Raw genomic sequence first — 71,536 nt, 5'->3', positions numbered from 1 at the left:
ATTTGTACTGGTGTATTCCAGTGCTCAGCACCGGCATTTAATTGTCAACACCGGAACTTAGGGCAGTCTGCACAGGGCCGGTGCGACAATGTTTGTTGGCGCCCCTCCAACGACGACCTCTGCCACGGACTCCCTCACTACCACCATTTGACAGTGCCCCTCAAGTCTCCATAACCACTGTCTCTTAGATTCATTTAGTTTTATAGCGCCACTGAGACAATAAATTATCGGTGTGTAAATTGGTGTATAGGAAATGTTACATAAGACAGAGGCCTACAAGGAGTAGAAGTCACATTTCATCTATGCTGGTAGGCAGTATAGTTTAAGAGTCCTTGGACTGGAAAAGCACAAATTGAGAATTTAAAATGTAACACCATTGCTAAGGGTTCTCTTGAATATTAAGAATTCATTTCTACCCAAATGTACCCCTGTTTAGGTCTCGGCTAGCGTAGGCTGCGCACAGGCGCAGTCTCGCTGGCGAGAATTAATGAGTTTGAGTAGCGAGGTTAAGCTCCGCCCCTCTGCTCCATTGGCTGGCCTCCTAAACGGTGGCCAGCCTTTGGAGAAGGGGTCCCAGTGACATTCTTCTTTGGATTTAAGCCCCGTCCTTTTTTGACTTTCAAAACGCCCCCCAGCCTGAAAAGGACAGGGCTTATTTATTTATTTTTTCAGCCTATTGGCTGGATAGAGCCTTGCGTCACCGCGTAATTAACGTCATCAGACGGCGCATCATTACTTCAAGTCTCACGCACGTGTATCAGTCTGAAAAATGGGCGACACCGAAGGCGTTAAGAAGGGTAAAAGTTGCCCGGCTGAGTCTGAGGAACTGGCGGATGGTCCTTCAGAAACTTCGGCAGGTGAAAATCAGACAAGATCCCAGCCGCCTCGGTGCCGCCGAGTGCTGCTTGGAGCAGGCTATGTTTGGAGACCCGGATAAGTTACTGGAAGCCCTTCGCGGGGACCGGCCGGCAGAGGTATTGGTTCTTTGGAGCGAGGTTGAGGGCTCGGGGAGCGAAGAGTCTGGCGCAGAGGATGCTGCCCCGCGTCGGAAACTCAACAAACCTCCATGGCAGGAAGAGAACGAGGCTGACTCTGCTCCAGTGGATTTACGGCACCGCTTCCGCCGGGAGCTGGCACGGAGCTCTGTGGAGCAGACACTGCCGCTGGGGAAGCTCCAAAGCCGCCTATGCACCGCTTTCCGCAGAGCCATGGGTGCGAGCCGAGGAGGACAGCTTGGAACAGGGCACTGGAAACCTACTCCGGGCTTCCCACACCCTGCCTCCCGGCACACTGCACATCAAAAGGTGTCCGTCCGCTAACCATGCGCGACACGCGGCTCAGCAGTGTGCACTTCCATCCAACGGCGGCCGTGCTGCTGGCGGCCGGCCTGGACCGCAGTATTGGGCTCTTCCAGGTGGATGGAGGCACCGGCCTCCTGATCCAGAGCTTGCACTTGGAGGGATTTCCCGTGCACCGGGCGCGGTTCACCCCGACGGGCGGCAAGAGCTGGCCACCGGCGAGCGCAGTCACAGCCTGTACTTGTACGACATGATGGGTGGGGGGCTGAGCTCCGTCCACCCCAGCGGCCTGTCTGAGCGCTGGTTGCGGGCCTTCGAGATCTCCCCGGACAGAACCCTGCTGTTGCTGCACGGGGTCTCCGGCTACCTGCACCTCCTGTCCATGCACACCAAGGAGCTCGTAGGCAGCGTGAAAGTGAATGGCAGAGCTCCAGGCGCTGTATTCACTACTGACAGTGCCCAGATCTACAGCAGCGATGACGAGGGTGGCATGTATGTGTGGGATGTGAGCAGCCACCGCCGTCCAGGATGCCTCGTCTAACATGTAAGTCTGCCTTTACCCCTCCCCACTACCCCACCTCCTCACTGCTCTCGGTACTGAAGCAGCCTGTGTCTGTGTAGGGGAGCTCCGTCAGTGCACATCAGCCCTGTGCTCACCACTGCACACAGCTCCGTCAGTGCACCTCGGCCCTGACCAGTGCTCACCACTGCACACAGCTCCGTCAGTGCACATCAGCCCTGTTCTCACCACTGCACACAGCTGTCAGTGCAGATCTACCCTGACCACCAGCATCATGTGCTCACCACTGTACACAGCTCTGTCAGTTCACCTCAGCCCTGTCCTATGCTCACAACTACACACAGCTCTCAGTGCACCTCAGCCCTGACCACCAGCATCATGTGCTCACCACTGCACACAGCTGCGTCAGTGCACATCTACCCTGACCAACAGCATCCTATGGCCCAGAGCGATGGTACTCAAGATACAAACCCCGGAAGGATGAGGGCTGGCAGTTGGCCCGCATGGATCCTGAAGTGTGACAAGCTGACTGCAGATGTCAGCAGCGAGCGCAGAACCGCCACGCACTCACGGTGGGCAGGTACAAGCAGCTAGGGTGGCTCGGGACTGGGTCCTTTCCACGCCTGGCCTAGGGCGCAGGGCCACTCCCTCCACATGGGAGTCATAAGGGCCGGGCACACGGAGGGGAAGTGTGTGTGTGTGTGTGTGTGTGTGTGTGTGTGTGTGTGTGTGTGTGTGTGTGTGTGTGTGTGTGTGTGTGTGTGTGTGTGTGTGTGTGTGTGTGTGTGTGTGTGTGTGTGTGTGTGTGTGTGTGTGTGTGTGTGTGTGTGTGTGTGTGTGTGTGTGTGTGTGTGTGTGTGTGTGTGTGTGTGTGTGTGTGTGTGTGTGTGTGTGTGTGTGTGTGTGTGTGTGTGTGTGTGTGTGTGTGTGTGTGTGTGTGTGTGTGTGTGTGTGTGTGTGTGTGTGTGTGTGTGTGTGTGTGTGTGTGTGTGTGTGTGTGTGTGTGTGTGTGTGTGTGTGTGTGTGTGTGTGTGTGTGTGTGTGTGTGTGTGTGTGTGTGTGTGTGTGTGTGTGTGTGTGTGTGTGTGTGTGTGTGTGTGTGTGTGTGTGTGTGTGTGTGTGTGTGTGTGTGTGTGTGTGTGTGTGTGTGTGTGTGTGTGTGTGTGTGTGTGTGTGTGTGTGTGTGTGTGTGTGTGTGTGTGTGTGTGTGTGTGTGTGTGTGTGTGTGTGTGTGTGTGTGTGTGTGTGTGTGTGTGTGTGTGTGTGTGTGTGTGTGTGTGTGTGTGTGTGTGTGTGTGTGTGTGTGTGTGTGTGTGTGTGTGTGTGTGTGTGTGTGTGTGTGTGTGTGTGTGTGTGTGTGTGTGTGTGTGTGTGTGTGTGTGTGTGTGTGTGTGTGTGTGTGTGTGTGTGTGTGTGTGTGTGTGTGTGTGTGTGTGTGTGTGTGTGTGTGTGTGTGTGTGTGTGTGTGTGTGTGTGTGTGTGTGTGTGTGTGTGTGTGTGTGTGTGTGTGTGTACTTTCCAGCCTTTTTTTCATGCAAACCCTGCTACTGAAGAAAATATTTGCTTCCTAGATCTGCCTGGCCACAAAAAACTAATGTCAATCTGCACATGTCTGTCGTTTCCTGTTGATGGACTCTTGTGCAGGGTTATCATTTACTGGCGAATTACTTTTTCAAGGCTGGAAATATCAGATAGTACTGGTATGAGTAAAAACATATAAAATGACATACAATAAACAGCACGGATTATGTTGACAATTACAAAGATTGACATGTTGAGCATTTCTAATACAAGCGTATATACAAAGATGATAATGTGTATACATATAGAAAACTACCAAGAGAACAGAACATAGTTAGCCTAAACATTGATCTTAGCATAGGAACCAAGTTTAAATGAAAGAAAAGTAACAAGATATGGAAAGATAAAATCAGCCAACACCCAGTGACCAAGTTGAAAATATAACACGGGCAACAATACAAAATGAGCCACAGAGACTCATAGTACAAGATTAAGTCAATTACTTATACCAGTACTATCTGATATTTCCAGCCTTGAAAAAGTCTTAGTGCAAGACGAAACACGTGTTGGCAAATCACGTGCTGGGAGATTTTATATGAATACTTTTATCAAACAGAATTGATGAAATTACAAGAAGATTGACAAAGAACTTACTTTTGAATCGTATGGATCTTTGAATCTGAAGATTATGTCTGCTACACTTTGTCCTAATGTCCAGTAGAGGGTTTATTGACCCTGAATGAATTATTACTGGTTGAAATTTAAAAGAGACTAATAAGGTGTGCTAGGGTAGCCTCAATCGTGTTTTTTTGCCTTTGGGACATTGTAAGTGTTGAGCCATGCAACACTTGATGTTGTTGCACCGAGGATATTGTGCTGGATAACTAAACACTTATAAGATCCCAAAGGCGAGACCTATTGGCTATGCCAATGCTGGTTATGATGTTCCTGTTGCAATAAGCTCTTCACCTTATTTACAAGTTGGCCTTGCGAATAAGGCCCCCTTACACGCAGTGCGAAAGGGGAGCGCCAAGGGTGTTGTGGTGGGCGTTCTGCCACAACACCCATTGCTTTTTGACACAGCGCCCTATTTACAAGGGTGGCATAAATAGAAGGCAGCGCCAAAAATAAGACCAGGGAAAACCTGGTCTTAACCTGGTGAAACCAGGAGAAATTATTCATTTCTCCTGGTTTTTGCTGTTTCTGTGTGTGCAGCATTCTGCAGCATTCTGCAGCACACAGAGAAACAGCAGATTGCCATGCACGATTGTTTATGTGCAGTAAGGTGTCCCTTCCTGCACATAAGCAATCATTAAAAAATGACGATTTGCAACTTGAATGTGTGCTTCATAAAGTAGCACAGATAGAAGTTCAAATCGCGATTACTGATTGTTTATGTGCAGGAAGTGGGACCTTCCTGCACATAAACAATCATTCCCCTCAATGAAGGTAGCCTTGCACGATGATGCAAGGGTGCCTACGTTGGCGCTAAGCAGCAAAATTTAGTGCAGCGCTAGGGGAAACACAGGGGTGCACCGCATTCTTCTAAATACGGTGCATCCCTGTGTAGTGATGAGGGACACAAGAGTCTTGTACTGGTTTCTTTATTGCTCAATAAAGCACAACAGACTGCCGTCAGCTTGTCAACCTGGGAGCCCGGCTGCTATGTCAACATTCCATAGCGAGCGCCGGGCTGCCCAGAGGAATGTACCAACTTAGAATAAAAGGGGAGGGGGAAGGGAAGGGAACATGGGATGGGGATCGCGCTATCAAATGCTAGTTGCAACAAATCATCCTCCTTAAGGAAAACAGGAATAACAAGTGGTATAACTGTGGGTGCTTCTAGACTCCTATATCTAATGTATATGTAGCTATCTCATTATGTACTGTTTGTGCCACTGAGGAGAGATCCTACACCTATCGCTCCTTCTGTCTTGTCTGATGTTTTCACTGATGTCTCCCCGCCCTGCACTTCTCGTGACTGCCTTGGGTTTCCCCCCTTCTGCGGGAACCACCCGATCATGACTCCATAGTCTACCATCATCCACGACCACAGAGTTCCTATTTTGCCGCTGGATGGTCTTGGAGGCATAGAACTTGTCACTCCCTTTCCATAGTCTCTCAGGTTTCTTTACATAGACTCCTTGTCCTTGCTGAAATTCTCTCTCCTTCACTCCCCACTTCTTATCATACCATTCCTTGTATTTTTGTTGACTGTCTTCAATTCTCCTCTTAATCTCTTTGTGGTCAGTCTCCTTTATTTGTTTTCTCCCCATCCAACCGGGTGTGAGTTTAGTGCCAGCTTTTCTTCCCCTCAGCAACTCAAAGGGCGTGCATCCTGTAGTAGACTTCGGCGTGGTGTGGTATGCCCACAACATGTCCCTTATGGCTTCCTCAATATTCTCCCCCGCTCGGTTGGCCAACTGTATGCACTCCTTCAGCATTCGGTTGACTCTCTCCACCTTCCCGTTTGCTTTGGGACAATACAGCGGTGTGCGAATGTGGTTCACTGAACAGTCTTTGAGGAAATCCTTCATCTCTTCTGAGATCAGTTGCACGCCATTGTCGGTCACCAGTGTTGAGGGTATACCTTCTAGTGTGAACACCTCTTTCAGGAAATCAACTATCACTTTGGTGCTCACATTGTGGACGGTCTTGCAGGTTATCCAGCTTGAGAAGTAGTCCACAAGGACCAATAAGTACGAATCTTGGGGCCCTATGCCGTGGATGGGACCTGCTATATCGAAGCCTAACTTGCTCCACGGCACCTCCGGTACTTCAACTGGTGACAGCGGTGCTCTCCTTGTGATCTTAGTTTTGTCACTCAGGGCGCATGCGTAGCAATCGCGCACCTTGTCCTTTATTTCTCTGTCCATTGTAGGGAACCAGTAGTCTGCACGAAGTCTGGCTTTGCACAAACTTCTTCCTAAATGTCCCTCGTGAGCCAGTTCCACTACTTTGTTTCTTACAGCCTCTGGCGGGACTAATTTCCCTGACTTCAGTATGAAATCACCTTCCACTGATAGATCCTCCCTCACGTTCCAATATGGCTGGATCTCTGTCTCCATGTCCTTGCATTTCTTGGGCCATCCCGACAGAAAATGCCTCTTCACCTTCTTCAACACTTCATCTCGTTCCATCTGTGTTTCCCATGACACCTTCTCCACTGCCGCTAGACGCACCTCCAGGATTGAGCTACCCTTCACTTCTTCTTCCTCTTCACCATCTGTGGGTGCTCTCGATAGGAAGTCAGCAACTCTATTTCGTTGTCCCGGTATGTGGGATACTCTGAAGTTGTAGGCTTGTAGACCCACTGCCCATTTAGCTATTCGGGGCGTCATGCTTTCCATGACCTTCTTGGTGAACAGGGAGACCAAAGGTTTATGGTCGGTCTGTACTTCAAATGGAATTCCCCAGATGACAAATGGCCGAATAGACAGCTAGAGCCTCTTTCTCTATGGTCGAGTAATTTTTCTCGGACAATGTGAGGGTTCTTGATGCGAAGGCTATCACGTTTATCTTGTTGCCTTCTCTCTGCGCCAGCGTTGCCCCGATGCCTCTGTTGCTGGCATCCGTAGAGATGATGGTTGCACCATTAGGATCAAACTTCCCTATAAACGGGGCTTCAATAATTGCCTTCTTTATGCACTTCATGGACATTTCCTGTTCCTTTCCCCATTCAAAAACACTGTCCTTCTTTATCAAGTCTCTTAGCGGCTGCGACACCATTGCAAAGTCCTTAATGAATTTGGCCATATATTCCGCAAGACCTAGGAAGGATAGTATGTCCTCTTTACTCTTGGGAGTGGGAGCATCCTCCACTGCCTTCACTAGGTCATGTTTTGGCTTGATGCCGTCTTCTGATAAGGTGTGTCCCAGGTAGTCCACCGAACTTACTCCTAGTTTGCATTTGGAAGGCTTTGTGGTGAAGCCTACCTCTTTCAACTTTTCCAACACCCTTCTAGCCATATCATTGTGTTCTTCTTTGCAACCTCCAAAGATCAGTATATCATCTTGGAAACAGATAGTGTTCCTACAGTCTTTTAACACATGTTGCATGACTCTTTGGAAAACAGCAGCTGCCAATGCCAAACCAAATGGCATTCTCTGAAACTTGAAATTTCCAAATGGGGTGGTGGACGCTGTTAGTATTTGGGAATCCGGGTGAAGCTTGATTTGGTAATAGGCAGAGGATAGGTCCAGCACGCTGAAATACTTGGCCCCCCTGATCGTGCTTAGCATTTCCCCTATCCTGGGAAGAGGAAACCTGTCCACAAGGATATTCGCATTCAGGTTCCTCAGGTCCACACAGAGTCTTATGCTGTTCCCTTTATCTTTGGCCATGATGACAATCGGGGCCAACCAGGCTGAACTCTCAATTTCTGTGATGACTCCCTCACTAACTAGCCTCTGAAGTTCCTGCTGGAGGGGCTCTCTCATGCGCAAAGGTATAGACCTAGTCTTGTGCACCACTGGTACCGCCCCCTCCTTTAGCACTATCTTGTGCATGTAGTTCTTAAATACACCTAATCTGTCACTGAACACTTCCTTGAACTCTTTGGTGAGATCCTCTGATATTCCTACAGGGTCAATTAACAACACTTGCTCTTTGTTGTTTGGATCCAGTGTGATCCCCAACCGCTTCTGATGTTTCCAGCTCAATAGGGTCGAGCCTCTCGTGGACACATACACCTTTCCTACTGTGTGTCTATCCTTAAATGAGATTCTCATGGTCACCATGCCCTCAAGGGAGATTTTCCCATTGTTGTAACCCTTAGGACTAATGTCTGGTGGCAACAATTTTACAGGATGATTGGCAAATTTATCTTCACTTTCTTGTCTACTAAAGTATATGGGGAGCACGAGTCCGCATACATACTAAACATCACTCCATCCAGAAAGACATCACATTTGGGGTAAACATCATCACTGTTATCTTCCTCATCCCCCACTTGAAAAACGTAAGACTTTTCCCTTTCCTCTTCCTGGGGTGACTCCTCAATAACATGCACTGCTTTGCCAGGAGCTTTACACACTTTAGAATAATGCCCCCACCTGTTACACTTTCTACACTGTACATTCCTTGCAGGACATTTCCAGTTATTAGCCAAGTGATTGGGACTACCACATTTATAACACACTGTGGAACTGGGCTTGCTGCGATTAACCTCTTTACTCTTGTCCCCTACTTTACAGACCGTTTCACTCTCTGTACTAGATTTGCTTTCAGCCCTCTCTCTGTTTGTCCCATCCGGTGTTTTCATTTCCCTCATGCAACGTGCAGTGTGCTCTAAGCCCTTAGCTATGTTTATTGCTTCCTCAAGATTGGGGTTCTTGGTTAGTAATTCCTCTTGTGTCTTGGTGTCGTTGGTGCACCTCACCAGTTGGTCTCTTATTAAAGAGTCTGTGAGTTGACCAAACTCGCATGTGGCCGACAAACCTCTCAATACTGCTATATAATTGCTCACTTTCTCCTCCCTCTTCTGCACTCTCTTGAAGAACTTATGCCTTTCCATCACCCCCTTTATTTTCTCCTTAAAGTGAGCCGCTAATTCCCTCAGCGTGCTTTCATAAACATTGACACCTTCCTCCACAACCTCTTGCTCATCCTCAATCAATCTCCCTGTTACATCTTCATATATTTTCCTCCCATGTGTGCCTAAATTGTGTAGCAATATATGTTGTTTACGTATATTAGTGTAGTTGCTACCCCCAATGGCTATTAAGTAAGACTTGAAGATACCTTCCCACCTTCTCCAGGGAATAACAGGTTCTCCTAACTCATTGAGGAAAGGTGGAGGTTGGCTCATTCCTTCTCCTGCCATTGCCATAAAACTCCTAAAATCCTTATTGGTCTGTCTTTTCTCTAATGGGAGCAAAAATACCACAGGGAGTAAAAGTAACTCTCTGCCCCTAGCTGCAGTTGTTCTAAGCTGAGAGATTTACACTTGTGAATACCATGAAACCTCACTTTCTTTACTTTGCCACATATTACTTGTAACACTAGGAAAATCTCATTAACACGAATGTTCACGCAGTCCCCTTTCTGCTTCTACAGGTCGAGATTTTAAGTCCAATAGAACAGCTTGCCTTCCCCCCAACTGGCGGGAACATCCTGTGGGGAGACTTCCCCTCAGAATAGTTCCTGTCAGGACGGCGTCGACTTTCAATTGGAGCAGAGGCCTCCGGGCGTGTACTTCAAAGGAAAGCAACCTCTAGCGACACCTCCACACTGCTTTGCTTACTGCCCACACGGAAGCGAGGAGCGGACACCAACCGCAGAGTCACCGAATGTTCCTTCAGGAAGTCTGCCCGTGAGCGCGCTGTTTTGCGTTGAAGTTCAGTCAGCGCGCCGTTGGTTTGTGCGCGCAGGGAGCTTGGGATCGGGTGGTTCAGCCTCAACGTTCGTTCAGCTCTGCGTGGTGGGTGAGTAACTCAAAGCGCCTCACAGCAGGAACGAGGAAATTAGTTCCGCTGACTGCCCTTCTTTCTTTAAGAATGTTTGTTGTCTTTAACCAAACTGATCTCACTGACTGGATTACCGCACACTTCTGCCCTCAGCTCGCAGATTGTGCCCGACCCAGCGCCTGAGTGTGAAAGATAGCACACCGACCCCTTACAGCTTCAACTCCGCTCCTGCACTTATATTTGACCTGCCCAGTCAAAACAGATAACGCGATGCCCGACCTGGCACCCGAGCGAGTCGACAACCCACACCAAGTATAATTTTTTTTTTTTTTAAATAGTCTCTGAACTTGGTTTGCCTTATTTCGCCGTATCACCTTACTTGCTAAGCTTTATCAGCTTTCGTGACAGCCAGCATCGGTCACTCGCTCCCGTCTGTTCTTTGCTCACAGGCTCCGTATATCTTATTTTCCTTCATTGACAAGCACTCAATTCATCTCAGGGAAACGGCAGTCACTGTCCCTGGCCCAGTTTCCTCCTCCTCGTCGCCAAGAAATGTAGTGATGAGGGACACAAGAGTCTTGTACTGGTTTCTTTATTGCTCAATAAAGCACAACAGACTGCTGTCAGCTTGTCAACCTGGGAGCCCGGCTGCTATGTCAACATTCCATAGCGAGCGCCGGGCTGCCCAGAGGAATGTACCAACTTAGAATAAAAGGGGAGGGGGAAGGGAAGGGAACATGGGATGGGGATCGCGCTATCAAATGCTAGTTGCAACACCCTGCATTTTCAGAATGGCAGAGCGCTGCATTAGCAATTTTAGCTCAACACAGCGCTGCGCCATTCCCTTGTAAATAAGCCCCTTAGTTTGAAGGCTGTGCAGCTGCTGAACAGCTGATGCAAATTAGCCTAACGGAGCCTCAGACGAGATAACGTTAAAATTCTAAAATGTTAATTTCCTTAATATTTATTAAAAATCCAACTTCAGGAGGAGGAGCTACGACACTAACCAAGATGGCCGCATAGTCTCCCCGCTCCGCCGACCTCCGGTTTTCGGCCTATTATCCTGTCGACTATCCTAGTTACCCGCACCGGATCCGTGTGTGTGATTTGACCTGCTCTCCAGTGGTGCAATCCCGGAGTTTCTCCGCCGTTGTGGAGCGGAGCTACATCGATGGTCGTCCGAGGCCTAACCCAGCAGGGAAGCCGGGGTCTCGAGTGCGGGCTCTGCCAGGTCCGGGTTGAACACCAACGGACTGCTGAACGTGGTCGGTCCCCTCTCTGGAGCATTCGGACTTTTGATTGGTCTGCTACCACCAACTGCCTGGTGCTCTACAATAGGTGAGGCGACGAGTGGCGCACGGCGATGTGTCGCGGGGGCCCCTGACCGGGGGTACGACATTCGCATCGTCGATCCCCCCGGGTCGGTACCTCGCTGCGTATTATTGCTTGTTACACATCAGTCCCTCATGGCTTACTCCTGCTCCGTCTAATTTTGCCCCGGAGAAGGCGCCACTCCGTGGGTACTACCAAGTTGGAGGAAGGGAAGCAGCTAGCGGAGCAGGCTCGAACTGGCCAGTCACTGCGAACGGTGCTGGAGGCACTTATGGCACTCAAGGGAACCATTGCAGCCCGGACTTGCAGTTTGCTGTCTGAGACGGATGGACTCATAGACTTGAGAGCGGATCCTGACTCGACACCCGCGCCCCGGCAACCAGCTTGCATTTCAATTTATGCCTCGGAGACTTGTATTGACCCGGCGCTGGAAGCAGGGTTTGCTCCTACTATATTTGACCTATCCGACTGTACTGTGCCCGATTACCCAGTGGAGCTGTTGGAACCCCCGAATGTGTACCCTGTGGGACACTTGCAAGATATCTCCATTGTGGAACTTTCCATTCCTTATCCTTTGTTGTTTTGGATTTTGTTGACTCCCCTCCCCTGTCGGGCTTTCAAGATGGCGGATGGGGTAATGCTTGGCTTCGGAGGCGGGGAGGGGCATCTTTGTCACCGACTTTCCATATCGAGAACTGCCGCACCTTTCTTCTCTGTTTGCCCCTGTTCTTTGGACTCTTGCAGTGCTTCGTGGAAAAGACTTGCTTTAATTACTGATTTCTGTGCATTTGATAGGCGGGGCCAGGGTTGATACTGTTATCTGGGTCTCTCATTGTCGTATAGGTTTACCGGGATTGTTTATTTGATCTAACGGAGTCCGGGGCGAGGTTGGTCATGACGAAGAAAGGAGACCGGGAGTCCGTACAACATGCCCTCCTCCGATTTCCCTCACTGGGTGGGGTTCTTTGTCTTTTCTTCTTTCTCATCTTCTATATTTCGTGTTCTCTTACTGGGCGACAGGCACGCTGCGAGGGGGGTGGCCGTAGTCATCAGCAGGGGTGCAGGGTGGGGGGCTGTGGGGATGGGTGTTCGTTTTTATTTTTGTTCTATGGCCTCTTTCTTCCTTCTCTTCCCCTTGTTTTCCTCTCTTTCTTCTCCCGGGTTAGTATAGTGGTTTCGGTTTCACACATCCTGATCTCTATATTTATACCTTGATTGTTCGAGATTTTGGCGTTCTGGGGCGGACATTACTGATGGAGTCGACGATCACAATGCACTAGTTTATCCTGATGACTTACGTCTTCCCTCCGTTGACTTAGCTGATAGCGAGTTTCTCTTGGGTATGTTGTTTTTATTTTGCTCGCCCCCACTTTGTGATCCGAGACGCTGTGCCATACCTGACTCTCTCTACTTATTATTTTAAAATGAAAACCTCTTATCCTGTGTCTAACTTGAATTACCTTTGCAACCGATGCACATTGTGAATTAAGATCCTATGATTAGCGGCCAGCCCTGGGGGTTGTAGGCCCTTGTTTGTATTTGATTGCAAATGTTAAATAAAGGTTTTCAAAAAAAAAAAAATCCAACTTTAATTGAAATGTGTTTTTAGTAATTATTAAAATAATGGTTTAATTATGTTTTTAGCTGACCCTAAACTGGAGATAGCAAAATGAATATTTTAATCTGTGATCTGCTTTTCTGTATACGGCAGCCAGGCCAGCCACAGCTAAAAAAAGCTTTTGGGTCCTTGTCACTTGTCAGGAAAGAGTGTCAGTAACTTTCTACTTGTCCCACTTTTAAGTACCATGCACCCTACCTTGTGGGCTTCAAGGCCTACATAGGGGTAACTTACTAATATTTAAATGGGAGGTCTTTGCCTGTCTAAAAGGGTTATTTTGACAGGTTGTAATGCAGGTTTTACACTGCAGCAGTCAGGCTACAATGGTAGACCGTAAGCCGTGTTTTGTAGGCCCCCTCTGTAGATGGCATAATTGGTGCTGCAGTTAGCAAGCAGCATTTAACTCTCAGGCCCTGAGTGCCTTGCCTTCATGATGTATTAGGGACTTGTAAGCAAGGTATTATGTCAATTAGGAATAAGCCAATGTAAACAAGTTTTATGTGCGAGCAAAGGACCTTGACTCTTGGTAAGATTTTTAAAATCAGCAGGAATATAGTCCAGAAAAAGGCAAGGAATCTGAGGTGGCCAAACAGATAAGGCAGATTTGATCAATGGAATAATTCCCCAAACCTGAAGATAGTCAACCTTAAAGTAAAATATGAAAAAGAATCAACGGGATAAGCTAAACAACAACATAGAATAGAATTATACATATTTATTTCCAGGAATTATCAATATATATCATGTGATCAGTCTTCATTAATGTTTGTTACAGAAAAAAAAACAAGCAGCAAAAGTATCTTGCAAAATCAGATCTAACCAAAGTTCACTTTGGTTACAACGTAGTCCTCACTGCTCGGTAGGCATTCGAACCATCTGGACTAATTTGACAATTTGTTTGGAATGATCTGAAATATGAAATAATCTTTAAATAAAGAAGTGACTTTTTGTATATATCTCTGGCTTCCTGGACTTTGTGAGCTGTGCACCCCCGACTTAGTTTAATTTGAAAGAACCTGGTTTAAACTTTGGATGACCTCCTCGATGTTGGAGGCAACGTTGCGCATGTTTTCTGCCAGTTCTGATATGGCCCCTTCGTTGAGATGAATGATTCCGTTGTACAGCTCTTTTGAGTTCTGGTAGATGAAGGCTGCCGTATGTGCGGCCTGGGCGGCCTGTATCACCCTCGTCGTCTGGCTCACTTTTGTTGATTGTGCAGTTCCTTCTTTGGAATCTCCACCTTTTTTTGATAGTGCCGTTTCTTCTTTGAGATCTCCACCTTTGATGCGTCGGTAGGCAGGATTCAGCATTTCTTGGGTTGATCCAAAGAGCTTGTTGTTGGTTAATTTTATGAGTTCATATTTCTTTGCCACAGTGAAAGCAAAGCTGACAAGTTTAGCATTGAGGTTCACGTGGTTGCTCTTAATCTTAGGTGGTAGAAAGTGGGGAAATCTGGTTTTAATTTCCATGAGTTTCGTCTGGAAGATTATGCCATGGTGTTCCTCTTCCTCCTCCAGAAACATAAATATTGCCTGAATTTTTAGATACCTGTCTGATATTTCCTTCAAATCCTTTTCACAAGAGTCCAAGATTTTGTTTGCGCGAATCACGCTCTTCGTTTCTTTTTCCTGTTCCTTTGACGAGGCAGTGGACTGGCAGTAACTGCCTATCAAGGAAATGGCTTCTCCAGCTAAGGTGGTCAGTGGTGAGGCTTCCTTGAAGACTTCCAAGGCTAACCCAGTGGCGGATACGAGGCCGCCGCCAACCGCCACCCCGGCTCCAACGACTTGACCCGTAGTGACCTCTTGATGAACTTTGTCAATTTCAGCTGCAACAACTTGGAGGCTGGCGGCATGCTTTGCCAAGGCATCTTTCTTTATAGACACAACATGGTTGAAATCCTCCAGCTGATCAGAAAACTTTTCTAGTTTTTTATACAACCTGGAAAAAATGAAAGGGTTAATCAAGTGTGTAACCTGCAGACCACCACTAAAAATATAAAGGCATCCTTTGCAACCTAGAATCTTACATTGTGAGGGAAGCAGAATTATAGAGAGTGGGGTACCTCTCCTGCAATCGTTGAACAATATTATAGGCTACTTTCCTTTCCTACATATATCCACAATAATCACAGATAAAGTTAACCTTGCAACGTGATGTGCTCAAAAGAGGAATCCTTGTACACCTTTAGAAAGCCCTGTTTCAATACCAACTCCTGCAAGCCCTTGGCGGCGACAGTAACGCCGCCTCACCAGTAAATAAAACAAATCTTCCAGGTGAGCCTAGAGTTGATCTATGTTTTGATATAAACTACAACAAAATAAAATAGGGGGTGATAAATGTTTTACGACCTGCAAACCATCATTGGAAAAAAGAAATGTATTATTTGTATCTTAGAAAGTGTTGAATGGGCAGTATTTGAGGGTGGGGGTTAATTCGCCTGAATATTTTGACTTAGAAGACAGGTCATTTTCATTTCTATATCCATACTGATCGCAAGTCAATTTAAGCTTGCAACAAGATTTTCTTATAGGAGAAATTTGTTTTGAAAAATATTAATCTTGGTACATTTGGGTCAAGCTATGATTTATTCCCACGCTTGCAATCTCTTGAATGGAACATGAACTCTGTGATAGCAGACAAACTAAGGAACCCTATAGCATGTCCATCTTTGTGTACTTAATCAGTTGTCTGCACACACCTTGCACAGAAGCCTAGGAAATGGGATTGTCTGTAAATGGTTGTGTTGAGATGAATGCAGCGTCACTTTCATTTTAGATCTATACATTAGCAATAAGTCGATGAACAGATAATGACCCCAGAACCTTCCGTGTCAGTTTATGAAACTCACACTCTGCAAACTTAGGGGCGGATGTACAAAATCTCCATTTGCAAAAAGTAGTTTCAAATTGCTCACAGACTTTTGGGCACAGACCAATGTACAATTAGATAAGTTAATACAATTCTGAATCGTAGCGAGTCAGTGTTAAACCTTGTGGTCTTCCCCCAACCTTTTTGCCTTCACCCCTCTTGTTTTCTTAATTTCTTTTTGTTGGATTTATGACTCTGTGCACTTTACCATTGCTAACCAGCGCTAAAGTGCCTGTGCTCTCTCCCATAAACATTGTACAATTGCCTTACATCCGACTGACATATTGGATTATAAGGCCCTAGTATATGGTACTACATGTACCCCGAGCGTATACATTAAATGCTGGTAGTTGGCCTGCAACACTCACTGTACCACCCACTAAAGTAGCCTGTCAAAACATGTCAGCCTGTAGTACAGTTGTAGGGCTGCCAATCCATCCCAAACCCTTCATTTTTAAGACCTATAAGTCACCCCTAACCTACTCCCTAAACCACCCACAGAGCAGGAGCATTGCATTTGAAAGGTAAGACATGTGTTTTAAAGTATTACATGTTCTGAAGGTTTCAATACTACAAGGCCTATCTCTCCCATTAAATCACGTTGGGTTATCGTAACATATTTAATAAGTGCTAGCTTTTGATTGGGACCAAACAGGAATGTCAAGTTTGGACTTAATTAAATTATAATCTAAAATCCTCTTTAAAGATAAAGTCAGATTTAAGTCCGAATTCTGAAAATGCCACTTTTAGGAAGTTCACATTTTCTTGTCCTTACCATTTGGGGCCTACTGCCTGGGTCCTGGGTCACATAACAGAGGATAACTTGGCAGTTGGCCTCTGTTTATTCCTCCCACTCACTGAGACAAAGGGGCACTAGATGCTGGAAGGGTGGGCCATCCTGCCAAGATTGGTGGGCAGCTTTTCCTGGCCCCACTTACATTTCAGAGGGCTGCCTCCAACACACACACACAAAGGGACTTGACATCAGTCTTTCTCACCCTGGACTACTTGGAGTCTTGACAGAGGAAGGCAAGAACTTTCCAGAAACTGATGTGGTGGCAGCCAGGATCTTACCGCCACTTAAAAGAATGTCACCCGGTATACATATTGGACCTCCTGAACCACCCTGGAGTTCACTCCAGGACCCGTGGAAGACTCCAGGAGGACGTCTTGTTCCCAGTTACCAGAGTACTACCCTGCTGCTAGAAGCCTGCCTTTCTGAAGGAGAAATGGACCATATCCGTGTCCCCAGGTTACACGAGTGACTAATGGTCAGTTGGCTGGTCTCCTGTTCTGAGCTACAGGGACACAACAAGGTTCAAAGGACTTCCTTTCAACTGCTCAGCGGACCTGCTGGCGTCCTGTAGAGTGAGTCCCTGAACCCCAGGCGGTGCCGCCCCAGGTTCTAGACTCTTGGCTGGCATCAATTATTGTTGGACAGGCCACGTGAAGGGCCGCTCCCCCTCTGCCCGACCAGGCCCGAGCCCGGTCCCTCAAGTGTCACACACCACCACTTCACGTTTTCCGTCCCCTCCGGGACCCTTGCCTCTGAACATATCGACCTCGTGGGCCCGATCCATTACTGGCCCGCGCGCCCAGCCCGGGCGCCATCTTGGACACTCCGCCACGAGGCCGCGTGGCCCCCGATCGACCCCAACCCTGGGCCTGGCCAGGCCTCAGACATCCCGGCACCACCATCCACCCAGGAGGTGAGCGGACTACTTGGCAGGTCAATGGGAGAAAGAGGTGTCGATGGGTCTCCCTCGCCAGGTGCCGCTCGCCACAACCTCCCCGGGCGCTGGCTCCACCCCCCTGCTGGGTGTCTGGACCCCTTCATCCCGGACCCCCCAACCCCCAAGTGCAAGGGTCCGGACATCAAAGGGCACCAGCCCTATAACTGGGGCAGCTCCAGAGCAGGAAGGCAGTTGTATCCTGGAGTCGAGAGACGCAGTGAAGAACTCATCCTTGATGGACGACTGGCGCTGCCGTAGCCCTGCCTTGCGAACCATCGTCCTGCCTGCTGGCGCTGCCGCAACCTTCGTAACCTTCATCGTCGTCGGGACCTGCTGGCGTGGCCGCGGACCGTTTGTAACCACCATCTTCATCGGGACCTGCTGGCTCCGCCGCGGACCGTCGCTTCCTTCATCCATCTCGGGACCTGCCTGGCTCCGCCGCGGCCCGATCATCTAGAACGCCGAGCTCGAGGATTGAGAGCTATTTTCATCTATTGGTAACAAGACTGTCCCGCTACCCTTTTCCCAATCCAGAGACCAGAATCGAGGGGACCCCCGAGTCCAGACCTCCTTGTATAATTTTACCGTACCTAAAGAATTGCTGATAAAGTATCGTTGAACCTTATCCTGGTGTGGTGTCCGTCTGTGGGGGGGAAGTTACCTGTCTGTACGATCGCTGGAGACGGCTCTCCCCGGAGACCTCTCCCCTTGTCCTCGGCCGACCCTCCCGGTCCGTCTAACATTGGTGGCCAGCGGCGCGATCCGAATCACCGCATAATCGTACAGAGAGTAGCTCACCCCACGACGAAATCACAATGACAACCAAAGAAAGCGGATCCACCGAGAAATTTCAAATGGAGAAATTGGACGAGTACAGCCATCGTGAACTAAAACAATTCTGCATCGAACTAGGTATCGCTACCACCGGTCTAAGTACCAAAGACGATTTCAAGCATGCCCTAGAGTCCTGGGCAGAAACCGGGGCCGTGGGAACCACCAACCAAAACATCGCAGCAGTAGGAAAAAACACCACGGCCCCCGAGGAGCAAAGAACGGGTCTCTCGCAAGACGAGATCCAGGAACGAGAAAAAACACGACTACATGAACTAGAAATGGCCCGGCTCAAAATGGATGTTGAACTTAAACTGGCCGAACAAAAAATAAGCTTAGAGCACCTGCGTCTCCGTGAAGAAAGAGAGGAAAAACAGAGACAAAGGGAGCTCGAGGAAAAGAGGCTGGCGTATGAACACGAGCGCAAACTAGCTGAGATAGACTTACGCAAGCAGAACAGAGAATTAGGGGTGCCCGAGCAACCCCGCGACCCAGGGGCAACAGAAAAAAAGGTACACATCCCCAAGGATGTCGTTCGAGAATACTTCCGAGAGGACGACATCCAGCAATGGTTCAAGGCCTACGAAATCGCTATGACCGCCCACCGGATCGATCGAAGCGATTGGGGAGCCGGTCTATGGGGGAGATTCCTCAATGAGGGCCGCGATGCCCTGCTACAGCTCCCGGACCATCAGATGACCTCCTATGACCACATGAAAGCTGCCCTCCTCACCCGCTATGGGCTCACACCCGAGATGTACCGTCAGAGGTTCCGAGACTGCACCCGCATCCCGGGTACAACTTGGGTGGACTACGTGAACTACTTTAGCCGAGCCTTCGAGGGCTGGATCAAAGGAAGCAATGTCACAACGTACGAACAACTCTTCAACCTCATGGTGTGGGAGCATCTATCAAACAATTGCTTCATTGAGCTCCGGCAGCACCTCCTCGACAGCAAATTGACTGATCCACGGCAGCTCGCAGCCGAGGCTGACCGGTGGGAAATCACCAGAGTGGGCCGAAATGGGTCCTATGAACAGAACCGGAACAACAACGGTCAGCACCGTCCCCGAGGAGGAGGGGGGGGCCAAGGGCGAGGAAGAGACAACGCTCCGGTCGCCCCCGCTACCAGCACCACCCCCCCGGCCAACCGGGGCAGCACCCCGGCGCGACCGGGATACAGAGCCAATGTCACGTGTCACCGATGCCAACGAGTCGGCCACTATGCAAACGACCCAAATTGCCCGCAGTACCAGAGCCCAAGACCCCGCCAAGTGGCCGCTGCTGCCCTAGGGGAAGAACAGATCTCCGAGGAGCAGGAAGAATACGAACAAGAGCATCAAGAATGGGAGCCAGCCGCCATGACTTTAGCATGCTTAGGGGGGAAAGACATGGTCCCGCGGGTCCCCCTACCCGCTAACACCCGGAAGTACAGCCAATGGGTGAGCATCAATGGACGCCAGGCCGAAGCCCTCCGTGACACCGGGGCCAGTGTAACAGCCGTCCGCTGTCACCTGGTGACCCCAGAACAGTTCATACCAAACATTCTCTGCCCTGTCCGTTCAGCCGATAACTCGGAAAGTCTGTGTCGGATGGCCTGCGTCCCTTTCGAATGGGGAGGGGTCTCCGGCATGTTGAAAGTAATGGTCCGAGATGATGCTCCCGTAGACTGTCTCCTGGGGAATGACCTTGAAAGCTCGCCCTGGGCAGCCGTAGAACGAAGAGAACACCTGGGGATGTTGGGCGTCCCGGACTGGGCGTGCGTCACCACCCGGTCCATGGCCGCCCGTGCCAATCCCCGACAAGAGGAACCCGAATGGCCGGCGCCTCCTCCCCCGGTCGCCCCAGTCGAAGACACCGACCGTGCCGTCCCCCCAGAACCAGCTCAACCTCCGGACCTCGCTGGCCTCGACCAGTGGCATCAAGAGGGGGGACCCACACAGGAACAGTTTCGCCAAGAGCAAAAGACCTGTCCCTCCCTCGAGGGACTCCGCCAACAAGCCCTCGCCCAGAGCGCAGGAGATACCTCCGGAACACATTGGATCTACTGGGACAATGATCTGCTATACAGTGAACAAAGGATCGCGGAGTTGGGGGCCAGCCGAGTGCTAGTGGTGCCCCTCCGTTTTAGGGACTTCTTGCTAAACCTGGCCCACGATGTCCCCCTGGCTGGACACCTGGGTCAGGATAAAACCTACAGCCACCTAGTAACCCACTTCTTCTGGCCCAAAATGAGGAATGATGTACTCCAGCATTGCCGATCTTGCCCCACGTGCCAAGCCAGTGGAAAGAGCGGCCGCAAGCTAAAGGCCCCCCTGCAACCATTTCCCGTGGTCACCACCCCGTTCGAGAGGGTCGGGATAGACATTGTGGGGCCCCTGGACCCCCGTACAAAACAAGGACATCGGTTCATCCTGGTACTAGTGGACCACGCCACCCGCTACCCCGAGGCTGTTCCCCTGCGAACTGTGACAGCCCCGGTGGTCGGCCGGGCCCTGATGGGGATCTTCTCCCGTGTGGGCTTCCCCAGAGAAGTCGTCAGCGACAGGGGCACAAACTTTATTTCCAAATATATGAAGTCCCTCTGGCAACAGTGTGGGGTCACCTACCGATTCACGACCCCCTATCACCCTCAAGGAAACGGACTCGTTGAGCGGTTCAACCGCACGCTCAAAGGGATGATTGGGGGGTTGGAAGAGCCCCTCCGTCGCCAGTGGGATGTGCTGCTGCCGTGCCTCCTCTTCGCATATCGAGAGGTCCCCCAGAAGTCCCTCGGCTTCAGCCCGTTTGAGTTATTGTATGGACACCCCGTACGGGGGCCTCTCAGTCTAGTCAAGGAAGGCTGGGAAATGCCCCCTCTAAAGAACCCCCCAGATGTCTTCAAATACCTCCTAACCCTCCGCAACCAGACCCGACGGTTCAGAGAGCTGGCAAAAGCAAACTTGGAGGCCAGTCAAGAGGACATGAAAAAGTGGTATGACCAAAATGCCTCCTCCATCGAATTTGAACCCGGACAACAGGTATGGGTGATGTCCCCCACCGAGCCCTGCGCCCTGCAAGACAAGTGGACGGGGCCCTTCAAAGTAGTCGAGCATAAGGGTCCTGTCACCTATCTCATCGACATGGAATCTTCACGGAACCCCCTCCGAGTCCTCCACGCTAATAGGCTGAAACCCCACTTTGTGCGTTCAGAACTCAGCCTCCTGATGGCCACAGACAATGGAGCCGAAGAAGACTCCGAACCCCTTCCTGACCTCCTACGGACTCGGGAGAAAGATGGCTCCGTGGATGGGGTCCGGCTCTCGGGAGCCCTCACCCTGGACCAACGCCAGGAATGTCGAGACCTTCTGTTGCAGTTCGCCGACCTGTTTTCCCTCACCCCAGGTGTCACTTCCTGGTGTGTGCACGACGTGGACACGGGGGACAGCCCCCCTATCCGCCACCGGGCCTACCGCGTACCAGATCGGGTACAGGCTTGCATCCAGGAAGAAGTAACCAAAATGCTCACCCTCGGGGTCATTGAGCCCTCAGACAGCCCCTTGTCCAGCCCAGTAGTACTGGTCCCCAAAGCAGCCGCTCCCGGCACCACACCGGAACTCCGGTTCTGCGTCGACTACCGGGGCTTGAATGCGGTCACCAGAACAGACGCACATCCCATCCCCCGGGCGGATGAACTAATCGACCGCATGGGAGCTGCCCGCTACCTCAGCATTTTCGACTTGACGGCGGGCTACTGGCAGATCGGCCTCACACCCCGGGCCCAAGAACGATCTGCATTTTCCACTCCTGATGGCCATTACCATTTCAAGGTCATGCCCTTCGGCATGAAGAATGCCCCCGCAACATTTCAGCGGCTAGTCAACCAGGTCTTGGCCGGGCTCGAAGGATTCAGCGCCGCCTACCTAGACGACATCGCTGTGTACAGCCACCACTGGTCCGACCACCTCCACCACCTCCGAGCGGTGCTACAGGCCCTTCAGCAAGCTGGCCTCACGATCAAGGCCAGCAAATGCCAAATTGGTCAGGGGTCCGTAACCTACCTCGGACACCAGGTGGGAAGCGGCCTGGTGGCCCCTCTGCAGCTCAAGATTGCCGCCATCCAGTCCTGGCAGCCCCCCATCACCCAGACCGAGGTCCGCGCCTTTTTGGGACTCACGGGCTATTACAGACGGTTCGTGAAAGACTATGGTACCATAGTGGGGCCCCTCACAGAGCTCACGTCCAAAAATCAACCCAAGAAGGTCAACTGGACCCCAGATTGTCAAACAGCCTTCGAACAACTGAAGGCCGCCATGTGCTCCGCCCCTGTGCTCCAGGCCCCCGACTACAGCCGGGAATTAGTCGTCCAGACGGATGCCTCCGACCACGGCATTGGGGCGGTCCTGTCTCAATTGAACACCGAAGGCCTTGATCAGCCAGTGGCCTTCATCAGCAGGCGACTCCTACCTCGAGAACAACGCTGGAGCACCATCGAGAGGGAGGCCTTCGCCGTGGTATGGGCCCTCAAGAAGCTCCGGCCCTACCTCTTTGGCACACACTTCCGGGTGCAGACCGACCATCGACCCCTGCAGTGGCTGATGCAGATGCGGGGGGAAAACCCAAAACTACTACGTTGGTCCATCTCCCTACAAGGGATGGACTTCACTGTTGAACACCGGCCTGGGCCAGATCACGCCAACGCAGATGGCCTGTCCCGGTTTTTCCGCCTCGACGAGGAGAGTCCCCAAGAGGATGGGTGACTCTCCCCGCCTTCAGCTGGGGGGGACGCATGTTGGACAGGCCACATGAAGGGCCGCTCCCCCTCTGCCCGACCAGGCCCGAGCCCGGTCCCTCAAGTGTCACACACCACCACTTCACGTTTTCCGTCCCCTCCGGGACCCTTGCCTCTGAACATATCGACCTCGTGGGCCTGATCCATTACTGGCCCGCGCGCCCAGCCCGGGCGCCATCTTGGACACTCCGCCACGAGGCCGCGTGGCCCCCGATCGACCCCAACCCTGGGCCTGGCCAGGCCTCAGACATCCCGGCACCACCATCCACCCAGGAGGTGAGCGGACTACTTGGCAGGTCAATGGGAGAAAGAGGTGTCGATGGGTCTCCCTCGCCAGGTGCCGCTCGCCACAACCTCCCCGGGCGCTGGCTCCACCCCCCTGCTGGGTGTCTGGACCCCTTCATCCCGGACCCCCCAACCCCCAAGTGCGAGTGTCCGGACATCAAAGGCACCAGCCCTATAACTGGGGCAGCTCCAGAGCAGGAAGGCAGTTGTATCCTGGAGTCGAGAGACGCAGTGAAGAACTCATCCTTGACGGACTACTGGCGCTGCCGTAGCCCTGCCTTGCGAACCATCGTCCTGCCTGCTGGCGCTGCCGCAACCTTCGTAACCTTCATCGTCGTCGGGACCTGCTGGCGTGGCCGCGGACCGTTTGTAACCACCATCTTCATCGGGACCTGCTGGCTCCGCCGTGGACCGTCGCTTCCTTCATCCATCTCGGGACCTGCCTGGCTCCGCCGCGGCCCGATCATCTAGAACGCCGAGCTCGAGGATTGAGAGCTATTTTCATCTATTGGTAACAAGACTGTCCCGCTACCCTTTTCCCAATCCAGAGACCAGAATCGAGGGGACCCCTGAGTCCAGACCTCCTTGTATAATTTTTCCGTACCTAAAGAATTGCTGATAAAGTATCGTTGAACCTTATCCTGGTGTGGTGTCCGTCTGTGGGGGGGAAGTTACCTGTCTGTACGATCGCTGGAGACGGCTCTCCCCGGAGACCTCTCCCCTTGTCCTCGGCCGACCCTCCCGGTCCGTCTAACAATTATCATTTGTTCATTCCTCTCCAAAGAAAGGTAAACCATGAAGTTTTAGGCTCTTCGTGACCTCAAACTGGCACGTTCGCACGAGACTCTCCAGCAATGGCAGCACAGTGACCGCCAATGCAGAGCTCCGACAAAGACAGTCTGTGACATCCGACTGGACATTCGTGCTAAAGTGACGACCCGCTGTAACGCCCGGCCTGCTCTTTGCTCGATCATCAGGAGCCGAACTCCTCATGGCCTCCTCCACCACAAACTGAACTCTGGACTTTGATAACTTTTTCAGGGTGGGACTAACCCACCCCTGTATGTGGCACGCTCTCCCTTGCGGTCAGCCTGAACTTGCGACTTTCTCCGCATCTAGCACAACTAGATGACGGCAAATTGAGCTTTGTGCTTTTAGGCGCTATGCTTGCCTAAAACATTAAAATTGCATATCTCTGGTTTAAGTGTTTGGACTTTTGTTGTTCTGGTAGTATTTTATTCATAAAAATGTACTCTATTTTTCTAAATTGGTGCCGGCCTTTTCCTGTGTGTGATGCATCCTCGACACAGGAGCTTGAATTGCAGCCATGCACCTCCCTAGAATCCCGCTGCGTGATGCATCCCAGACGCTGGAATTTTGCATCACAGCGCACAGTCCAGAAGAACCGCCTCTGTGCAAAGCATCCTCCACGCAGGATCCTGCAAAGGGCTGCAACCTGGATTTATGGAACTTAAATCAGCAGGACTACCTTGGTCCCTGTATTCGGCCCTCGGTGCATCACGGTCATCCTGAACTTGTGATTTTGTCTCGGTCTGCTTTTAGGCACCATTTTTACTAAAATCTTTAAAATAGCTCAACTTTAAAACGTACAAGCAGCGAAATAGATCTCGTTCATGTTCTTTGACCGGGGTGGATTATCACATCACCGTTGGCGTCATGTGCGAAACAGAATACCGAATCTGGAAATAAATGAGGATCTAGTGCATTGCACTGAACTTGTCTGGAGCCTGAAAATGGACAAATTAGAGCAAGGGTACAAATCTTGGATACCTCGCCGAAAATTCCAATCTGATAAGGATATCTGTGGAAGAAGCAAATTTTGGAGGATCACTCATCTGCTCGCAAGGACGTGGAATAGAATTTTTTTCACGTCAGCCCTGATGAAGCCCGCTGGGATGATACACGTTGGCTGTGTGGATCAAGAATAAAGAAGATTTTTCTATGATGACAAGTCTCCTTAACAATTTGTGCGCATACTGTATGCTATTTAATATGTGCGTCTTTGAGAGAGTATATTGTATAGCTTAAATTTAGGTCCTAGGGTAGTGGATTTACAAAGGAGGGCACAAGCTAGACTGTCAGGTGAATTTACATTTAGTGATAGAAGAGCAAGTGCGGCTGTAATTGTTTTCCCCACTGCCTTTGTTGTTTCTTATATTTAATCTATTACTGAATTGTAAAATGGATTTAGTTCATAACAAATAGTAATTTTGAGGTAACAAACCCTCTGATGCTACCAATAGGCTATGCAACTGCAAAATAGCTTTTTGCATCAGGGCCTTGGTATTTTAAGTTTATGTACATGTAAAAGCTGTTCCTCAACACCTTTTCCTCTAGCTCTGGATCTGAGGTGTAAGCGCTGTGACCGGTGGCTGAGTGGGATATGGGTATGGGTATGTGAGTAGGTTGGATTGCATACGTGAGGAACGGAACTAAAGTGTATTAGTCCCCTAAAATAAGTGCCAGCGGAGTCCACAAATGAGCCACTGGGGGCTCCCCTGATGGTAGCATTTCCGTAATCGAAGCACGACACCACCAGGGCGTGGAGTGCAAGGCGACCTCAGGTGGCGGCAGGATCAGGTTTACTTCTTTTGTGGAGAGTTTTGTGGCCCTGGCTGATTTTACAGTGTTATTGATCTGTGAGGATATTGATAAAAAGTGATCAAGCCAGAAGCCGAGGCACTTTACTTTGTGATCAATGGGGAGGGAAGCCAGCAAATTGGTGGATCTTAACACCTCCTCAGTTGGAATTGACAGCGGCTCCAGGTACAGATCGAACCCCTGAGAGATGCTGCGGTGAGGGTGGTGGGGTTAGACGTGCTGTGGTTGTTACAGAAGGAGATGAACCAGCACATCACTTTCACAGTGAGGCACACGCGCGACTCTAGAATATGGACCACGGAGTGGTGGATGATGACAGATGTGAAGCCAAGAAGCCTACGGACACAGGCGCCACCCTGGCCAGTGTGGTGCGGGCGACACCCACCTTGTGCTTCTGTGCTGGGTTGCAGGGCGGATGTTAGGGGTGACGAGGTCCCTCTTAATGATATCTTTGGGGGCCCATTTATGATGTAATTTTGGGTCATTGCTGTTACAGTGTTGTTGTAATGGTAGGTGGTTGGTTTTAGGTTTTTCCTGATTTTGCACGTTGGTTTTTATGAGCTGATAGCGAGTTTGGTCCACCGGCTTCACACAGCTGGGGAGACATTATTTTGTTACTGTTTTGTTTGTTGTACGCATTGAAATTCACTATACTTTGATTTTTTTGTATTTGGTCTCCATCCCCAGTCTTTCTTCCATTGAACCTTTCTTATAAATGTCTGGACAGAAGAGGGTGGGTTCCTCTGTTCCCAGTGCTTCTAAAGGAAGGAGGCAGAGTTCTTGTTGTTGCCACTTTGGACATTTGAGGTGACTGCAGGCCTTAAAAGTGCAAAGTGCCCCCCAGGATCTGCGTGAAAGTGTGTTTTTTTTAATGCTCCTGTCTTGGCATCTGCAAGTTTGAGGCTTCTGAAGATATCTGCCCTCAACCGGCTGATAACGTGGTCAGGACAGTCTACATATATGACAGATTACACAATTACTAACCATACCAAAGTTACCTAATATCTTGTGTTTGTGCACGCACTGTTGGAGAGCTGTTTCAGGTTGTTTGTTTTGGCAGATTTGGTAGTCATAAGTAGACTCCGTTGCCTCTCAGATTCCCCCAGTTTGGGTTGAAATTGTTTCCTTATGCGTTTTGTCACAAAGTTTTACATATTTCGTGAATTCATCAAACAAGGCAATATGATTTCTTGGTGGATGACTTTATAAAATGAAGTCACCTCCTTGTTCTAGGCCATTTTGAATACGTCAAGTGAGCTGAATGTATGGGCGAGTGTTATGGTGATGCAGCCTTAAACCACTGGCTACAGATGTTGGTGTGCTCCTGCGTGTCGCATCTCTTAACATTACTTAAGAATAGACTCCATCGCCCGTACTGCAAGATATTACCTCTAGAAAAACACTGAGGTGAAAGCAAGCTGACATGTTTGGCACTTAAAGAGGTACATTCAATATGAAAATAAAAATCTAATTATGTCAACTGTCCTCATAGCTGTAAAATGATGCTGTAACAAGATCAGGTCTGAAGAATGGCTGTCCTGAAGAAGTTCCGTCATGGTGATGAAACATGTCAACATTTCAAGAGCAATAGTACTAGGAAGTGTCTGAAACTCGTATGTTTTCAAAAATGTTGTTGCCATACACACATTACTGTTTGAGGGCTCTGATTACAGTAACTTTACCGTTACGTGGGGCCTCTCTAGACATTTTTAATGTTGGTCGCTTACGAATGAAACTGGTCACTTAACGAGACACAGTATATATCTGGTTATTTAGCTTCTAGCTACACCATTTATAGATCTTGGAGATGACTGTAGCATTGCTTAGAAGTCCTGGTGAAGGACAGTCTATCCATCCACATATCTCTTTGATATGTGTGTGAAGAAATTTCGTAACCTTGTCTGGTAATTTGGTGTCAAGGCGCTGCCCTATGCTAACATGATGCGGCTATTGCCAACTGGGAAAGGTCCTTAGGCCATTCACAGGCGAATGTCTACTCCTCTTTTAAGGACAAGACACAAGTCTTGATCGTCATTGGAGTAAATCTCTGTTTTGTCAGGGAGCTGTAGTCAACTCAGCTAGGACCAGCTCCGTGTAGGGTTCAACACTTAACAAGCAATGATCCGGCACTCCACTCAATATTACAAAGCAACTTATAAAGAGACAAATTGTTAGAAGACTTTTTTTTTTTTAAATCACACGAAGAAGCCAACACGTTTCGTCCTTACGGACTTCAGGGCCAGTTTGTTATTGCTATGTCCTTTCCAAACTCTAGATAGGACAGGTTTTGACCGATAAGGCATTGAATTTATCAATGATTTTCAAGAGTACCCTTGAGGGAAAGGATGCAATGGAAAAATGTTGTGTACTATGATGGTGGCTTCAGAGGTGACATCTATTTGTCATAATTTGCATCGTATTTATATATTCAAACTTTTGTATCAATCACCATTTCGGTCCTCTCCTGACAGCGTTTCCCCTCAGGTAAAGTGTCTGAGACAAGCATTGGCATCATGTCTTTGAGGTCAGCCGTATCCCTTTCTGCACTCTGGGACGGAGGCCACTGATATCCACACGCGGTCTGGAGGAGGGCAGCTGAGGAACACCTCATGGGAGCCCCCACGGACCCTGCGGAGAGCCTGACGTTGGAGTCTACTCTGGACCCGCCTTCGGTGGGGGTTGTGTCTTGTCACTGAAACCTGCCAAACGTCCTGAGACCAGAAACCCTGGTTTGTACTCTTCCTAGTCTAAGGATTGGTCCCTCATGAAGGCTGAGGTATAAGGCGTAGCCATAATCAAGGAGCGTGAATGAGGTAGCGTAGAGAAGAGAAACCCAGTGAATGTGTGGGGTGAGAATCCTCCGATGTCCTTAAGACCATGAAGGAGCTTTAGCAGGATTCCTGAACCTGCACATTCCAGAGTTCCTTGGCAGGGATAGAAAGGGCAGCAAGTGAGCTGGGCCAGCGGGTTTGGGTTGAGGCAGAAGAATTATCCTCATCCAGAGGAGTTTGTGTTTTATCCCTGATTAACCTAAGGACATATCTTGCTTTCTATCCTGGACTGCAAGGAGGCAGTGCTGCAGGGAGAGCATGGGGGGAGGGGTCACACCCCACCCCATGGAACCTGAACAGGGTCGTGGTGACACCAGCATACAACGCCTGCTTTACCTTTTCTAAATGATATTTTACCCGTTTTAGACTTTTTTGCATATACTTTACCTAACTGTGTTCCTGCTTTGTTCCTAATAGAGTCCCAGAGCCATAATACATCTTCCTTAAGTGCATTTAAAAAGCCATAATAAGCCTTTTTTTTCAAGGGCATTTAAGACGTTTGTAATTAAATACATAAATTAATAAGTAAACATACAACCTGAGCCTTAAGTTGACATCTTAGTGGCTTCTAATTAAAATATTGAAATACCATGTCCAGAGTCTTGCTTTATAGTGAGATTTGTTTTGCGGTGAGAAGTACTTTAGAGATCAGTGTACTACAACAGCGGCTGCTGCAGAGCGCTCACTGGTTTACCTGTTGTCCTGCTCCACGCCATCACCTGAGGAAAGAAACATCAAGAGTTTAGCAGGAGGCAGCAACACCACCAGCAAGTAACAGGCACACGTACGGCTCCCTTCGCGACTCTCATTCTCCTCCGCCCTCCTTTGCTGGAACCCTAAACACCAGCCCCTCCTCCACCGCTATAGGGGAGAATCATCAACTGGGCACCCATGGGAAGAGGGCGCCGCATCCTTCCACAGTCAGCTATTCAAGGGTCTTCAAAGCTGGGGGTCGGGGGGCAGTGAGCAGGTAGAAAAGTCACGCATTGCTGGAGTCGTGTCGCAAGCACGACACAACTCCAGCAATGCACAGGGAAGCCTATACATAATACACTGCATCACTTCTTATGCCTGCTTCAAGCAAGCGTATGATTTTGACGCAGTGGTGTCCTAAAAGTTATGTAGCAAAATCTCGTAGATTTCACTGCGTCACTTTTACGAGGCTTTCCAGCGTGGGAACACCCACCCTGCTTACATTATACCTGATGCAGGTATAAGGTCACTCAGAGCTTTACAACATGTCGCATCTCCCTAGATGCGTCACGATGTAAATTTGACGCATTTTTTACACCGCATTTGCGGCACAAAAGTGACACAACGGCAGCGCATAAGTGTTTGATATTTATTAAAATTTGTATAGCGCGACTATCGCTCCGGAAGGAGCATCTTGGCGCTGAGCACACAGAGAACCAGCAATGGAGAGAGAGGATCAGATAGCTGCGAGGACCGATGAGTCAGACTGAGAGAAAATCCAGGTCTTCAGAAGTTTCCTAAAAAGGCTTTCTGAGGGGGCATGCTTAAGGTTGGGGGGGGAGACAATTCCATGCCTTGGAAGCCAGAAATGAAAAGGTCTTTCCACCTTTAGTTTTTTATTCGGGGTACAGTAACTAAATTAGCTCCTGATGACCTCAGGCAACGAGTTGGAATGTAACGCAAAAAGCGCTTAGTCAGGTAAGATGGGCCAGTATTCCTTGTGGCTTTGAAGACCGTGACAAGAAGCTTAAAAAGAATTCTCTTATGGAGGGGCAGCCAATGGAGAGTGTTAAGGGCTGCAGAGGCCGAGGACCTGCGGGGGAGTTTCAAAACAAGCCTGGCCGCTGCGTGTTGAACACTTTGCAATTTCTTAAGGGAAGATTTCTTTATGCTTGCTAGGAGGCCATTACAATAATCCAGCCGGGAGAGAATAAGAGCCACCGTGACTGATTTCCTGGCTGAGATGGGCAGAAAGTCAAAAAATTTCTTTAGCTGCCTGATCAGGCTAAAACAGCACCCCGCAGTAATGCCACATGCTCGTCGAAGCTGAGGGACGAGTCAAATTGGACTCCAAGATTGCGGGCTGAGGAGACCGCGCTAGGGGGTGCTTCGGAGTTATGAGGCCACCAGTCTTTAGGGGAGAAGAGGATGCCTTTGCCTAGGGGTATTATTTCGGTTTTGGCACTGTTACATTTAAGATGATTCAGGTTAAGCCAGGAAAAAACTTGGGAAAGGCAGTTTTGAAATCTAAGGGCAGCGTCAGGGTGTCTTTTGTCAATGGTGACGACAAGCTGGGTGTCGTCAGCATAAGAAGTCACGAGGATTCCGTGGGATTCAATCAACGTAAGAAGGGGAGCCATATATATATTAAAAAAGAGAGGGCTCAGTATGGATCCCTGGGGCACACCTGAGATGGTGGGTCTTTCGCCGGAAAGAAAGGGGCCTAAGGAGACAGTTTGCGATCGATTGGATAGGAATGATGTTATCCAGGCCAGGGCGGAACCCGCGACACCAATCTCACGCATTCTGTTAATGAGAATGGCATGTGAGATGGTGTTGAAGGCCGCGGTTAAGTCGAGCAGGATGAGGACAGCCTGTCTGCCCTCATCCTGCAAGAACTTAATGGTGTCCGATAATTCGATCAGTGCAGTTTCTGTGGAGTGGCCCGGGCGAAAGCCGGATTGCTGTGGGTGCAAGATGCGTTTATTTTCCACAAAGATTTTTAGTTCCTCGTGAACTAACTGCTCGGTGATTTTGCCTAATACTGGGAGAAGGGAGATTGGGCGCATGTTGGATAAATCAGTTGGGGATTTATTTTGTTTCTTCATGAGGGGCTTAACTATGGCCTTCTTCCATTCAGCGGGGACAATGCCGGAGTTGAGGGATTCATTAACAATGGCATTGATTGACGGGTTGACGACCTCGATAAGATGGTGTAGAATAATCGGGGGACAGGAATCCGTAGGGGCTCCTGATCTACAGGTCAAAATGGCCTTTTGTGTTTGTGCCAGGGAGACTGCAGTAAAGTTATTCAAAGAGGGGATAGTTGTGTGGGCATCTTGTGTGAGAGTTGGTGGCGGGGGGAAATCCTTATGAATGTTATTGATTTTTTCAATGAAGAAATCTGCTATTTGGTCGCAGAGGGTTTGTGATGGGGGGATTTCGAGTGCCAGTGCCTTTGGGTGGGTAAAGGACTTTACTATATTAAAGATGGTTTGCTGTTTCTGTTTGGCTGCGTCTATAGCTGAAGTGAAGAATACCTTTTTTGCTTTTTTTATGTTAGAGAGGTATTGTTTCCTCTGAAGGATGTATATGGATCTGGATGTGGGATCATAAGTTTTCCTCCACTCTCTTTCCAGGACCCTACACTTTAGGTGACAATCGGTGAGGGCCTGAGTGTACCAGGGAGCATTGGGCTTCCTTTTGCCTTGACCTGATTTTTGGTTGGTGGGGTTGGAGTTGGCGGAGACCACTCCGTCAATCCACAAATGGAAGTTTATGGAGTCTTGTGATGCCTCTCCCACGATGGGAGGGGGGGGGGGGGACAGAGAGCTGGGGGTTCAGCTTGATGCGCTCGGCTACTTTCTTCCAATTGATGGGAAAGGGGGTGGGAGGGGATTTGATGTGCGGTAATAAAGAGGGTTTAGTCTTAATGGAGAAGGGAATAAAACAGTGGTCTGTCCATATTTGCGGTAATGGGGGAGAGACATCTAGGGAAGCCAGGTTTGTGCAAATGCCGTCCAGTGTGTGCCCGGCCCGGTGGGTAGGATGGGAGACCGATTGGGAAAGGCCAAAGATCTCAAGTGAGTGTAGGAAATTGAAGGTGTAGGGGTCTGTGCAGGATTCCAAATGAAGATTGAAATCCCCGAGAAGGGTGAAAGTGGGATAGTGGGTCATGAGTGATCCCAAAGTCTCGTCGAGGGAGTCCAAGAATGGTGTGGCATTCCCAGGGGGACGATAGACGAGTCCTCCTGATAGGGAGGAGGAGGGGTTAATGTGGATCACAAAGCCAATGCTCTCACAGTCCTTGAGAGAGGCCAAATCGAATGTGTGGCACCTGAAGAGTTTCTTAACGATGATGGCCAACCCGCCACCCCGACCGCTGGGCCTATCCCGCCTGAGGATGGTAAAATCAGGAGGGAGGGCGGTTGCCAGGTCGGGGTTAGAAGCATCGTGTAGCCAGGATTCAGTGATGAATAAGGCGTCAAGATCGTGAGACAGAATTAGGTCATGGATGTCTTGTCCATGACAAGCTAGAGATCTGGCATTAATGAGACCGCAGTTAAAGGAGACCAACTTATGAAGGGGAGGGGGAGGAATGGGAGGAATAGGGCTGGCCGATCCCAATGATGACCATCCGCATGAGCGGCAGGAAAAAGGGCCCCAGAGGCGGTCTGTGGGGGGGTGAGCATTACAATAGAGGCTAGCTATTGTCGGGCGCATAGAAAGCAGCGCGTTGGAGTCATACCTGAGAACTAGGAGGATTAGGGCAGCATGGCCCGCGCCCGGCGCGATCCTGGCGCGGACGGGCGCAGACGGGCTTGGCTTAGGCGCGGCTTCGGCGCGCAACCGGCGCGCCCGCTGCGCCAGCCCGCTGCGCCGTCTAGGTGGATGACACATTATATAGGAAGGAGGGAGGGTGGGAGGACGGCGCGACTAGAGCGCTGACCTCACCTTCCTCACTCAAGATGGTGCCCACCGCCGAGTGATGTTGCTTAAAAGCGGCTGGGCTGAAAGAAGAGGAAGAGAAAGTGTAAGGAGTGTCAGAGTGCCTGTATTCTCAATTCCCCTTAATCTAACAGCCCCCAAAGTTAAAATACGGCGGTTTTAAAATAGGTATAAAAACGCTCCAAATGTCATGCAGAAAAGGCTAAAATCAATGCGCCTCAGATCGCGATTGTCTTAGCTCCTCAGCAGCTCGCAGCCCCAGTTCCCCTCACCAGGGAGATCATCTGTAAGGCCGGCTAGAGTTGCTAGAGTGGCTTGTAAATCTGCCCCATAGAACTGAAACCACAGTCACAGGATTGACCTGTGGAAGGTGTGGGCAGAGTCCTTTTAGTCTGTGTCATTCATGCCTCTGATGGCCCTAGCGTGGTGACATCGCGGCGTAAACATGAAGCAATCTAAGAGTAACTCTAACCTTGAACAAATCCAGCCGCGGACGACCCCAGCAAAAGCAAACAGAAGACGACCTCCATGGCAGCGACGCAATCTGTGGGAAGAGAGAAACCATGCTGAAAGTGGAACTCAGTAAGGAAAAGTTATATTTCATCAGTAGTCATTGTCAAAACCATACCAGGCCAAGCATGGGAACAGTCCCATCTCTACAAGAGACATTCAGGGGGCGAACACAGGGCCACAGATAAAACTGGTGGGTCCACTTGCAAAGGACAGTTGTAAAGAGTGGGTACATACATAAACATAACAGGTGTATTTGTAAAGTGCACGATTACCCGAAGGTGTCCTGGCGCTAAATAACAGATGTTTATTGTTACCTAACTCAATGGTACTCATGTTATCGACCTCAGATGTATGAAACGCTGAGTGGGCCCGCCGGGATTTGAACCTGTGACCATGTGGTCAACACAGGCCCCTGCAGTGGCTTCTTTAGTCCACTGAGCCACCAGCCCGGCATAGGTATGGGTGCACGTATATTGTCACTGAAAAAAAGCAAAGGTTGAAGGGACGTTCTGGTTAGGCCTTGTAAACATATAAATCTACTTCTCAAAACAAAACAGAGATTCACCAGTTATAGTTTACTGCGCTAACTATACCTCACGCCCCCATCATGCACTGCTTATGACCTCACATATGACATCACTGATAACACCAACGTCATACAGTGCACAGAGTTATTGAGTGTGCAGATCCATAGTATGGAAATAGCATAAGTCTGGAGTGTGAGAAGCTGGGTTCTGTTGCAATAAACACCCCCCACAAGTTTTGCCAGACTACTGATGCAGTTTTTCTTGGTGTGCCCTGGGCCCCTGCCATTCAGGCTCCCATGCCCTGTGCTCTTTCCCCCAAACTAACCCAATTGGCATCTCTGGCCACATTTCAGCCCTTGGTAAATGGTACCACATGTACCCAGGGCACTGTGACCAGCGAAGGACTCTGAGGGCTGCAGCACTTATTGTGCCACCCTTAGATACCCGGAATCCTGACACTCACACACACTGCCTTTGCAGTCTGCATGTCTTGGTGCAGAACAAAGTGAAGAGTGAACATGGCACACATCCCTGTGTGCCATGTCCACAAACCACTGCCCGGGCATCCATCAGTCACCCCTCTAGCTGGGAGCCCTATGCCAGTGGTGAGGTTACAGGTGCATGAGCCCTGTACCCCTACAGTACCCAGGTCAATTCCTGGGCACTGTAAGTGCAATGCTGCCATTTAGTGTATATGGTCTGGGAATTTGTCATTATGAACTCCACAGCACCATAATGGCTACATTGAAAACTGAGAAGTTTGGTATCAAACTTCTCAGCACATTAAACCCACACTGATGCCAGTGTGGGATTTAATAAAAAATGCACACAGAGGGCATCTTAGCCTCTGGTAGATTCCCTGATTGATAAGCACCAGCCTGCCACCACAAGAAATGTTTCTGGACCCCTAGGGTGGGAACCTTCGCTCCCTGAGCCCAGAAACAAAGCCTTTCCTGGGCAGAGGTGTTCACACATCCCCAAGGCCAGGACTAGCCATATGTGGCAGGGGAGCTTCAAAGGCCTGGCAGCCTTTGTAATGTGCCCCCCTAGCCCAGTGTTTCCCACCTGTGGTCCGCGGACCCCCAGTGGTCCCGGACTCATTCCCAGGGGGTCCACAGGCAGAAGCTTTAAAAGCACTGCAAAGTATCTTGTTTAATTAGCAGTTTTCAAAGAACAATAAAAGTGTCAAGATAACGCCAGTGATTAATGTCCCTGCTGGAGAGAGATGAGAGTTTTGTCCAGTGGCAGCTTTGACTTATCTAATGTAGCACAGGGGGTTAATATGCCTACTGCAAAGAACGTTTACCATGCATTCTAAAAACAGTATGTTCGAGGCATATGAGCTGCAGATTACACACTGTGCATAGATGGCCACCTAGTGTTGGGCCCGGATGTTTACACTTTGTTTTTGTTGTAGAAAAGTCTTTGGAAGTCACGGGATAGGTGACTCCTCCTTTGGATGATACTGCACATGGGCATCGGATCCATCCCCAGATTGTTTTTTCCGCCACCGGGCTCGGATGTGTTTCCAGCGCTCCGTGTTGAAACTGATTTTCCGTCGGCGCGCAATCCTCACCAGCTTCGAGAATCCAGTTTTAAACACGTTTCCAGTCGACGCTACTCTTCAACATCGAGAACTTTGATTCCAGTCGTCGTCAATGGCCTTCGGGCCCAACTGGGCCTTGACTCCAGCTCATGGAAAGGACGGCATTTAAAAAGTGTCCTCAATGTGGGTCGAAGTTTCCCCACACCAACCTTCATAAGGTGTGTAACCTTTGCCTCTCCCCGGAGAACGAGGCCAGAGACTGTTCCGCTTGTGCTTCCTTCTGCTCCAAGAAGACGATCCGGGACTGAAGAGCTCTGAGAACAATGGCTCGATCTTCAGCTCTGATTCCAGACGACATCTTCCAGGAAGGCGCCGACGTCCCAGAACAGCATGGCGTCGACAGCAACAGGAGAAGTGTGGCTCCATGATCAGAGCGGCAGACCCTGATGCAGAGGTCTAGCCCGGGACAAGGGTTCAATTCCCCGCCTCGGCGGGTCTTGGGCTCAAAATTCCACGGACCTGATAATTCTCGCCTCGGTGCCGATTCCAATCATGGGTCCCACTCTGCAACTCTGGGCAATAGCTTGCTTAATCTCCACAACGGCCCCCACAACGCTAAGGATGCCTGGCCTCCACCTTGGGGGTGCCCAGGAGTGGACGCCTCTCAGGGACAGCCAGGATGGGTTCCACAGCGGTATTCGTACAAGCGCCTTGAAACCCTTGCGGGTGAGTAGTGCGCTATACAAGTATCAATTTACACTTACATTACTCCGAGGCAGAAGATTCCGATTTCGAGGAAGTCACTCCAGCGCAGCGGGTTGTAAGTAAGACAGTCGACCCTGACCCTTCCTCGACACACCCAAAAAGGCTTCGGTCACACCCTCGCCCTGGGGCTCGGGTGCACACCGAGATACCGCTTCCACTGCCCCACCGGCTAAGAAGCTAACAAAGCTTTCAGGCGACTCAGGATCAAGTCTACCTCCACACGGTGCCGGCAAACACCTACTGGCATCGAAAAAGACACCATCGGTTGCCACGCCCACATCGAAACCATCGGCACCGAAACATACCATTACTCCGTCGACACCGAATCCAAGGTCGGTGCATCATAACAAGGTGGTTCTTCGTACTAATCCTAAATTCCTTCCAAAAGTAATTTCACCATTCCATCTAAATCAATCTGTTAAGCTGCCTGTATTCTTCTTGCAGCCTCAAACAGTCGCCGAAAGAGCTCTACACACTTTAGATGTCAAAAGAGCGCTACTGTATTACATTGAAAGAACACAAAGTTTTCGCAAAACAAAACAACTTTTCGTGTCTTTTTCACCACCACATAAAGGCAACCCATATCAAAATCTGGAATTGCTAGGTGGATTGTCAAATGCATACAAATATGTTACCATAAAGCCAAACGTACGTTAACAATTCCTCCAAAAGCCCATTCTACAAGAAAATTAGGGGCTTCTATGGCATTCTTAGGTAACATTCCCTTAGATGACATATGCAAGGCAGCTACATGGTCTACACCGCACACATTCACAAAACACTATTGTGCAGATGTGCAAACTAACCAACAAGCCACTGTGGGCCAGACTGTACTAAAAACTCTGCTTCAAACAACTGCAACAGATACGGGTGGTCGCCACTAAAGGTGGATACTGCTTTACAATCTATGCACAGTGTGCAATCTGCAGCTCATATGCCTCGAACGGAAAATGCTGCTTACCAGCATGTAGAGCTGCAGAGTGGCACACGCCCACCCGCCTCCCCGGCTACCTTTATCTGTTCCAGTATTATCTGAATTAGATACAAACCACATGGGCATCAGCACTTCTTGTACAGCTCCATCACTTCCCTAATGGCGAAAAACAATCTGGGGCTGGAGCCGATGCCCATGCGCAGTATGATCCAAAGGAGGAGTCACCTATCCCGTGACTTTCAAAGACTTTTCTACAACAAAAACAAACTGTAAACATCCGGGCCCAACACTAGGTGGCCATCTATGCACAGTGTGTAACCCTGCAGCTCTACATGCCAAGAATAGATGCATACTGGTAAGTAGCATTTTCCTTTATATGCATAGGTCAGTGGGTTATTGCTTTTGTCAGAGAGATTCTTTTGTTACTGTGGAGTTTATAAGTGACAATCGTCAATCTAGCACAGTGACCTACAAACTGTCATCAAACAGCTGTTTGCAAACTGCAAGGTAAAAGTTAGCGACTTATGTTTTTTCTCAGCCTTTAATTATCCAGAGGCTGCTAAAAAGGTTTATTTGGGTGAAATAAATTTTTGTTGTTAAATTCAATGCTAACCACTGTGTTATGTTCTGAATCATGAGTTTGAGCGTCTCCAGACCAAGCACTCTTTAAAAAGGCCTACCAGTAGAAATGACATGTGAATCCTACACCTTTGCCATATGTAATGTTTTCTATACACTGATTTACATGTATGATTGTCGGAGGGATGGTCGGAAGCAAAAGCGGGGAGGCCGGATAGGTTGAATATTGAGGTTTTATTGGGAGGAAGTGAGACAAACAGGGGGTGGAATTGTAGCCAAAGTATAAACAACATTTTTAGAAAGTCTAGAGGGTTGAAGCGCCAGGACCTCTTCTAGGGCTTCTGGAGGCTTTGTCTTTCGTCGGAAACTTATTACGGGTTTCAGGGTGTCACCCGGTTCCGAAGATACCTCGAACAAAAAGAGAGTGGCTTTAGATATGCTGCAATTTTTTATTAGATTACCGCCACCACAACCAGGAAGTGAAGGAGGGTATGGGCCGTGAAGGGGTTAACAAAAAAAATGTAAAAAAGGTGTAGACGTGAGACTCACAATTCTACTACTGAGGTGGTTCACGGGCTGTTGATGAGGGAGCTGGTTTGAGGAGTGCAGAAAAGGACGCAGGGGAATTAAGTTCTACCCTGAACCCGCCCTTCCCCTTACTACACCCTCACCCCTTCCCTAAGCCCTTGTCCCGTCACGTACCCCTAGGAGCCACAACTCTCCTGAGTCGTGGCGGCTCGCACGTCCTCCGGGATCCACCACTCGTCTGACCAGGTTTCTTCCTCTGTACCAGAATCGGCGTCTTCTCCGATGTCGGCGTTTTCCTCACACAAGTTCCGCGTCTGGTCGGCGTCCTCTTCCGGGTCCTTCTCCGTCGACAGAGCCAATGAGTTTCCATCCTGTATTTCTAGCTGGTTGGACGGAAGTGTTGAGGGATCCGATTGGCCTATCGGGGCGGGGACTCCACCTATCCAGGTTTGTTGTTCTTCCGGGTCACGCTGGGAAGGCTGCGGGAGGAGGGCAGAATGGCGGGTTAGTGGAACCGTTCCGGGGAGTGTTTCGGCCTCATACTGGTAAGGTGTCCACATTGAAGGAGTGTCAGGGACGTTACTCTTAAGGGGCGGGTCCTCCTCCTCACATCCCCCTTCCCTAGCATTCCTGTCAGCACAAAAAGGATCACAGGGATACCGGGACATGAAGTCGGCGTTTGCATGGTCTCTTCCTTTCCTATCGTGGACAGTATACCTAAAGGGTTGTAAAGCAAGGAACCATCGTATGATCCTTTGGTTTTGCCCTTTATTCCTTGATAGCCACTCAAGGGGGGCATGGTCCGTATATAGTAGAAAGGTTCGGCCATCCAAGTAGTATCTGAGGGCTTCTACAGCCCACTTAATGGCTAGAGCCTCTTTTTCAATGACAGCATATTTGGTTTCCCTAGGAAACAATTTCCTACTAATGAAGAGAACGGGGTGTTCTTTTCCATCCTCCCCCTCCTGTAACAGTACAGCGCCAATGCCATGGTCTGAGGCATCCGTCTGTAGTATGAAGGGTCTGGTGTAATCAGGATTAGTGAGGACTGGGTGGGAAGTAATAGCATTTTTTTAGCTGCTGAAAAGCTGTTAATTCTATGGAGGTAGGATTCTTTAAGGTTTTCTCAGCCTGTCCTGTCTTCCGCAAAAGGTCTGTTAAGGGACTCGCTAACTAAGAAAAATGAGGAATGAATCTCCTCTAATATCCCAACAGGCCTAAAAAGGTTTTAACCGAACCGTTTGTCTGGGTGGGGTGTGAATCTCATGCTCTATTAATGTAGTTCTACCCGGTGACAAAGAAAAGACATCTTGTAACTGAGTTAAGGTCTCTCTTAAGTCTGTTTGTAAGTCATCGGCAAGGTCTGGACTTATACTTTGCTCGATTAGGGTCGTAGGTTGCTGTGCCTTTAGTGCTGGAGTAGGTCCTTCCCACTTTTTTAACAGGTTTATATGGAAAATTTGGGTGGTCTGATTCTGGGAATCCATTTCTTATTTATAGGTAACAGGAGTGACTTTCTCTACGACTAAAAAGGGACCTTGCCACTGGCTCAACAATTTATGTTCAGAAGAGGGTCGTAATAGGAGAACCCGGTCTCCAACTTCCAGAGTCCGTTCTTTAGTGGATTTGTCGTACTGTTTTTTCTGAGCCAGTTGGGCCAGTTCTAAATTGGTACGTACAATTTCTCTGACTTGATTTAGCTGGGACTTGAGACCAGCCACGAACTTTAATGGTATCTGTTTCCTCTTCCCACTCCTCTCTAGCCATGTCCATAAGAGTGCGGGGCCTTCTACTATAAAGTAATTCAAAAGGGGAATATCCCAAGCTTTTTTGTTCGTGACACCTGAAAGCAAAAAGTGCTAGGGGAAGCATGTCTTCCCATTTCCGGGCTTCTAGGTTGAGTAACTTTTTTAGGGTGGTTTTTAGGGTGGAATTATAGCGTTCCACCAACCCATCAGTTTGGGGGTGGTACGCAGCAGTGCGGATTTGTTTAATATGCAACTGCTGACACACTTCTTTCATAAGACGGGATGTAAATGGTGTACCCTGATCAGTCAGGATTTCTTTTGGAAATCCCACCCGGGTGAAGATATTGATCATGGCTTTAGCTACCTGTGTGGTGTTCGGTTGTCTCAATGCTACTGCCTCAGGGAACCTTGTCGCATAATCTACTAGGACTAAGACATACCTACACCCGGTGCGGGAAGGAAGCAGGGGTCCTATAATATCCATTCCAACCCGTGAAAATGGTACATCTATCACGGGAAGAGGCTTCAAGGGAACCCGCAAGGGAAGACTCTGACTCGTTTTTTGACATACTACACATTCTTTGCAGTATTTCCTTACTTGGTGATATATCCCTGGCCAATAGAACCTATTCAATATAGCTTTCTCAGTTTTCTCCCCTCCAAAATGTCCTCCCAACAGGTGACTGTGCGCTAAATACAATACTTTCTCGCGAAAGGGTACTGGTACTAAGAGTTGGGAGGGTTCTGTAGTGCCAGCCTTTCTATACAGCAGTCCTTTCTTTAAGAAGAACTGTGGACCTACGTGAAGGGGGTCCTCCTGTTCGTTTGCTTGTCTCCATGCCTCTTGAAGTGTAGTGTCCTCTCTTTGTGCCGCTCGAAAGCTTTGATCATGTTCCCACAGGGAGGACTCCGAATTGGTCAGGAGAGCCGGTTTCCCTTTTCGTTTTTCCTCTCTTCGCTGTCGTCTACTTTTCCGGCTTTTTCCCTGTTCCCCCTCAGTGTCGGGTTTAGAAAAAAACGGTACTAGTCTCTCCCTCTCCAGTTAAAAGCTGGTTGAACCTTGGATAGTCTGTACCTAGTATCATGGGTTCAGGCAACTGGGGAAGGAGTCCGACTCTCATTTTAATAGGAGTCTGGTTGGGATGATGTTGTATGTCTAGATCTGTTAAGGGATATAACTTGTTATCACCATGAATACACTGAATGTTTACGAGTCCTGTAGGGACGGCAGGGGAACCAGGAACTAAATGAGGCCTTATCAATGTCTGCTTGCTTTCTGTATCTACTAAAGCTTCTCGAGGTGCTCCATTGACAGTGATTGTACGATGGAAAGACCCACCCTGGGATCCATTGTATAGTACCTTGGTAAAACCGACCTCCATGGGTTCTTCTTTTTGCGGACATACTCTGGCAATATGTCCGAAACCCCCGCAATGGTAACACTGGGGTCCTAAAGGGGCTACAGGTCTGGGAGTGATCGGAAGATGTTGGGGTACTAAGGTTACCGTCTCTGGCTTCTTGGGAGGGTTAAAAGGACGAGGTGTTCTGACCGGTGGGTGATTAGAGGGTTTCCATGTGCTTTCATCCTTTCCTTTTTGAAGTTCTTGGGCTCTGAAATAGGCTGAGGCAACCTCTACGGCCCTTTCTAAAGTCAAGTTGGTGTGTTGCCTGACCCATTTTTGGATAGGGGAATGTAAGGAAGAGAGGAATTGTTCCAAATAGATCTTTTCTAAGATAGCCTCTTTGGTAGTCACTAACGGCTTTAACCATCGGTCTGCAGCGTCTTTTATCCGGTAACAGAGGGCTCTAGGGTTCTCTTGAGGACCTTCCTTAATTTGTCTCAGTCGGATTCTATAGGTCTCTTCGTCTATGCCCATTCGTTCTAGGACACAGCGTTTAATGTCAGGATAAGCTGTGGTTCCTAAGGGGTTTGCCACTTGATATGCTGCCTGGAGATCCCCACTCAGGAGAGGGCCGAGGTATTGACCCCACCGATCCTCGGGCCATTGTGCAGCACGGGCCATCCTTTCAAAGTTAGAAAGAAAAAAATCAGGGTCCTCACCGGGTACGTATTTTTGAACCACCACTGAAGGAGGGGCGGTATGTCCCCTTGGCTGACTCAAAGTTTCTGCCAATTTCCCCAATGTGGTTTCTTGAGACTGCTGTTGTCCCGTGAGGGTTTTGCGCAGGGCTTCCCTATCTGTTTCTGCCGTTTCCAAGAATTGGGTCATAATTTTTTCTAAACGTTCTTGTCCTTCTGACATCTTCTTAATAACGGCCTCTATGGCTTCCGATCCCACTTCTGACACCAAATGTCGGAGGGATGGTCGGAAGCAGAAGCAGGGAGGCTGGATAGGTTGAATATTGAGGTTTTATTGGGAGGAAGTGAGACAAACAGGGGGTGGAATTGTAGCCAAAGTATAAACAAAGTTTTTAGAAAGTCTGGAGGGTTGAAGCGTCAGGACCTCTTCTAGGGCTTCTGGAGGCTTTGTCTTTCGTCGGAAACCTATTACGGGTTTCAGGGTGTCACCCGGTTCCGAAGATACCTCAAACAAAAAGAGAGTGGCTTTAGATATGCTGCACTTTTTTTATTAGATGACCGCCACCACAACCAGGAAGTGAAGGAGGGTATGGGCCGTGAAGGGGTTAACAAACAAAATGTAAAAAAGGTGTAGACGTGAGACTCACAATTCTACTACTGAGGTGGTTCACAGGCTGTTGATGAGGGAGCTGATTTGAGGAGTGCAGAAAAGGACGCAGGGGAATTAAGTTCTACCCCGAACCCGCCCTTCCCCTTATTACACCCTCACCCCTTCCCTAAGCCCTTCTCCCGTCACGTACCGCTAGGAGCCACAACTCTCCTGAGTCGTGGCGGCTCGCACGTCCTCTGGGATCCACCACTCGTCTGACCAGGTTTCTTCCTCTGTACCAGAATCGGCGTCTTCTCCGATGTCGGCGTTTTCCTCACACAAGTTCAGCGTCTGGTCGGCGTCCTCTTCCGGGTCCTTCTCCGTCGACAGAGCCAAGGAGTTTCCATCCTGTATTTCTAGCTGGTCGGACGGAAGTGTTGAGGGATCCGACTGGCCTATCGGGGCGGGGACTCCACCTATCCATGTTTGTTGTTCTTCCGGGTCACGCTGGGAAGGCTGCGGGAGGGGGGCAGAATGGCGGGTTAGTGGAACCGTTCCGGGAAGTGTTTCGGCCTCATACTGGTAAGGTGTCCACATGGAAGGAGTGTCAGGGACGTTACTCTTAAGGGGCGGGTCCTCCTCTTCACAATGATTCACTATCTCTATATGTGTGTGGTGTAAAGTGCTCTGACATCCTACAATGTTATGAGAGATTCTATAAAGAATGAAATGCATATGACAGAGGGGCTAAGGAGAGATGAGAGGCGCTTTTGGAGTGTGATAGTGCGGGAATCATTGAAGAACCCCCAGAAAGATTGTCGTACTCTGGTGCATAGTCAGGTCTTCATTTACTATTCTTTAAAAGGTAATACAATTCAATATATCATGATAAAGGTGTTGTAGACTGCACCATTGTTTCCTAAATATTTTGGGGGGAGAGCCACCCAAAGCCCACTTTGTAGTGGTCAGGTTCACTCACTGCACTTGGTGTGCACCGTATGGGGACTGGTTTGAAATCATTTCCCAGGGCTGCTTTGGGTTTTCAGTCTGGCCCTGGCAGGAGCAGGAGCCTTGTTCTGCGAAATAAAACCAACCATTGAAAAGTTAATCACGGAGATGCAGCGCCAACCTTTTCATTAACTTTATTTGTTCTCTTGCAAATTCTTTCAATATATAAATACAACAGAAGTGGTGGAGAATGTTGTTAGCCTCCTTGGCTTACCAACACACTCCACCACTTCAGAAACAAAGAGCTGCACCATATTTACAAGAATATGGTGCAGCCCTGCGTTTCCCCTGTGCAGGTGCTACACTTAACAGGGGAAGATTGTTTATGTGCAGGAATGTCCCCCTTCCTGCACATAAAAAGTCTTGAAAGGTTGTGTTGTTACTTCTATGTGTGCTGCTTAATGAAGCACACATGGAAGTTACAAAATGTCAAAAAGATTGTTGATGTGCAGTAAGGGTCACCTTCCTGAACATAAACAATCCAAGGCGTTTTGCAAAAGAAGGAGAAATAAAGCATTTCTCCAAGTTAAGACCAGGTCTTACTTTTGGAGCTGCCTCCCATCAATGTTGCCGTGGTAAATAGGGGGCAGCGTCAAAATCAATGGGTGTTGCTGGGGAAACGCCCACCACAACACCCACTGCCCACCCCTTTCACGCTAAGCATTGGGTGAAAGGGGGTCTTATTTACAAGGCAGCGTTAAGCCACGTTAAGTGGCTAAATGTTGCGTTGTAAAGAATGCTAAGTCTCTATCGTCACGGGAACGTCGCAAAATGTGATGTTCTGATGGGGATAGGGGTTTGTGAATATGCCCCTAAAATCCTTAGTAATTCGAGTATTTGTTTTGTGTGCACACAAGTGTTAATTATTTTCGAATTACTGTTTAATGTTTGAAATTTAAATCCTACAAATTGCTTGGGAGTCTCCGGCTTCCAGTGGTGACTCAATGGGGGTCCCCAGGAGTCAAAAGTTTGGAAACCACTTCCCCAGCCTCTGCTGCTATCAGGAGCCGTCCCCTTCCTGTCCCCCCTCCTTTTCAGATGGAATACAGGCGGGGAAAACTAGCTAGCCCAGAGGGTGTGCCCACCTCTGCCAACCTCACACTCAGGTGGGGAGGGGAGGTGAAGCCCCCTCTCCAGTGCCCACTCACCTCTGCCAACCCCACCCCTCAGGTGGGGAGGGGAGGTGAAGCCCCCTCCAGTGCCCGCCCACCTCTGCCAACCTCACACCTCAGGGGGGGTGAGATGAAGCCCCCTCTCCAATGCCCGCCCACCTCTGCCAACCCCACCCCTCAAGGGGGGGAGGAGAGGTGAAGCCCCCTCTCCAGTGCCCGCTCACCTCTGCCAACCCCACCCCTCAGGGGAGGGGAAGCGAGGTGAAGCCCCCTATCCACTGCCCGCACACCTCTGCCAACCCCACCCCTCAGGTGGGGGGGGTGAAGCCCCCTCTCCAGTGCCCGCCCACCTCTGCCAACCCCACCCCTCAGGGCGGGGTGCGAGGTGAAGCCCCCCCTCCAGTGCCCGCCATCTTGCAGATGAGCACACCAAGGGTGGGGTCACCCTCAGGTCAGTAGTCCATTGGCTACTGACCCCTAGGCCCCTAAACGACCCCTAAATACAGCATTTAGGGGGCCACCCTGAACCAAGAAAGCAGATTCTTGAAACCTAAGAAGAACAAGCATTGGAAAGGCAATAGGTCTCGCAATTGCTTCCGTTAGGGCTATTGGCAATGTCCTTTACATATGTGTTGTTAGAACTGGCTATTTCTGGTTGGCTAAGGCTGACGCCAAAGCTAGGCAGAAACCACCATTCTAGTCAGAGCAAGGGAGTCACACACCAAGATAACCCCTGCTCACCCCCTTGGTAGCTTGGCACGAGCAGACAGGCTTATCCCGGAGGCAATGTGTAAAGCATTTGCGCCAGCACACAACAGCAACAACATCCTGGGCACACCACGAAAGGAACTCCACACAAGGTTATATAAAAATAACTTCTGTATTGTCAAAACACATCAGATAGAATCACCCATGTACATTGTGCCAACGGGCAATATTAACAAGCGATTATTTACACAGGACAGGGCAACGTGGGCATCTGTCAGAATCAGCACTTAGTAGAAAATAGAACATAGGATATAAAATCACTGTAGCACAAATTAGCAAATATAAATCACAACCAGTAACTTCTGGTAACAGGTAAGTACCACCTACGCAACCCTAAACACCTTAGGAGAATGTCACGCAGGGGACCAGGACCTCACTTGGACCACCTGTACTGGAAAGAACCACCTAAGTATCACAATACAGTTAGGGGTATAAGCAAGAACACATTACACATGGTGCATCACAACATTCAGAGGTGTAGGGAAGGAAAACACATGATGCATAAAACATACATTCAGCGGTGTAATAACAAGGCACATGAGGCATCAAAAACACATTCAGAGGTGCAGGGAAGGAAAAACACATGATGCACAAACCAACACATTCAGAGGTGTAAAATCAAGGAAGACACATGATGCATAAAAACATTCAGAGGTGCCAGAACATAACTCAATAGCACAAAAACACATGATGCAAGATCAAGGTGCCTAATCATATTAAATGCATTACATTTCCTAGCACCACATCACATTGCGCAAAACTCACATACCAGCCCCCATCTAATAAAGGGACTAAAGAGCCCTGTGTCCAGAATGTCAGGGCGTGCTGCTTTGCAGCGCCAGTCAGGGGTGCGCAATTGGTGCAAAACCTAAACGTTGCAGGTGCCCACTACTTGCTGGGCACCTGGGAACATCACAAGACCTAAACGGCGCAGCTGCCCACTAATTGCTTGGCAGCTGGGAAACAAACTGCGACAGGGGCTGTCACTAGCCCCTAGAATAAATCTGCGCCCTCTGTTGGAGCCCCACAGGCTCTGAACTGCGCACGTTGGAGCCACTCAGGCTCTGGACATCACACATGCCCCAAACGTTGGAGCCACACAGGCTCGGACACTACACAGGGTCAAACGTTGGAGCCACTCAGGGTCTAAAACAAATATGCTCCATGGAGCCCTCAGGCTCTGAAAACAACTGTGCCCCCCCTCGGGGGACTTGAGATCACTGGATACCCCCGTGGAGCCTCTCGTGGGCTCTGAAACACTAAGATGCTGGGCTCGGTATCCATAAAATGCGGGCGTGAGCCTCTCGGGCTCAAACAATGATGCCCCCAAGATGTTGGAGTCCCACTCGGGGGACTCGAAATTTCTCAATATGCCCCCAACGGAGCCTCGCAGGCTCAAAGCAATAATGCCCCCGTAGTTGGAGCCTCTCGGGGCTCAAAGAACAAACTGGCGCTAGGCGGAGTCCCTCTCGGGGGACTCTGCATCAAGGAAACCCCCACGGGCCTCTCTGCACCCAGACACTCGTGCTGGAGGGGAGGGGCTGGCACCGGCAATGTGCCCCGACGCCCCTCCTCTCCTTCCATGCACTCACTGGGTCTCTCATGGGTCGCGGCGTGTCTCCTCTCCGCTGCGGGACCGGCCCTTCAGAGTGGAGCCGCAAGGCTCCAGATCAGCTTTTCCTCCGGGGCTCCCTCACAGCTCACGGGCCCCAGGTGGCCATTCCACGGCCAACTGCTTCTCTCCCCGGCCGGCGGCCGGCGGGACTTCCTGCCGGATTGCAGGCCCCACCCCAGTCCCAGCCAAAAGCTGCCTGACTTCCGGTTTCTGCGGCGCGAGGGCCGCGGCGGTGATTAAAAGGGGCACAAGATGCCGGGTGGGCACCGGCCAAAACAATCAAGGCGCTCCCAGGCGCCAGAGGCCGCAACAGGGGCTAGAACAGAAATAAAGCGCTCCAAAGCGCTATGGGCATAAAAATAAAGTGCTCTCAAGCGCTAAGGGCGAATACAGGGTTCCCAGCGCTAGATGTACCCAGGAGTCCTGAAATAAAAAACAAGCATTTGCAATGCAATAGGTCTCGCCTTAGGAAAGTTGGAGCTAGTGGTATGGTAAATGACAAATTTTTTATTTATGTTTTTTTTTTAAATAACGTAATTAATAGCTTTGTCATTTACAATGCCAATAGTTATAACTTTCACAAATGTGACACCTATAGCATTGGTAATGCAACATGTTTTGTATTTACGCGACTTACATGTGTTGATATTACAAATAAAAATGGCTTTTATTTCTTTTTAATAATTAATACTTAAAAGTGATTCTAATTTATAATGGCAATAGCTTAAACTTTTGTAAATAACTTTTGTGAATATTATGTTCAGTGTATTTTATTGTGACGAAAATCCAAGAACAGAAGTGAAATATTAACATCTTTTTGTGACATTTGTAATAAAGCTTGAAACATTGAGAGAACATATTTGAACCAGTGATGCTGTGGTGGTGCGGAGTGATGCAGTGGTTGCGCTGAGTGATGCAGTGGTTGCGCGGAAAGTAAAGTGTGCCATACTGCGATATCTACAATAGTTAATTGTGGATGCGTTAACAATTGATGTGTGCACTGATGGCTGGTGGTGTGTGTGCCTGTAGAAATGGTGCACGGATGGCTGGTGGTGCGTGTGCGTGGTGGAAGTGTGCACTGACGGTTGGTGGTGTGTGTGCCTGGTGGAAGTGTGCACTGACAGCTGGTATTGTGTGTGCTTGGTGAAAGCGTGCACTGACAGCTGGTGGCGTGTGCCTGGCTAAAGCGTTCACTGACGGCTGGTGGTGTGTGTGTTGGTGAAAGCGTGCACTGACGGCTGGTGGTGTGTGCCTGGTGAAAGCGTGCACTGACGGCTGGTGGTGTGTGCCTGGTGAAAGCGTGCACTGACGGCTGGTGGTGTGTGTGTGTGCTTGATGAAAGCGTGCACTGACAGCTGGTGGTGTGTGCCTGGTGGAAGCGTGCACTGAAGGCTGGTTCTGTTTGTGCCCGGTGAAAGTGTGCACTGACGGCTGGTGGTGTGTGTGATTGTGCCAGGTGAAATCATGCACTGACGTCTGGTGGTGTGTGTGTGGTGGAAGAGTGCACTGACGGCTGGTGGTGTGTGTGCCTGGTGGAAGTGTGCACTGACGGCTGGTATTGTGTGTGCTTGGTGAAAGCGTGCACTGACAGCTGATGGTGTGTGCCTGGCTAAAGCGTGCACTGACGGCTGGTGGTGTGTGTGTTTGGTGAAAGTGTGCACTGACGGCTGGTGGTGTGTGTGTGTGTGTGTGCCTGGTGGAAGCGTGCACTGAAGGCTGGTGCTGTTTGTGCCCGGTGAAAGTGTGCACTGAAGGCTGGTGGTGTGTGTGTGTGTGCCAGGTGAAATCATGCACTGACGTCTGGTGGTGTGTGTGTGGTGGAAGCGTGCACTGACGGCTGGTGGTGTTTGTGTCCGGTGAAAGCGCGCACAGACGGCTGGTTGTGTCTGTGCCTGGTGAGTGTGCACTGACGGCCAATGGTGTGTATCCCTGGTGAAAGCGTGCACTGACGGCTGGTGGTGTGTGCGTCTGGAAGCATGCACTGAAGGCTGGTGGTGTGTGTGCCTGGTGGAAAAGTGTGCACTGACATGTTTAGAAGTAAAGTGCACCATACTGCGATTGCTACAATAGTAAATTGGGGATGCGTTAACAATTGATGCGTGCACTGATGCCTGGTGGTGTGTGTGCCTGGTGGAAGTGTGCAATGCCAGCTCGTGGTGTGTGTGCTTGGTGGAAGCGTGCACTGACGGCTGGTGGTGTGTGTGCCTGGTGGAAGCGTGCACTGACGGCTGGTGGTGTGTGTGCCTGGTGCTCGCTTCAAGTGTGTGCTTTTAACGAGCCCCAAAGAAGACTCCGGGGGGAGGGTGGATTACAGGGCCTCAGCAAAATGCAATTCAAATGTACTTTATTAGTCATAGCAAGTCAACTGGGACAATTCCAAGAACACGCACTAGTCAATATTACAGATTTATGTATGCGATTTTATATAGCGCCTGCACTACCAGAGGCGTCAGAGCGCTCTACATTGGAGCGAGGAGTGCTACATGAGAAGGTTTAAAGTAACAAGGTAGTAAGGAACCACATTTATGGCTACTACGGTTATTCGAGGTGAGAGTTACATATTTACAGATTACAAATTCAGGTGGCACGTAGCCTGCCCCAAGGGGAGAACCACCATGACTGACAGACGCCCCTGCTAGGATGCTATTCAGCAACGGAACCCGAGCTGAGTAGAGTTTGGGGTCAATTTGCGGCTAGGCGTAGAGTTTAGTGTGAACTTGACTTAATTTTAGCAAGGCTCGTCAGACTTCAGCGTAAGTGCTCCCAGCCCTCACGTTGATAAGAAAGCGGTGGAACTGGGAAATACAGAGATTTGCCCAGTGTCAGACACTTTAGGTGAAGGGAGGGGAGCGCCAGGATTCGGCGGCTGGTGCCCTGGCTCCAAACTTTGAAAACTGCAGGGCACCGCACCATCTCTGGAAAGAGATGCGTTTGGAGCGAACCGCGCCCCCCCCCGTTCTTCTTTAATGTTTACTGACGATCCCCCGCTGAGGAGACTGGCATAAGGCCTGTCCCACCCAGTCGACCCGCCATGGGAAGAATGTTTATCAGGCAGTGTCTGCTCAGCGACCGGCACAGGAAGTTCACAGGAGGTGCGGAGGACGCGGGCGAGCTTTGCCAAGAATCCCTGGAGACTGCCCGAGAAAGAGTGACTGTCAGTGGGCTTGGAGCACATTTGACATTAGATTTGGGTGTGCTCCTGTTCCAGTATTTGAAATGGAAATACAGAAGTTTAGGTACTCACTGTCCCAGAATACCCGCGGGATACTGCGAAGTGACGGTAATATTCCCCTGCATCTCTGCTGAGAAGGGCAGCTGCTCCCCCTTCATAAGTAAAGTGCAGAAACTCTGTATCCAACTGTACCTGCCCATTTAAAGAGCACATCGGCTCCGAGCGGGAGCCGCTGCATGGGGTGCACCCCGTGCGAACCATGCAGACTTTGGTGCCCCCACCCCCTGACCGCAAAAATACACAGATCCTAAGCTATGAAGAGGAGCAGAGAATAGGACAACTGAAAGGGCAGATCTCGGGTAAAGACACCGCAGATATGCCCACAGGAGACAGACCTGAGGTCAGATGCACAGGACAGGGCAACTGCGGCGAGCCGACAGAGAAGGAAGGAGGGCAGCCACATTGGGCATGAGGGCACATACAACGGGAGTGATACAGCATGGTGGCGAGGGCACCCTCATGGTATAGGAAAAGGGTAGCATCAGGAGTTGCAACAAAAGCTGAAAGGGCACAGGAATGGAAGCATAGAAATACTGAGACAGACCAGGGGGCAGTTTCGGGCGAGGAAAGGGGCAGCCTTGGCCGCCACCCTGAAGTTTCTGCTGATACCATGTGCCGTGCCAGGGCGCCTGCTGCCAGAGAGCTCTCGAGTCACAGGTGAGGAGTTTGCCAAGTCTGCACACTGTTGCATGCACTGATAGGGAGGGGCTCACCCACGCCACGGGCCTCTACATGAACACTTTCACCCTTAAACTACCGATGCATCCTGTGCCCGTGCACCCCTTAGCTTGGCAGCGACACAGTTAGCACTGCAGGGGCACTGTTGGCAGTACAGGGGTAGACGACGTCCCATGTCACCGGTTCTCTGCTGCAACAGAGCATCAACCAAAATCACAACAAGGGGGCTGCCCGCCACCCAGCACCCAGATCTGTCCCATCCGCAGCTCTCCTTACCTGTGTAAGTCTCGCCTTCCCGCACCGCAGTCACAAGTCACAAGCAAAGTCCCGAGGATGGCAGCGAGCGCCCGCGCCATGACTGCTGCCGGACTGGCGGCGGCGGGAGGCGCCCCTGCACCCCGTTGTTCCAGCCGCGCGTCCGCCCGATGCTCCTGCTCCCTTCCGGCTGCCCGTGTGCCCCCCGCACAACTCCTTGCTCCGCCAGCAACTCTTTGCCTGCGCGCCCGTCTCGCGCTCCATCAGCCTTCAAGCTCAGGCGGCCGCGCCGCTGACGTCAGCCGCGCGCGAGCTCTTCTACCACACCGGCCACTCGAGGGCGCATGACTGCAAGAACTGCTGAAGGCTGGGCGAGCTCCCGCTGGGTGCAGAGCGCGCGCAGCTCTAACTGTACAGGAGGCGCAGCGTTAGGGAGCCCGGGGGCTTCGTCAGTGTTACAGGGGTGTCGGAACACCCGGCACTCCACATCAACAACTACCAGACGAGTTGACGCCTGCCCCTTGAAAGCGAAACTCACTATGAAGCAAGCGCCCGGCCCACGGTAAACCAGAAGGAGGCGTGCTCGCGACAGGCTGGGGAGCACGTGCACACGTTCCAGGCAGCGAGGGAGGCGTGGCGCACACCATGGATCTCGTCCCCTGAAGGTATGGCAGATGTCCCGATGCATGGGGCGGGGGTGTGTGTCTGTGGGGGGGTAGGGGGCAGCGGCGTGTGTGTGCGTGCGTGTCTGTAGGTGTGTGTGTGTCTGTTTAAGGGGGGGTGCGTGTGTGTCTGTTTAAGGGGGGGTGCGTGTGTGTATGCAGTGTGTGTGTGTGCCTGTGTATGTGCGCATGCGTGAGTGTGGCTTTGTTTGCGAATGGGCGACGTGCGCGGTCCCGAGGTGAAATCTCCTCTGTCCACATTCCCCCAAAAGTGACAACATACGCTGTCTCGCCCTAGACGCAAAAGCTTCGCTTTTGCTTCGTCTAGGCGAGACCTAAAAAAGGAAAGCACTCCCAGGGCGCCATCAGCAAAGAAAAGTCCTCCAATCTCCCCAAGCAAAGCAGAGGGGTCCCAGAGCAAAGCAAAGTCCCCCAATCAGCCCAGGCAAGGCAGAGGGGTCCCCCAGAAGTGCTCCAGGCATCCAGGGGCTGAGCAGGGTCCAGGGAGGCAAGTTTTTTCCCTGAGCCCAAGCAGCAGCATGCCCTGGCAGGATTCAAGTCAGAAACAAGAACATTTTTAGAGTGTCACAGCACCCTTTTTATACCCAAAATCCTTTGTCTAAAGGGTGCAGGCAGTGTGAGATCCAGCTAGAACTGGTTTTAGGGAATTCCTTTCACTGGCCAGGCAAGGGACATCAGACGCACCCCAGGGGGTGAAGCCAGCATTGTGTGGGGAAAACCCAGCCTCATTCAGGACCCTCAAACCAGACGGTCAATCCACAAGCAGGCCCAGGCTCACTCCTCCCCTCAAATCAGCATGCTAAACACTCCATTCACCACCGGGGCAGACCCTCCCAGACTCTTGGAGCCAGGCTCACCAGCCAGCCTCAGCCAATAACACGCCAGGCACAAATTACACAAATATGCCAACTTCTAAAAGTGGCACTTCTACACAAGACACAATCATGCCGCATATACCATCGCACAGCATTCAATCTCACGAGTTTGCACATACCAAACTCGACCCTGCACTCCCCACACATCAGGAACTACCATGGTCACACATATTCCCCATTCATTCCTATGGGAGGGCAGGTCACTCACCACACATACACAGACAGCTCACGCACTTTACACTGCACCACAGTGAAAAAGTGCACAGAGGCCTAAAATTACCATCACCAGGTTCCACAAACAGGCTAGGCAAAAGCAAAAAGTCTCGGGGTGAACCTGCCAAAATGGCCGGGTCCAACATGTGTTATGGAGTGTTATTCCGATTGGTTAAAGGGGTGTTGAAAAACAGTCTGACGGGGTTGAAAGGAGAAAGGTTGCAAAATGGTGCCCATGTCTCAAAGCCCCCAGTAGAATGTCATCGGTGGAAGTGGACTGCTGGAATTCACAATTGAATGATAGCTCCACTCAGGGCAAAAACAAACTTCCTTTTCAGTTTGATTCTATGTGCACCATAAATTAAAGGTACAAAGAGCGATCACACCTTATAGGCGGTGGACGGAATTAGGTGCTTCAGTCTGGTAATGAAACGGTCATTGGCGTTCATTGGGGTTTAACTTTCAATAGGAGCTTAGGGCGGAAGATTCAATGCAAGATAGTCACAGCTGGGAGCTTAAGAGGGGGTTATACAATGCGAGGAGCCTGGTGGGGGATGGGAACGTGAGTGCGAGGGGGTCTCACATTAGAGTCCGTTTAGGGGTCGCACATTTCTTCAAACACTTTGTTTTCGATGCTTTTTTGGAGCACGAATTCAACATATAGGGGTTTTGTATTACTTCCAGCTCACACTGGAAATAAATCTGTATTTGTAAAGCGCGAACTACTCACCCTTACGGGTCTCAAGGCGCTGGGGCCGTCGTGGGACTTAAGTGAGCTGTTGCCCAAGGTCACATGGTGCTGAGCTGAGCTGCCGTGAGAGCCGGGATCGAACCGTGAACCCTCTGCTCCGAAGTCAGCTGCCCTGGCTGCTGCGCCACACCTCTCCAGCGTCTCCTCTGAGCAGAGATGCTTTGGGCAGAAGGTGCAACAGATGATGTAGGGGCGCATACACCCCGAAGCATCCAGCTGGAGGCCCCTCGGAGTCAGCCACACACCAGCCATGCAGGGGGGGGGGTCTGTAGGGGCGCACATACCCGAAGCATCCAGCTGGAGGCTCCTCGGAGTCAGCCACACACCAGCCATGCAGGAGGGGTCTGTAGGGGCGCACACACTCCGAATCATCCAGCTGGAGGCCCCTCGGAGTCCGCCACACACCAGCCATGCAGGGGGGGGGGGGTCTGTAGGGGCGCACACACCCCGAAGCATCCAGCTGGAGGCCCCTCTGAGTCAGCCACACACCAGCCATGCAGGGGGGGGGGTCTGTAGGGGAGCACACACTCCGAAGCATCCAGCTGGAGGCCCCTCGGAGTCAGCCACACACCAGCCATGCAGGGGGGGTCTGTAGGGGAGCACACACCCCGAAGCATCCAGCTGGAGGCCCCTCGGAGTCAGCCACACACCAGCCATGCAGGGAGGGGTCTGTAGGGGCGCACACACCCAGAAGCATCCAGCTGGAGGCCCCTCGGAGTCAGCCACACACCAGTCATGCAGGGGGGCGGTCTGTAGGGGAGCACACACCCCGAAGCATCCAGCTGGAGGCCCCTGGGAGTCAGCCACACCAGCCATGCAGGGAGGGGTCTGTAGGGGCGCACACACCCCGAAGCATCCAGCTGGAGGCCCCTCGGAGTCAGCCACACACCAGCCATGCAGGGGGGGTCTGTAGGGAAGCACACAGCCCGAAGCATCCAGCTGGAGGCCCCTCGGAGTCAGCCACACACCAGCCATGCAGGGAGGGGTCTGTAGGGGCGCACACACCCAGAAGCATCCAGCTGGAGGCCCCTCGGAGTCAGCCACACACCAGTCATGCAGGGGGGGCGGTCTGTAGGGGAGCACACACCCCGAAGCATCCAGCTGGAGGCCCCTGGGAGTCAGCCACACCAGCCATGCAGGGGGGGGGGCGGGTCTGTATGGGCGCACACACCCCGAAGCATCCAGCTGGAGGCCCCTCGGAGTCAGCCACACACCAGCCATGCAGGGGGGGTCTGTAGGGGAACACACCCCCCGAAGCATCCAGCTGGAGGCCTCTCGGAGTCAGCCACACACCAGCCATGCAGGGGGAGGTCTGTAGGGGCGCACAAACCCCGAAGCATCCAGCTGGAGGCCCCTCGGAGTCAGCCGCACACCAGCCATGCAGGGGGGGGGGTCTGTAGGGGCGCACACACCCCGAAGCATCCAGCTGGAGGCCCCTCAAAGTAAGCCACACACCAGCCATGCAGGGGGGTGGGGGGTCTGTAGGGGAGCACACACCCCAAAGCATCCAGCTGGAGGCCCCTCAGAGTCAGCCACACACCAGCCATGCAGGGGGGCGGGGTCTGTAGGGGTCTGTAGGGGCGCACACACCCCGAAGCATCCAGCTGGAGGCCCCTCAAAGTAAGCCACACACCAGCCATGCAGGGGGGGGGGTCTGTAGGGGAGCACACACCCCGAATCATCCAGCTGGAGGCCCCTTGGAGTCAGCCACACACCAGCCATGCAGGGGGTGGGGGGTCTGTTGGGGCCCACACACCCCGAAGCATCCAGCTGGAGGCCCCTTGGAGTCAGCCACACACCAGCCATGCAGGGTGGGGTCTGTAGGGGCGCACACACCCGAAGCATCCAGCTGGAGGCCCCTCGGAGTCAGCCACACACCAGCCATGCAGGGGGGGGTCTGTAGGGGCGCACACACCCCGAAGCATCCAGCTGGAGGCCCCTCGGAGTAAGCCACACACCAGCCATGCAGGGGGGGGGTTCTGTAGGGGAGCACACACCCGAAGCATCCAGCTGGAGGCCCCTCGGAGTCAGCCACACACCAGCAATGCAGGGGGGGGTCTGTAGGGGCGCACACACCCCGAAGCATCCAGCTGGAGGCCCCTCAGAGTCAGCCACACACCAGCCATGCAGGGGGGGTCTGTAGGGGAGCACACACCCCGAAGCATCCAGCTGGAGGCCCCTCGGAGTCAGCCACACACCAGCCATGCAAGGGGGGGGTCTGTAGGGGCATCCAGCTGGAGGCCCCTCCGAGTCAGCCACACACCAGCCATGCAGGGGGGGTCTGTAGGGGAGCACACACTCAGAAGCATCCAGCTGGAGGCCCCTCGGAGTCAGCCACACACCAGCCATGCAGGGGGGGGGTCTGTAGGGGCGCACACACCCCAAAGCATCCAGCTGGAGGCCCCTCGGAGTCAGCCACACACCAGCCATGCAGGGGGGTGGGGGTCTGTAGGGGCGCACACACCCCAGAGCATCCAGCTGGAGGCCCCTCAGAGTAAGCCACACACCAGCCATTGCAGGGGGGGGGGGTTCTATAGGGGAGCACACACCCGAAGCATCCAGCTGGAGGCCCCTCGGAGTCAGCCACACACCAGCAATGCAGGGGGGGTCTGTAGGGGAGCACACGCCCCGAAGCATCCAGCTGGAGGCCCCTCGGAGTCAGCCACACACCAGCCATGCAGGGGGGGGGGGTCTGTAGGGGAGCACACACCCGAAGCATCCAGCTGGAGGCCCCTCAGAGTCAGCCACACACCAGCCATGCAGGGAGGGGTCTGTAGGGGTGCACACACCCCGAAGCATCCAGCTGGAGGCCCCTCAGAGTCAGCCACACACCAGCCATGATGGGGGGGGGGGGTCTGTAGGGGAGCACACACCCCGAAGCATCCAGCTGGAGGCCCCTCAGAGTCAGCCACACACCAGCCATGCAGGGGGGGGGGGGTCTGTAGGGGCATCCAGCTGGAGGCCCCTCTGAGTCAGCCACACACCAGCCATGCAGGGGGGGGGGGTCTGTAGGGGAGCACACACTCCGAAGCATCCAGCTGGAGGCCCCTCGGAGTCAGCCACACACCAGCCATGCAGGGGGGGGGGTCTGTAGGGGAGCACACACTCCGAAGCATCCAGCTGGAGGCCCCTCGGAGTCAGCCACACACCAGCCATGCAGGGAGGGGTCTCTAGGGGCGCACACACCCCGAAGCATCCAGCTGGAGGCCCCTCGGAGTCAGCCACACACCAGCCATGCAGGGGGGAGTGGTCTGTGAGGGGAGCACACACCAGAAGCATCCAGCTGGAGGCCCCTCGGAGTCAGCCACACACCAGCCATGCAGGGAGGGGTCTGTAGGGGCGCACACACCCCGAAGCATCCAGCTGGAGGCCCCTCGGAGTCAGCCGCACAACAGCCATGGGTGGGGGGTGGGTCTGTAGGGGCACACACACCCCGAAGCATCCAGCTGGAGGCCCCTCGGAGTCAGCCGCACAACAGCCATGGGGGAGGGGGGTGGGTCTGTAGGGGCACACACACCCCGAAGCATCCAGCTGGAGGCCCCTCGGAGTCAGCCACACACCAGCCATGCAGGGGGGGGGGGGTCTGTGAGGGGTCGTCTACTTCTCAAATAAATAACATATGTCATTTATAAGGGTACCAGCAGCGGGTCAGCGTGCACTTTCAACCCAAACACTAATGGTCAACAAGCATTGAAAATGCAAGAGGTCTCGCCTTTCATTAAGTTAAAGCCATTTGCTTTGCTTTTGTTATTGTACAGCAAAGCAAATGGCTTTAACTTAATGAACTACGAGACCTCTTGCATTTTCAATGCTTGTTAATGATTTGCAGTCCATAAATATCTGGAATGAGTTTGTCACTCTAATGGCTGCCCCGCCCATCCTGGCTCAAGTCAGCGAGGGGAAGGCAAACCAGTGCCCCCCCCCCCCTGTTGAAGGAGAAGCCGTGGGTGCCAGTGCCCCCCCCCCCTGTTGAAGGAGAAGCCGTGGGTGCCGGTGCCCCCCGCCCCCCTTGAAGGAGAAGCCGTGGGTGCCGGTGCCCCCCCCCCCTGTTGAAGGAGAAGCCGTGGGTGCCGGTGCCCCCCCCCCCTGTTGAAGGAGAAGCCGTGGGTGCCAGTGCCCCCCCCCCTGTTGAAGGAGAAGCCGTGGGTGCCGGTGACCCCCCCCCCCCTCCCCCTCCCCCTGTTGAAGGAGAAGCCGTGGGTGCCGGTGCCCCCCCCCCCTCCCCCTGTTGAAGGAGAAGCCGTGGGTGCCGGTGCCCCCCCCCCCTGTTGAAGGAGAAGCCGTGGGTGCCGGTGCCCCCCCCCCCTGTTGAAGGAGAAGCCGTGGGTGCCGGTGCCCCCCCCCCTGTTGAAGGAGAAGCCGTGGGTGCCGGTGCCCCCCCCCCCCCTGTTGAAGGAGAAGCCGTGGGTGCCGGTGCCCCCCCCCCTGTTGAAGGAGAAGCCGTGGGTGCTGGTGCCCCCCCCCCCTGTTGAAGGAGAAGCCGTGGGTGCCAGTGCCCCCCCCCCCTGTTGAAGGAGAAGCCGTGGGTGCCGGTGCCCCCCCCCCTGTTGAAGGAGAAGCCGTGGGTGCCGGTGCCCCCCCCCCCTGTTGAAGGAGAAGCCGTGGGTGCCGGTGCCCCCCCCCCTGTTGAAGGAGAAGCCGTGGGTGCCGGTGCCCCCCCCCCTGTTGAAGGAGAAGCCGTGGGTGCCAGTGCCCCACCACCCCCCCCCCCCCGTTGAAGGAGAAGCCGTGGGTGCCGGTGACCCCCCCCCCTCCCCCTGTTGAAGGAGAAGCCGTGGGTGCCAACAGGTTCGCACTTGAAATAAAAATGTCTCACAATCAGTAAAGCTGGTCAGAGAAGCTGTTATTTCATATCAAACATAGAAGTATCTGGCCGCTGCACACCAGAGGATCAGAGCACAGCCACCTCAGTCACGTACAGATGCTCTAACATGAAGTATGAGGCTGACCTGTGGCAAACACCTGCTCAAATTAAGCGCTGTCAAGGCATCCCCCTTCTCTAGGCACCGCCACCCTCTCAGGAGAGGGCTTGGTAAGGTTCATTATCCCCTACACCGCACTCCCTGACCCTCCACACCCCTCTCCCCCGGCCACACTGAGAGACAGAGGGACACAGAGAGACAGAGGGACACAGAGAGACAGCCGGACAGAGGGGCCCACTCACCTCCTCACCTCTCCTGGGGGTCCTCGGGCGTCAGACCCTCCCTCTTCGGGCGTCAGACCCTCGCTAACCTCTCCTGGGGGTCCTCGGGCGTCAGACCCTCCCTCACCTCTCCTGGGGGCCCTCGGCGCCTCTCCCTCTCTCTCCTCTTCTCCTCTGCTCCGAGCCTCAGCTCTGCCCTTTGTACCCTCCGGTCCTTTTGCTGTTTCGCTTTCGTTTCCCTCCGGAGCTGCAGAGTTTCTTTTTCCTGGAGGCCTCAGGCAGGGGGTGTGTCTGCCGGAGGGCACAGGGTGCGCTCGGGGCGGCGCCGAGACTGCGCCCAGGGCGGCCGCAGGTTCAGGCGCTCATTTATTTTATTTATTTATTTTTGCATTTTTATATAGCGCGGACTTTACCCGAAGGCGTCAGAGCGCTTCACAATAGGAACACAAATGAAACATGATGAGAACATTACACAGGAACCGATTACAAAAGTAGACGTTACATCGCATAAGGTAAAAGTGACAATTGTGAGCAAATAAAACACACGAGGTAGTAAAAATTGTGAGCAACCAAAAATACATGAGGTAGTAAAGAGTGCACAAGAGGAAAAAGTGACAAGTGTGCAGGATAAAAGAGAAAACAAGGTATAGTTAGAGGTGTAATACTGCAATATGAGCTAGATACTCAGGCACACGAACAAGCGTTACATAGGCAAAGGTGGCCAGTGGCGGTGCGTCCATTAGGGGCGTTGGGGCGTTGCCCCCCTAGCCTGAACGACCGCCGACCGACCGCACTGAATAAAAAAAGTATTTGCACAGTGCACTGTACATAAATTAAAAGTGGAACAAGAGCGCACTCAGGCCCCGGAAAAGCCCGACAGGATCGGGACTACATTAGGGAAATGGGCCGGCGGCGTGGGGGGCGGGGCTGTATCAGAGTGACAGCCAGGCAGGCAGGCAGCAGGCAGCACAGCAGATCTGTGCGCATGCAAAAGGCCGGAGTAGTCAGGATTTTGACTGGCCCGCGCACGCGCACTTTTGAGACCTCTTCCCCCCTCCCCTCTACAGTAATGTTGGACATAGGCATGGAGCTGGGGCCCCGGGTGAAATAATGGGCAGATATCAGTCTGCTCTTTAGCCAATCTTGGCGCAGTGGCGCTGCTAACGCCACGCCAGGATTGGCTACTCCAGCTGGATGGTGCCGCGCATGGTGTTGGCTGCTGTAAGGCAATGTCACCAGTGATTGGCCAAACTGACGTGGTAACACCACCAGGCACCAAGGGTAAATGACGGCCGGGTAATGGGCCAGTTACCGCACCCTTTGTAAATGATGTGCCGGTAACCTCACCGTCGCTGCCGGTAACCTACCTCACCGCAGGTAAATGACATGCCCGTAGCCTACCACATGTAAACAAGGTGCCGGCAATCCCACCCTGGAAGTCAGTAAGCGACGTGCCCCTAACCTCACTGGGCACGCCAGGTAAAAGCGCGGGGTGCACTGGACGACGCTTCCCCCAGAGGTGGGAAGGGACCAGCCTGAGAGAGCAGACGGTGGGAACCCGTCCCTCAAACACCTCGGCGCCGCTCACACCCGAGGTGGCATCGCTGCATTCTGTCAAAGGTAAACTCACGCCACATAAAGCGGGCGTTTATGGCGTTTGCTGACCGTGGCATTTCAATGACATCGTTTGGGAAACTTTTGCCGGGGGCGAGAGCACCTCTGTCACTGGTAGAAAGCCACATGGAGCCGTAAAACATGGGAGGGCAGCTTATCTTTAATGGGGCCACCAACTTCAGTCCTTTACCCCCACCACGCCTGCCTCTTTAAAAAAAAAAATCAGTAACAACGAGGTGCTAGCGTGCCCAATTTTTGATGACCTGTGGTGGGAATTTAAGACCAGTTTGAACACATTTCTTGATGGTCCATTTAACAGAGAACAAGATAACTAGATAGACCAGCAATGGAGAATTTCCAGTTGACCAGTTACTAGTGGTTTTTTTCTTAATCCAGTTGCGGAATGTGTATTAAACTATACATGACCATTGGAGGAAAACATTGAATTTCTACATATTAAATAAAAACACCAAACTGAGCATCAGTCCTTAAGTTACACGATGAACCAGGAATCAACTGTATGCATTACACTTCTGACGATTACATAACAGAAACACCAGCAGTCGGTGCCAATAGAAACCATTCGCAACTGGCTAACTGGATATTCGGCCAGCCACCATAAAGGCAGTTTTGACATCGACGAGACCGCGCCCCCCCCCCACGTAAGTTATGCTGCCACCAACCAATTATTTACGTGTGTGATGATTTTATGTGTGTGTGTCTAATACACTATACTATTTTTAAATTTGTAATTAAGCACGGCGGGAGGGGACGATTAAGATAACGCGCGCTAGAAGTGAGGCCCGTGATCTAACTGGCTGAGGTGGAATAGAGTGCAGATTGGGACCGGAATGAATTGAATGGGAAGGGGAGGGGATTGACAGAAGGGGAGAGGATTAAAGAGTGATGGAGAAAAAGGGAACTTAAAAGAAAGGGGGAGAAGGGGATATGAGAGGAGAGATAGGAATGTAAGGTAGAGAAGGAAAAACGGGAAAGATAAAGGAAAAGGGAAGGGAAGTTTCAAGCCAGTATCAAGTCAGTTTAAAGTTTCGTTTCAGTTCAGTTTCAAGTTCGGTTTTCATTTGGTTTCTATACTGAGTCACCTCGTCCCTTTCACCCAGCCCCACCACCCATTTCTTTTTGGAGCCTGTGAGGCCCCGGCCCCTCGGTCTCTCCCTCTCGGTGGCCTCGGCTCCAGCCTTCATCAGTGGTCCTCTCCGTCCGGTGCTCATGAGTGCAATGCCGAGGCTGCCTGGTTACCACCATTGTATACCACGGACACGTCACAATAGAAAACTTCAACCTGTCATCATGCATCACCGGTTTATGGGCGATGACAGGTGTTGCAGTGTAAGGGGGGGAGAGCAGGCGAGGCACGGTTTTAATTCAATCACCTAAAAAAAAACATCTATTTAATCACAAAAGGATCCTGCGACGAGCCTCAAAGACGATCTAATCTTGCCCGACCTTCTCCCCCCACAGTGGCCTCTCCTTGTCTCTGCTGAGGCGGAAGCCTCCCCTCTGCACTTAGCCTCGACCTTGTGACATCACAGTGGAGGGACTGGCACGTCACATGTGTTCTATCCACAGGATTCCCCTGCTGGTGCTGGCCTGAACCTCGTGACATCACAGTGCAGGGCCTGGCACGTCACAGGTGTTCCATCCACAGGATTCCCCTGATGGTGCTAGGCTGGGCCTCCTGACGTCACAGTGGAGGGCCTGGCACCTCACAGGTGTTCCATCCACAGGATTCCCCTGCTGGTGCTGGCCTGAACCTCGTGACATCACAGTGCAGGGCCTGGCACGTCACAGGTGTTCCATCCACAGGATTCCCCTGATGGTGCTAGGCTGGGCCTCCTGACGTCACAGTGGAGGGCCTGGCACGTCACAGGTGTTCCATCCACAGGATTCCCCTGCTGGTGCTAGGCTGGATCTCGTGACATCAGTGAAGGGCCTGGCACCTCACAGGTTTTCCATCCACAGGATTCCCCTGCTGGTGCTAGGCTGGACCTTGTGACATCACAGCGAAGGGCCTGGCGCCTCACAGGTGTTCTATCCACAGGATTCCCCTGCTGGTGCTGGCCTCGACCTAGTGACGTCACAGTGGATTGCATGGCACGTCACAGGTGTTCATTCCACAGGATTCTGCTGCTGGGAAGGCGCGGCCCTAAGGCTGTCACAACTTGCACACACACACATCCATACAATCACGTGCGAAGTCACTCACATAGGGGAGGTCATACGCTACAATTTATTATGAACTTTACCAAGAGAGCCCAATGAGGGCCACTCTTCATTGGTCACAGTGAGATAACTTCGAATCAATCACACCCGGGTGCAGTTGTTGCGTCCCTGCTGATAGATGGGTCTCCCCTCGTAGACGGTACACCATTCACAGCAGGAGCTCTCATTCTTCACCAGGCTCGTAATGGGGTCTCACTTGTGCGAATTTCTAGTACAATCTTTACTGTGTGTTGCTCCGGGGTGCTTCTACTTTGCCTGTGAGTCTTAGTCATAGCTGCCAAGTTTCTGCGGTCATTGTGTGATTGTGCAGCGCCAGTCCAGGTTTTTTCCTCTGAATTATGGGACGTGTATTCCTGTTTTATAATGAAATAAACAAGACTACAAGTCCTAGAATTCCAGGAAAAAACGTGGACTGGAGCAGCACAACACGGATGGACCCGGAAAACTTGGCAGCTCTGCAAGATAACTGTGCTCAGGTTAGGAGAGCAACAAGACCCAACCATTGGGGGGGGGGGGGGCGTCAGGGAAGGGGGGCTAACACTTCCCGAAAGTGGTGCAGGCCAAGAATTTCAGGCAATGTGGGTAGAGCCATCTTCATAGCCAATATGACGGAATGAAGTGACACATTTTGTAGTTTTGACCCATTGGACAAACCCAATCTGATTATGATTGAAAGATTGGAGTCCATGTTTACCCCTATATTCCTCCCTAGGGTTGAGTTATGTGGCGGGCTAGCTACTAAGGCCAAATTGTTAATAGCAGTGTTAGATCCTTTTGCCGCACATGAATATTTCGATTTATGACATGTTACTTTATTGTTAGAAATGGGTTCTCTACTTGGCAGGGTTAGGTACCTTTGTCCAAATTGGGACCGTTGCTTCTAGTCAGGGTAAGGGGGATATACACTCAAGATAACCCCTGCTCACACCTAGGTAGCTATGCACAAGCAGACAGACTTACCTCAAAGGCAAGAGTTTTCAGCATTGATGAATTATTCTATGGTTAGGAAGGTTAAAGGTGATTAATTGTAATTGCTTTCATGTTTTGTTTTCTGGTGAACTGAGCTGTGCTGCTAGAATTGTGGTTAAGCAGTGGGAAGGCAAAGGAGGAAGACTGACACGGGTGAGTGGGAATTATTTCAGGTGTGTCCTGCAGACAGCCAGGGTCAGGGGTGTGAAGGCCTTTTCAGTGTGTTGCCAAGGAACCAAGCTGTCCTTAGGTACTACCACTTCAGGTATTGCGGTTGGCTGATCCTTTCTGTTCTGAACTTGTGTAGAGGGGCTGTAGCTTGTGACTTACAGGCCCCTCATCAGGTTTACATGCCACTCAGCAGCTCTCCACATTGTTTACCGTTTATAGGCTGCAGAGCGGCTATTACCGCATGTGTGCATAGAAATAATGTTAGTTTAGACCAGTGACTATACATTAAGACACACATGTGCACTTGTTTAGAATCCACAAAACACCAGATTTACAACTACATAGTGGAAAGACCATACAGGAAGCAATATTAATTTAGGAAAACATAATATTGCCTGAACATGTTATTGGGACTGGAATGTCCCCTGTGAGGTATGTCAGGTTGCCTATCTTGAAAACTCGACTGTGAGTAGCTGGGTTCCCAGAGATTATTTAATTTTGGCCCTAGCCTTGTGGTAATCTAGTGCATAAAGGCCTATGCTGTCCCCTGACGTGATGGAGGTCATGGACCTGTCCTGTGACCTGGAGGGACTTCTCAAGAATGCCCTCTTTGTCCTGATAGTGGACTACCAGCCTGCCACGGGTTAAGCATGTAGATCGACGGCACAGCATACTGTATTTGTTGAATGCATAGTCATGATCAGACCTTTTTATCTGTGTCACTGGAGTGGAGGCCCCACCAATGTGAAGTTCTGCTTCAGTGCACTAATCCTAACCCTTCTGCTAACATTCCAAATATATGCTGTGTGTGTTTATGTTGTGTCTTGTTTGGTACATGCAATATGTACACAAGTGTGCCCATGTAATGGATGCCTCTGGATTCCATTCTGAAAGCCCCAAATCTGCTCCGGTACACAACATGGAGGTGAGATTGTTTTCCCAGACAGTGTAAGTGTTTTGCTGACATTCCTAAAGCTGGAGGGTGGAGACAAGACACTTTCAGAAATTCACTGAAGCCCTTTTGCTGAGAGGAGCTGTGGATTAGTCTTCCTGTAGTGCCGTCACTTGGAAGATGATGGCGGTGAAGGGTGGGACTGAAGTCTCCTTTTCAGTGTGGAAAGGATCTTTTAGGTGAGCCAGCCTTTTGTATTTCCACTGATCACTGCATAGTGTGGTTGTTGATACGCCAGGTATAGAAAGCTCATCTCTCTTTGTGCCTCTGTTAGCCCGAGGCTTCTGCTCCGCGGTGTGTGCCTGCGCCCATCTGCCCACCTCCCAGCCGCAGCCCTGCCTGTTTAACTTTACGGTCGGTGTAGTAGTCACATAATAAATGGTCGGTCTGTGCATGGTGAGCTTAGCTAATGATGTAATGTTCTTCTCTTTTCCTAAATTACTGCATGTTCTCTGTAGTCTGTATTCAAAGAATTATTAGATTGGCAAAATGAATTCTAGTCACACTCTGCGCATTAACTGTGATACCCAAACACACATGAGGTACTGTAACTCCAAGCCTCTTGGAGTCTTGGACCTTTATTCTATGCGCCCATCTGCCCACCTCCCAGCCGCAGCCAGTCTGAGTCTCTCTAACCTCTCAGATGAGCCACCTCGACTGCTGCAGGCATTGTATTGCCCCCCCCTCCCTCCCCCACACACACACATGGAAGCCGAAGCACTCTAAAACATTAGGGACAAGTTTGCGCGGCCATATCATCACTGGCCTCAGTTCTAGCCGCGCTGTCCTTTGCATTTTTTTATATGATATAAAAAAAATGCAAAGGACAGCGCGGCTAGAAGTGAGGCCCGTAAATAGAGCTGAGCAGCTGCCTGGAATTAGCCCGAGGCTTCTGCCTTCAGCCATCGCATCAATATAGGGAAGACTTCTAGCCGCACTGTCCTTTGCATTTTTTTTTATATCATATAAAAAAAAATGCAAAGGACAGCGCGGCTAGAAGTGAGGCCCGTGTGACCGTACATAAGCGAAGGTTTCATTTTCGATTCCACGAAATACCATAATTTTAGTGTCACTGGAATTAATATCTCATTATTATGTGACGTTTTCCTCACATTACAACCGGAGCAGTGTGACATCTCTCGCAGTGTTTGTTAAGATTGCTGCAGCTGAGGTGTGTATTTCACATCACAGTGCGGGCCGGCACTCTGATACATTTCCATACATCTTTTGCTGTTCGGTGAAGCGAATTTGATGTAAGAATCCGCGTTGGAGATAAAGGTGCGCAGGGAGTTCCTATGAATACACTGATATTAAGTGGCTTGGTGTCAAGGGTGGCTTTCAAACAGAGGCTCAGCATGCTGGGCCTTGCACTATGAGTCTTCCTGTGATTAATATCGGCCTCTAGAACCTGTGGTGTGGATGCATGCGCACATTGAAAATACTCAAATGCACAAGGTGGTGGGCCTTTTGCTACAATCAAACATGCTTATTCAGGGCGTCAGGCCTTTAACACCAATTAAGGATACACAGAGGGTGGGCGCTTTACTTCACACCTACCATTGTGAGTTATTATTCAATTTTTGCTCCCGCCGGATCAATGAAACATGATAATGAACTCCAAGGGGCAATTCTTTTTGATTACGTTTTTCAGTTATTTGTTGCTGATAAACAAGCTCCTGTTGGTTGCCAACTGCTGTAATAACAATGTTCCAAAACTCTCTGGTTTGCACTTGTTTGCCTCTTATTTTATCAAACTGCTTTTACCTCCTCTGTGTGTTATTCTCAAATCTATTGGTTATTCACTTTGATATCTTCTTTTTGTAACCCTCAGTGTGATAAAACTCTGGGAAAGATCTGTTTGCACCGCATTGGAGACGTCTTTGTATAATTTTGTGCGTGGTGCAATTCCCGTGTGAGGACACCGTATTGTAAAATAGTTTCCCGAGGAGTAAATTGGTCTTTGGTAACAGTGTCATGCGGTTGTCACTTATGCTCGACGTTGTCTCAGTGCAGGCCTATGGACAGCCTCGTGTCTCAAGCAGTAACAGTCCACTGTGTCTGTGCAGAGGGATTAATAAGTCCTAACAACAAGAATTTGCAATGCAATAGGTCTCGCATTAGGAAAGTTTGAGCTATTGGTATTGTAAATGACACATTTTTCATTGATGTGTTGGTTTGGAAAATAGCGAAATTAATAGCTTTGTCATTTACAATGCCAATAGTTTTAACTTTCTCAAATGTGACACCTATAGCATTTGTAATGCAATATGTGTATTATTTACGTGACTAAGATGTATTGATGTTACAAATAACAATGGCTTTTATTTTTTTTTAATTTAATACTTAAATAAAAGCTATTGTAATTTATAATGGCAATAGCTTTAACTTTTGTAAATAACTTTTGTTATTTTTGGACTGGTTTGGCCATTGCTCAAGCCAAGATGTGAGAAGGATAGACTTTAATTTCTGGTCGTCGTGCAAAAATGCAGGCAGTCATACTTACTACTGTGAAGGGCAACGACACCCTTCAAAGTAACTGCCCGCTTTTGATGGGAAACAATATGCGATTTTAACCAACTAAAACATGCACTTCCCTAAAAGCACTGATGCAGATCCACAAAGTGAAAAACAGTTTAGGACGTCAGGGGCCGGGAATTTAATCTTGCTAGCCACGGGCACGGCCTCGAATCCATTGAGGCAAGAGAGACTTTTAAGAAGTGAAAAACTGCGGTCGGAATGCCAGGCCACGCCGTTTAGTTCCCTCCTTCAGCCACTTCCCTGTCTTGCGGTATGATACTGCTAACCAAGTCAGGAATACTGATGGAAGGGAAGACACAAGTACACGATTTGTGTGCTAGTGAGCAGCACAGCCTGTTTGTAGAGACTCGTAAATCTGTGAAAGTCCGCCTTACCCAGTACACTCATTATCCTGCCAAAGATGCCCATTGAAGCCATTGTGACGTTGGGTGATTTCAAATTAACGGTGTTTTCCAGTTCTGTCTCAACTGTGTATTCTCAAGAGCATAATCTTTTCACCCAGACTCGCACCTTATTCTGTTCTATGTAAAACATTCTGTTTGAGTTAATCTGGTGGCAATACAAATGTTCTGTGTAAAAGCGCTTCGATGCTCCCTCGCGCTATATTTGGGCTAAATCGGGCATCTATAAAATATAGATAGCAACACTTCTTTCCATTGTGTGAATTCAAAAATGTTCACACCGTCGGAAATATCAAACATTTTAATTTACAGCTAATCAGAAGAACAAGACATATTGAATACAATAAGTTACATGCAGTTTCATTGGCCCTTAACATAGATGATGTTGTTTTTGTCATTTTCATGTCTGACATAATGTGTTTCATTATGTTAAAATGTTAGTTATTGTAGCAGACCCATTTTCTAATAAAAACCCACTTCAATCTGATCTGTGAACGCAATACTGAGAACAGACTGAACCTGAGTCTTTCCAATTCCACACCAGTAGATCTATCTATACATTAAAACAGAGCAGTGTGCTGCCCCTTTATAGTAATTGAGACACTTTGAAAAAGTCACAAAACACATTTGAAGGGAGCACTCAACTTAATTGATGTAATGCAGAATAATCAGTTGCTCCTGACTAAATTAGTACGGTTCACAAATATGCAAGACAACTTTTTTCCTAACTTGCACGACTGTATATTTTCTAGTCAAAGCTGAGGTACGAACGTTGATACATAAATGATACTTAGCACGTGACTTTTATGTGATTGTGTATTGCCATCTATAAAAGACAATCCCCAAGACGTGCTCCCTAGGTCCTTCCTGGACCATAATCGTGCATCAATAAGGGTCCCTCCTATGAAATAAGGTGAACATCCTGAAGTTGGGCTTTGCATGACTGTAACCGGGCCTGTTCATGCGAAAGCTCTGCACCTGTGATGATTTCCAAAGTGAAAGCCCAGCTAGACCTGCTCTTCCAGTCGACAGCGATGACTGGCAATGTGAAACCTGCACTACACCCCGACAGTGACCGTCCACAAGACCTACTTTCCACTGCTATAGTACCTGTCATTGTATAATGTTGCCCGAATGTCCAACCTCCTCTCAAAATGTATAAAGGGTAGGTCGCTGTTTTAAATCTGGTGTGACATCATAAAGGGTTGTGGTGTTCGTATAACAACTCATGTGATTATAGAACACCAAAATAGACTATATAATGGCCTCTGTAACTGTGTAAAGAATCTCGTCACTGCATACTGTTGAATGGTGATAGTTTGTGACCTGTTTAGTTGGTTCTTTTGTTGTTTGCAGTTTAAATAAAAACAATCTGTGAGGTTCTCAGCATTGTATCTTGAAGTCTGTGATGAAGCTCTGTTGTAATACTGAATAAGCAGCTACCTAGTATGTCATATGACAGCTCTTTAATAATGTAATCCCTGCCCTTTCACAATTGCTTTATTAACCTTCCTGCTTTCTCAGATTTGCTTGGAAATGCACCATTTTTCCACTATTTTTTCAAAATTTTCTCGGGGGGAATTCCCCCCGAACCCTCCTTAGGGGGTTCGGGCTCGCTCGCTACGCTCGCTCGCTACGGTGCAGTATGAATATCTGTTTACGCCCCACCACTTTCAAATGTCACCAGCCGCCACTGAAGGTGGCCCTTGTGCAAGTATCAAAGGCAGAAACATGTGAGAGGTAGCAAACCGTGTGTTACAAGGGCCAAGTGGTGTGTGCATGTTACAAAAGGGTACCAAACACAGGTATATGGAAAATACTGCATAAAAAAGGTAGGCATTCCAATCACAAGAACACACTGGGAAAGCACTTCCATGCAGGGGCGGCTGGTGACATTTGAAAGTGGTGAGGCGTAAACTAATTTGCATATTGCACCGCAGCGATCGAGCGCAGCGAGCGAGCCCGAACCACCTTGCATCCATCCATACATCATTCATGCATCCACCCATCTATCCACCCACCCACCCTGCAACCATACATCATTCATTCATGCATCCATACATCATGCATCCACCCATCATGCATGCATGCATCCATAAATCATTCATACATCCACCCATACATACATCCACCCACCCATCCTGCATCCATACATCATTCATTCATGCACCCACCCATCCATCCATCATGCATCCACCCATCATGCATGCATCCATGCATCCACCCATCCATCCACCCACCCATCCTGATTCCATACATCATTCATTCATGCACCCACCCATCCATCCATCCACCCGCCCATCATGCATGCATGCATCCATACATCATTCATGCATCCACCCATCCATCCACCCAACCATCCTGCATCCATACATCATTCATTCATGCACCCACCCATCCATCCATCATGCATCCACCCATCATGCATGCATCCATCCATACATCATTCATGCATCCACCCATCCTGCATCCATACATCATCCATCCATCCATCCACCCATCCATCCATCATGCATCCACCCATCATGCATACATCCATGCATCCATGCATCCATCCATACATCATTCATGCATGCATCCACCCATCCATCCACCCATCCTGCATCCATACATCATTCATTCATGCATCCACCCACCCATCCATCCTGCATCCATCATTCATGCATCCATCCACCCATCATGCATGCATCCATCCATGCACCCATCCACCCACCCATCCACCGAACAATCATTAATGCACCCACCCTGCATCCATTCATCATTCATGTATTTTTATGACCATATAAAAATAAATTATGGACTCTAACAAGCCTTTAGGATCGATGTTGAAGGATGTGCCAGTTTACGTATTACATCACCCCAACCTTTTTATGCTGGAAACCTTCTACCGCCCATGTATTTGCCATACTGTAAACCCTAGGTATGTACTATGCAAATTCACATACAAACATACACCAAAATGCATGCAATAATAAATGCATATATCATGCTATTCCGCCTCTACCGTTTGTTAACATTTTGAAATTTTATAACCTTAGTTCAAAGAGTACATTATATTTATGGTGACAGTTGTTAACTCATTTTCTGGAAAATGTTTATAAAATGAAATCTGTTGAAGGCTGTTGTTTCAACTATCAAAAGAGAAATTCTGAGAATTTTTACATTTCCAAAACCCCATGCCGTGAAATAAACGGGTGACCTGGAATAGACGCACACATTTCTGCAGCAGATGCTTTAACACACTGAACTATCTCAAGTCATT

At 50.4% G+C, this 71,536-nt stretch overlaps 1 protein-coding gene and 1 pseudogene across 2 annotated transcripts; one reads left to right on the top strand and one right to left on the bottom strand.

The window, feature by feature from the left end:
- The first annotated feature begins 769 nt into the window (after positions 1 to 769).
- On the top strand, positions 770 to 1,839 carry LOC147718528 (U3 small nucleolar RNA-associated protein 18 homolog pseudogene; annotated as a pseudogene).
- An 11,558-nt stretch (positions 1,840 to 13,397) lies between these two features.
- LOC147718527 (uncharacterized) lies at positions 13,398 to 59,627 on the bottom strand. Of its 2 annotated transcripts, none has more exons than XM_086918455.1 (4): positions 59,407 to 59,627; positions 33,755 to 33,826; positions 29,336 to 29,360; positions 13,398 to 14,638 (listed from the first exon to the last, which is right to left on the bottom strand). In XM_086918455.1, exons 2-4 carry the CDS (start codon positions 33,810 to 33,812, stop codon positions 13,699 to 13,701), a joined length of 1,023 nt encoding a protein of 340 aa, XP_086774581.1. In that variant the 5' UTR covers positions 33,813 to 33,826; positions 59,407 to 59,627; the 3' UTR covers positions 13,398 to 13,698. The 2 variants fall into 2 exon arrangements, with proteins under 2 accessions (XP_086774581.1, XP_086774582.1); XM_086918456.1 differs by having other exon boundaries at positions 59,415 to 59,618.
- Positions 59,628 to 71,536: the final 11,909 nt, after the last annotated feature.

Source organism: Lissotriton vulgaris, chromosome 4_1 (assembly GCF_964263255.1).
Source record: "Lissotriton vulgaris chromosome 4_1, aLisVul1.2, whole genome shotgun sequence".
Taxonomy (NCBI): Eukaryota; Metazoa; Chordata; class Amphibia; order Caudata; family Salamandridae; genus Lissotriton; species Lissotriton vulgaris.
The sequence above is the reverse complement of the archived record's forward strand: the minus strand, read 5'-3'. Positions and strand labels throughout refer to the sequence as shown.

What these genes read in the sequence shown, in the direction of transcription:
- LOC147718527 (XM_086918455.1), bottom strand. Translation starts at nt 33,812, where the DNA reads ATGGAGGTCGTCTTCTGTTTGCTTTTGCTGGGGTCGTCCGCGGCTGGA. An exon ending in CGCGGCTGGATTTGTTCAAG is followed by an intron (nt 29,361 to 33,754) that starts GTTAGAGTTACT and finishes TTCTTTCCTCAG; the next exon opens with GTGATGGCGTGGAGCAGGAC. An exon ending in GGCGTGGAGCAGGACAACAG is followed by an intron (nt 14,639 to 29,335) that starts GTAAACCAGTGA and finishes CATTTTTTCCAG; the next exon opens with GTTGTATAAAAAACTAGAAA.